At 33.1% G+C, this 53,581-nt stretch overlaps 1 protein-coding gene across 1 annotated transcript; it reads left to right on the forward strand.

Annotated features, from left to right (window-relative positions):
• Positions 1 to 2,087: 2,087 nt before the first annotated feature.
• LOC128552021 (complement C5-like) lies at positions 2,088 to 32,705 on the forward strand. The gene is made up of 11 exons (XM_053533015.1): positions 2,088 to 2,633; positions 3,598 to 3,785; positions 9,565 to 9,729; positions 12,422 to 12,509; positions 15,021 to 15,101; positions 22,861 to 22,969; positions 23,381 to 23,485; positions 26,056 to 26,166; positions 26,675 to 26,764; positions 27,903 to 28,041; positions 28,409 to 32,705. Exons 1-11 carry the CDS (start codon positions 2,538 to 2,540, stop codon positions 28,524 to 28,526), a joined length of 1,290 nt encoding a protein of 429 aa, XP_053388990.1. The 5' UTR covers positions 2,088 to 2,537; the 3' UTR covers positions 28,527 to 32,705.
• Positions 32,706 to 53,581: the final 20,876 nt, after the last annotated feature.

The raw sequence follows: 53,581 nt of genomic DNA on the forward strand, positions 1-53,581 counted from the left end.
ATTCTAAAATAGTTTTCATTGAATGAGCCTTGGGTATTCCTTTGCTACGATGTTTCAATATATTCATATTCGTAAAAGAATAGCTATCAGAGAACGTTATGACTAACCCTAAATGTACAATGTGGGAAATTTTAGAATATTTATGTCCGTAACTATTAGCCCGATTTTATAACAATTACAAACAAATATTAATAACATCTCATCCTATAGGTAAGCTGTTGGTCCAGTTTTGAAATAATTTCACATAGAAAATGAAAAATTCCTTGGGTGACCTTCCTCCTGTGTCATTTAAATCGTTCAAGATTGTGGAAAAATTGCTAAAAGGGCCATGGTATATTTTTCCTATATACATATAATGGCAAATGCAAATATCACGTCATAATCTGCTGACTCAGTTAGAAATAATTTCACTGGAATGTTTTAAGTGACTCTCTTCAAAGATTGTTAGAATGAACTAAATCAATGTCTGTCAGGTTTTCAGTATAAAAATAGACTGAAACATGGACTCATGTCTATATAGATAGATCAGCCACATGCGCTATCAAAGATGGAGGAGCATGAGTATTTATTCTACACCCATCTGGCAAGAGAAGAACACTACATGCAGCCACAGGAAAACCCTGCAGCAATTACAAGGCGGAGACTGAAGCACTCGTGAGGGCCGTCTAAATGATTGATGACTCAGTAGAAGAAAGCTCCTCAATCGTCTTTCTCACAGATGCACTGTCTGTCATTTAAGCTCTGATCGACAATAAAGCTCCAAAGTTAGCCAGGAAAAATGCAGAGCCCGAGTATAACCTACAAAGTAGCAGTCTAATGGATTCCATCCCATTGTTGACTTGCAGGCAACGAAGAGGCAGACCAACTGCCAAAGCTAGGAGCTAAGTCAGAACAACCAACAACGCCTGTGAGTTACAAGGTGAAAGTCACCAACATCAAGGCACTAAAGAAATCATGATTAGAGGAAGATGTTTTTCATCTTCTTGATCAGTCGAAACAGGATTCGCTCAGACCACAACAAGCTCATTGCTCACATGTACAAAAATTACAGACTAAAACTATCACCAACCTGTAGACTACGGAACATGTACTCCAAAAACGTAAAAGTCATGACCAGGAGCGAGCTTCGACTTGCCAATAGGTACCTCGATCCACCAGAAATTGTATGTGATCTGTACAGTTGATCTGCGGCACACAAAACGTCCATCAATGCTACTGATCTGACAGTGTAGGGGGAAATAAGAAGAAGATACAGAGTGGGAGCTTTAACAATATTTTTTATAAATACTACAGATTTTATTGTAAAATAATTTCACAGAAATGTTCCTTTGATGACCCGTTACAGAGATTGTTCAAATTGATCAACTTTGTGAAAAACATGAAGACAGAGTCATTTTCCTGTATATGTATCTAAGTAAAAATTTTAATAATACTCTTGTCAGGAACTGTGGCCGATTTAAGACGTTGAATTCTTCTTGTGAGGAAGCCATCTAGCTGGCTTACGGCAGGCCGGTGGTTCGTACTCAGGTGCCCGCTCGCGATGAAATAATGCACGGAGGTGCACCTGGGGTCTTCCTCCACCATGGAAACTAGAAAGTCCCCAAATGACATATGTGTCGGTGCGACGTTAAACCCAACAAAATAAATAAATGGCCGATTTTAGAATATTTCTATTCAAATATTTCTCTGGTGGTCTATATCAAGGATGTATCAACTGACAAGAGATTTATACCACCGCTTTATTCCAGCGTCCAATTTTCGGAAACGGACAAAACGCTGTTTAATTCTTCCCATTATATCAAATTAAAACATCATTTTTATGAAACGATGTAATTACATTTGCTCTTCATCATATTGATATCAACTTGCCTTTGATTTCCGTATTTTCGTTATTCCATCTATATAATTAACACTTTAATATGCAAGCAATCAACATTAAGGCAATTTCACTTGATTTAGCTTATATAAGGAGCGTTATTATGTCGTCACAATTCGTCAATAATGAATAATTCAGTTAACGATTACGTCACAGACCATGATACTCCGTGAGTTACCAGAACATCACTTGTTAGTTATCGTTTTGATAACAGTTTAGAAGTGAATATCTACTGTCACTAATCAATTCTATAAATGTTTATAGGTCACATTTTATCAAAACGATATGATTTGTGAAGTCATGCGTTACAGAAAATGTACAATCTTTGTTAAATACAGTCTAATTTATTTAGTGATTTAGTTTATTCACTTGCATTTACAGACTACGTTTCAGTTTCTTTTTGTTAAAGCAGCAAATTATGTTGTATTAAGACATTTATGTTAATATACCACATGTTACCTTCTCCTTATATGGTATCTTAATGCAGATCAAATTTATTGTAACCCATTACCATGTGGGACAACTGTATTTTGTCATATATATGGCATACTACCAAATTTCCCATTCATATAATCCTTTTCTGGATAAATTTGTGATTTAGGACACTGTGATCTGCCTTCAAGCTCTATCGCAATATAAAATTGCTACTCATTCCGCTGAAATGGACCTCAGAGTGAATTTACTAAGTACAGAGTGGAGGACACGCCAAATATTGTTGACAGGAGAGAATACAGACGTTCAACAAATTGTAAAAAAGGTATGTATTTGCGCATGTGTTTGCAAGTTTATCGTTTACTAGTAATTACGCCGCAATTATATTATATCAAAACTTATATAAATCTATTGACGTGCTATGTTGCGCCTTAAAAGGAGCAAACATATTTTATTGACGACAATAATCATATATTGTTTCTTAAAGACCTTAAAGGGGGCGTAATAGGTTATTAGCTATGAAGTTCAAATATTTGGTCTTCCTTCTAAACATTTTATGCATTCACATCTTGTTTTTGTTTACATTCACGCACATAACAGCTTACTAACCATTTTCGAACGACTACTTGTACTTGTATATTATATATGTAAACGGATTTTTGAACGTGTAATCTAAGTACGGTTAAAATTGTAATACATGTTTTGAATTTTCTTCTTGCACGCTTTCTGAAATATATTTTGGACATAATTTCTTAAAGAAATGTTTGCAACAAGTTATAATTACAATACATAAACTGAGACATTAACAATTTGCGCCTTTGACTGCTTATATACACTTATGTTACTTGCCATGAAACTACGTGCCAGGTCGTTTAGTCAAACAAATGTAAAATGTGCCAAGGAATCAGTTCATCGTACGTTGGATTATCACAATGAACAAGTTGGTCCAGTCTGGATCAATTTATTCTAGTAATTTTCACTAACGATAACAGAAGATACCAACTTGCATGCAAATACTTATCTAAATATTGGTCAGTCGAAAAAGGGCCATAAACTTCTGATAAAGCAAAATAGAGTTACAAAATATTTCATTGAATGTCAGATCATCACAGTGAATTGACGTGTAAAGTGCTACAGTTTCTCACCATTCATTTTCTCTTTATTTGGATATGCAAATAATACACAAGGAGTTGCTGACTGAGAGGGGCCAATGGCAGTAACTTTAGTAGAAGTAGCTTGCATACGGCAAATATATATATATATATATGTAGTAACAATTTCACTTTCAGTTGCCTGTGGAACGTGGAGATAATAAATTGACAGTCCATGTTAGCGGCAGCGGCACAGCTAGGATGATTATTGATCTTAGATATAACAGACCAGCTACAAAGGAGGAAAAGTGTCCGTTTGAAATCTCTCCCATTGAAGTCGAAGAAACAAACCAAGTTACAATGGATGGACCGATAGCAAAGGAACGGTAATAGTTAAACAATCTTGCATGCAAACCAGGTTGCAATATACATGCAGGTTGCCCTGTAACTTTAAAGCAGCTTTGTTTCTTTATTTTCAGGCACATGCGCATTTTAGGTGAGGCAAAAAGACTGTTGAACAATATGTAAACCTACATTAAAGTTATAATCCTGTTTAAAATCACCGTTAAAATAAAGCAAATAACTTTGTAGATTTGTAGAACACCGTATAATGAACAAATTCGCCCGTTATTTAGACTTGGATGGCCAAATATTGTTGAAATACGAATGGATATAAAACCAAGAAATATTTAATGACCAGCTGGTCACTAATTCACTACTAAGGCTTCGCCGAATTCCGTGAACCAACGAAGACAGTGTCACTTTACAAAAATTTAAATACAAAAATGTACGTCGAAAACAACAATGGCTGATCGGCCGTGATAGGATTTTGTGTAAAGGCGGCGGATAAATGCAAAAACTTACAAATATTTTGCTTTTCGATGCCATTTCTACAAACAATACATTATGTTATAAAATTAAGCCTGTTGTTAAATAAAAGGAAAGGCAGTTTACCAGAAAATGCGATACGAATGTGCTAGTAAGACATGTTGTTGTTTTGTTTCTTAAAATAGATTAGCGTGACTCTTTGTACGGTCCGTACGAACAATCATTTAGCGTGGCTCGTATTACGGTCCTGTACGTTTCACAATGAATTCGTCTACATCTGCACAGTAGTCTCTAGCTAAAAGTTCAGTTCAGAGATGTTTATATAATATACAGTTACGGATCTCTGAGCTAAAATGAATCCCGTACTGACACCTAACCAGGAATCGTTCTAGGAAACTGTCACGCTATAATTTTTCAAATACAATGGACTCACCTTTTACTTTACAATATTTCTAATAAATTTTCCTTTTGATCTGGCATTAATAATCCATGCAACATAATTTGAACACAAGTTTCAAATTGGTACCCCTGTCAACAATATTTTGTCCGTCATTGCAGTTGTCACCCGATCAGGGTACTCTTAAATTCATTTTGAAAAAACCAATAGTCGGTAGAGAATCTTTATTTATTGACATTTTCTCAGAAATTATATGCTGTTTTATAGATTTTATGTGATTAAATTAAATTCATAAATAGGTAATATGTTGATACTGATTTTCAAGAATAACCACGTGCTCTGAGCTGTTGCATAATATCATGAGTTTCTCACGAGAGACTGTGCGAGATGTTGCGGTTTGATACTGGTTAGTTAAACAAATGGGGTTTCGCCATAACTTAATGAATGCGACCATCAGAAAATAAAAACACTGTCAGATAAGTTATGTTAGCCAGAACTAGATAGTCCCCATTGTCAATGACTCACTGTGACAGGGAGGCGACTGTCTGGTCGACACTTTGATGATTAAGCCTTTATTGAAAACACAAATGAGTGTGCATTGTTAAAATCGGCACTATTATATTACAAGTTTCAGGTTAAAAGATGATAAAACATATATTTCAGGTTTGCACATCAGTAATCTAGGCCACTCCTGAACTCATTAAGAGTAGCACTAAATCTAACATGATGTGGTAGGTTGTTTCAGAGTCTAATGGTTTTTTGGGAAAAAATTGAACTCTTGTGATAATGGGTGCGGGAGGAGGGAATATAAAAGTGAAGGTCCTGAGAGTCTAGCCGGTACTGGTGATCTACAAACCCCCCCGCCCCCCCCCCCCCCAAAAAAAAAAAAAATAACAAAAAAACAATGGAATGACGGATTTTAATTAAAAGAATCAGGGATGTAGGGATGTGAAATTTCTAATTGTTCTAACGTTTGCCAGTACAGTTAACATTTCTGTGATGCTTCATCTACAGACATAGTTGATTTGAACATATCTGGCGGCAGCTTTTAGTACTCTTTCAATTCCATATGTTAGGAATTGTTGAATGCCAAACAGTTGAGCAATATTCCAAGTATGGTTGAACATGTTTTATACGGAGTTTCTTAAATTTGTACATTTATCATTTGTTTGATCATTTCTTTTCATGTATTTTGGGGTCTTGTTTGTCTTTTTTGTGATCTAACACTGCTGGTTCGCCTAAATATTAAGCAATTTTATAGTTTTAAATTCATGGGTATGTAGCTTACAGTGAAAAGCAATGTTTTTCTTTTTATATACCCTAATCACTTCGCATTATCCGAATTCAACTCCTTTGACTGGGTCTGTTTCCAAAGCTCTAATTTATAGAGGTGCTGCTAGAGAGTCTCACAATCATGCATGATATTTATAGTGAGATAAACTATTGTATCATCAACAACGAGTCTTACGGTGCTTTTAAGTGAGCCTGGCAGGTGACTGATATGTTAAGAAAAGGCAAGGCCTAAGGACATACCCTTGTGGTACCCCTGATACCTAATGTGGTATATCTGATTGAAGAAATAGTGTTCGTATTTAAAGGAAATATTTAATCCACATCGATGTTTTTCTACATAGCTTGTAGACCAGAGGATTGTGGCCGACTTTGTCAAACGGTTTGATAAAGTCCATTACCATTACTATTAGGTCTGTCTATTTACTAGCTTCAAGGTATCAAAAATTCTACACTAAAATTTAATAATTGAGATTCACAACTGTGCTTTGAGCGGAAGCCATGTTGGAAGGAATTAAGCAAATTTTATTATCTAGATGATTAATAATATTTGATACTAAAACATGCCCCATCAGTTGGGAGCAATTGCAAGTAAGAGGATAGGTTTGTGATCGCTGGCTTTGCTTCGTGGGCCCTTTATGTATACAGGAACAACGATAGCCGTCTTCCAATCTTGTGGAACACTGCCGGTATCAATTAAGTGAAGACATGTAAATTTTAGTCTCATTTTTATAGAGGAGCAGTGTTTAAGCTGTGGGCGGACATTGTGTTGTAAGCTGTTTCTTTTACTTTCCTGTTTTTTTCCCCTTTTGATGAATCTAAGTGAATTGTTTGCTTTTGATGACAACAATATTGCACGCTGATATAAAATTAGCCTTTTTCTATATTCGAAATCATTTCCTGTTTATGTGCGACTGAAAATTTAAGAAAAGTAAAGAAATCGGTTCAAAACATATCAGTTGAATGACTTCAGTACAATGTAATACAAAACTGCCGTACGAATAGCCATCTGCGGTTTATTTCACTATTCATACGGGACCGTACGATTAGCCACTTCCTTTAGCGTAGTCACGGACGTATCCGAATGATGGCGGTTGTATCGCTGAAACCGAAAGTAACATTTTTTATATCCGTCTCCATCGGTGGAATCTATCAATTTACAAGTACATTTATCCAGCCAATGTCTTCGTGAACGGATGTTTTATGCGTTGCTGTAGAAAAGTGACCTTCCTCTACGCTACGTAATCTTATCTGGCCAGTATTATAACTTTAAATTATCATCATAGCACTTATTGTATTATCACTATAGAAATGATTTTGATCACATGATTTATTGGAAGGAATGGCTATATCAAAATACATATATATTTAATTATATCATACCTGATGTTCTGCATTTTTTTCTTAATTTTGACCCGTCTGCGAAATTTCTAAAGTATATAGAATCCATCCACAAAATAAACACCAAACATTTTCCTAACATTTGAAAATGTAAGTTTTATCTGTTAGATAATTGTTTTTCTTCAAAAGAGCTGTAGTATATATTTTTCTTTGACTCGAATGATATCTATTATGATTTTTCGAAACGCTCCCCTTTGTCATCGTAGCAGATGTACCGGAAATTGTTACGTAGTTGTAATCAACCAATTAGACGGAGCCATAAAAGTTACTGAAGCAGAAACAATATGTCTTTGATATGCCTTTCTGACTTTTGCCCTTCAGTCATCAATGTTATTAGAACAAATATATTAGTGGCTGGACTGTTTCTTAATTAAATCCAAACACTGTTGTGACATAATCCTGTGTCCATTTTATAGTTAACACGTGATTATTTTACTATATCTCTCAGTCATAAGCATGTAACTGTCCATTCTTAAAAGAATGAATTCCTTAAGAATGGACAGTTACACGTTAATTTACACATGATTAATTTACTATATCTCCCAATCATAAACATGTTACTGTCCATTCTTAAAATAATGCATATTTAAGAATGGACAGTTACAGGTTTATAATGAACAAGCATAGTAACAACCTTGTGTGCTGAGATTTGTGAGTACATCAACCTATGAAATTCCAAAGTTTCGAAATATAAACCGTAACGCATTACAGAAATTGTAGCTGCAATATAAGTTCCGTAGGAGAACGTATGACTTTGACACAAATCGGCCCCGAGATTATCAGTAATATGAAAATCAAAGAATATGACAAGTAATATAATTACAGAACGGTATACGTAGTTCAAAATTTCCACCGTTAGGAAGAAGTAAAATCCATATATCGTGATAGAAAAATATCAAAAAATACACTTGATAGGGCATTTTCAAAGAAGTCATATTTGTTGTAAAGATTTACTTAACATGGTAAAGTGATTTCGAAATTAAGATGATTTGTATTTTTGGTGTTCGTTTATTTTTTTTTCTTGTCGTCCTTACGGTAATATTCTTTTTTTAACTATATTTGTGTATATATATAACACACACACACACACACACACACACACACACACACACACACACACACACACACATATATATTGAAGATTAGCGTCAGCTAAATGAGTTACCCTCAATAAATAAAGAAATTCAATTTGGAAAATATTGAAAAAGAAACAGCAACATTATTTAGTCGTAAGTTCTGCATCACATCAGAACTTATATTACCATTAGTGTTTATTTACTTAAGGGATATACCTTATAATTATATCACCATCTCATCTCATGTATATATTCTGGACTATTTTTATTCTGTAAATATTACCAAAAATACACATTGCGCCGAAATCAACAACCTTCAATAAATAAATAAAGAATTTACTTACTAACTTACTTACTATGTTTCGGTACTACCGGAAAATTTGGCCCTAATTATCTTATCATGACATACAATTTTCTTGTATAAACGATGTTATTTAACGAAGATGGAAATGGAACATATTATATATTTTGGACAGTCAAACTGTTTTTTATCAGCTGCGTGACTGTGAATTTTTGTAATAGAAGATAACAATGTGTTCTTTTCTAACAAATCCTTATTGGTGAGATAATACAATAATTTGTGCATTTCGATAACCAATACACTCTATGGACATAAAAAACACAGTTATGTTTCAAAGCAATGTTGATATCCTACATGAGAGACCTCGATATAGTGGCCACCTGTCTATACTGGACACTTCCAGTCCTTCCGTCGGCCGCTATAAACACGTTTGACTGTAATATAAAGTTTGATCGTTACAGAAGAATCGATTTCAAATTATTACCCATTAAAGTACCTCTTCCTCATTGTTTATAGATGACGTTTTTAATTTTACTGAAATAATCAATACGACTAATTTTGTATACCCAGATTTATATTACACGATGTAAAAAATGTGACCAATAACACGACCAGTATTCGCTTCTTGTTGGGTTTGCCCAGCATTTTTACAATATTTTTCGTCGTTCTGAACGTCTAGAAAAGTTGTACACAATCATCGAGGCCTCTAACTTTAAAGATGATCATTATGCTTGCTACCTTTCGACAGATAGCTTGATTTTCTAATAGGGACGTAACTAGGCTGGTTAAAAAGATGAAAAAAGGACGTTAACTAAAATAAGAAAATTATTGGTATTTATCTTCAGATATTAAGTAAACTCATTTTATGACAGGGGTTGTGATATTTGTGGACGATGTGAACTGGATCCAGGGGAGCCCGATAATTATGATTTCAACATGTTTGGACCTTCAGCCGAGGAATCTCTTCAAATTCCAATTAGCTTTGGAAGGCGAAAGAGACAAGCATATAATAAAATTTGTATTCGATTTCAAGTCAGGTAATATTAAGGAGAATTATCAAATGAATAATTAAATTTGTGTGTATGCTATAGAAGCCTGATGATAAGCATTCTTAGACGTGCATTTAATTTACTTATTGGTACGCTAAGAATACTTTGTCGCAAAGACGAATAAGCTATCTGCAACATACCGGCTTATACGCCAGATATAGTTAACATATGAACTATCTTGAATAAGATTTTGAGCAATTCTAAGTTGTGTAATCTGGTGCGTAAAACATACTTGTGTTCACGACATAATGCACCTTGTGTTAGGTTACTACGGAAGCTTATTAGGGCCTACAGTTGGTGAGATGTTTTGTGCTAAGTCGACTTGTCTTTACTCGCCTAGATAAGATGTTTTACACATGTCAATAAAATTTATTGACAAAGATTAAAAGTATAGAGGTAATGCAACTTAACCTTTCGCGATATGCTCGGTGTTTTTCCCTTTTCGACTTCACTTTTCTCGATATGCTCGATGTTTTTCACTTTTCGACTTAACTTTTCTCAATATGCTCGATGTTTTTCTATTTTCGACAAATATTTAATTGAAAAAAAATATACATCGTGATTTTCGAGATAAACATTGTGAGACGGATGGACAGACAGACAGATGGAGAGTAAACCTATAGTAATCTCCATATTTCCATGTATTCACATACCAAATTACATTAACCTAGCCACTATAATTTTTTGTCATCAAAGGATCCATATGGGAAAACTATATTTTGACTATTTCTGTTGCCATAGCAACATGAGTTTTAACAAAGTGTTGTTCATAATTTCAATATTGCCCTCTATTCACATACAAAATTACATTGATCTAGCTAGTATCAAAGCTTTGATAGTGTTTGATATATTTAGTCGAGCTGAAAAGGACAATCATATATAACTGAATGGGAAGGAGGAGGGGAGGGGGCGGGGGCGTGTGGAAGTGCTCTTTTGAAATTTCACATGTTCATACTGAAATAGAGCTGGAAAATAAAAAGAATAACTGGGGGAGGGATGTCACCCTGGTGGAGGGGGTGCAGGGTGTCGGGATGCGGGGAACTGTTGTTTTGAAATTTCACATTTTCACATGTTTATATTGAAAATATAGCTGAACAATAGATTTTTTAAGGGGGGGGGGGGGGGGGGGCAGGTCACCTCAGTGTGGGGAGGGGGTTGTGATGTGGGGGTGGGGTGGAAGAGGGTGGAGTGTTGTTGTGTTATTATGAAATTTCACATGTTCATATTGAAATATAGCTGAAAAATAAAATCATAAATGAAACAATAATTCTGTGCAGACAAGACCACAATTTAGACAAGTTTTGCCCTTTTAGGGGATATAACTCTCGAGTCAATCATGGGATATGCCTGGTTCAAGAAAGGAACCAAGGTATTTTGGTGGTAAAAGTTATGTGCAAGTTTAGTTAAAATCAACTCACAAACAAGAAGGGATTTTGTAACAAAAACACATGTCTCCCCCAGCCTCCATGATTTGTTACAGTGACTATTTGTGCCAAGTAATTTGAAAATCCTTTAAGGGGTTTAAACAATACAGCCCGGACACGATTTGTGAAGGACAGACGGACGAACTTACAGGATTTGTGGGGTAATCCCTTATATTACCTATTATCTTCCTTTGATCCTTTTAACCCCACAATACTATTTTTTAACCCCACAATACCAATTTAACCCCAGAATGACCTCAACCTCAGAATGTCAAATTCAACAGAAACGCTAACCCCAAATTTACATGTGGGCACGTCGGGACAGACAGACGGACAGACAGACAACTCGGGGAAAAACAATATGTCTCCCTAGAATATTTCTGGCGTAGACATAATGAAACCATCACTGTGCAGACAAGACCAATATAGGCAATTTTTGAACCTGACGTGTTTAAATATCACGTGACATGCATAATTATATCGCTTAAAGTAAAAGTTCTCGAGAAAAAGATGTAACAAGTCGAGTAAATTATGTTGAAATACCAAATACATTTATCTTCTTGTTATGTTTCTTGACGACTTCGCTGAAAGATCAAGTTAGACGTGTAGAAGTTAATCGCATTGACAAATATTTCACGCAATTCGATAAAAAAGTATGCGTAATGATTAAAAACATTTACGTATAATGTATTAATTATCACGCCTTCATCAGATGTTTTTGTTCAAAACGAAAAGACACAAGTTGACTTGACGCGAAACTTTTAGATAAGTGGAGGCCCTGATAAGCTTCCGTAATGTTACAGTTAAAGGAGATCATAACTGGGAAGACAAAATGAAGACTGTGCTTGCATTCTACTAATTTGTTTCCACGACAGGTTTTGATAATTCTGATATTTCATTTGCTTTAAAGATGTTTCATAGAGCTTATTTACAAATACAAATAAAACTTTCAAAACATGGCATACTACTAGACATATGCAAGTAGGATATAATTGGTTATGTCAAAATTACATGTTTTAAACATGTGTTACAAATACATAACGGAACTGATGAGTAAAAGAGTAATTATCATCTGTAGTACTTTGATTAAACTGTAATCGTCTTAGAATTTATATTTTCAGTGACATTGTGGACAGTTGTGATGATTTTAAATACTTGCTCTTTTTACTTTGTGTATGAATAAAAACTGCCTTTTATACAATGACAGCAAAGTCTGTACATATACGATTAACTATATTACTGCAATTTATTTGCAGCTCTATAAACGAGAAAGTGCACGGCAAGTCTATTGTTAAAGTCGGTTTACAGAGTGGTGTTGAAACTTCCAGTGAAGATTTAGAGAAGGTATTGTATAGCAAATAATATCATTCCCTAAATTGATCACTGACATCATTTGAATACGAACTGCACTGGTCCAATAGTGCTTTAATTTCATATAAGTCACCAAGTTGGGTATAACGTCGCACCGACATAGTTATAGGTCATATTCAGCTTTGATGGTAAAGGAAGATCCCATGTGCCCTTACGTGTATTATTTCATCACGAGCGGGCACCTGGATAGAACCACCAGCCTTTCATTAGCCAGGCGGATGACTTCTTCACATGATGATATCGTATTAGAGAGATTATTGAAGGACACTTCAGTCTATATTTCTTGGCATCCCTTCTACGTGATGATTTGCTCGAAGCAGGAATGTAGAGAAATCTGTTTATAAGCGATTAGGTTCTGCTTGCACTCGGAGTTCACTGTGTTCATGTAATGTAAACATGCAAACATTTCAAAGAAATGCATTGCAACCAGAATTAAGGAAAACGAATTATGTTTATTTGCATCTCCTAAAACAAAACATCCTTTAGTATCAAGATTAATTATATTAATAAGTTTCAGAAACTTATCACTTAACTATAAATTTAGATTTAAACATTAAAGGCATGTTATTAATATTGCATTTGTGAAAAACTTTGAGAATTCAGTAAATTTCAAACGGAAACCGTGACAAATATTTATTTATAAACTTTTGTTCATTTGTTGAATTATAAATGAGCAAAATTTCAAAAAGATATCTACTAGAAGGAGATTGTTAGATGTGCCTTTAAAACATTTTTGCATTTTAAACTTAAGGTATTAGATCACTAATAAAGAACCTCCTTTTTGAAGAGTATTCAATTCCTACCATAAAACCATAAACCTACTTTTACTTCAGTTCTTCGCGGGGCGTAGGTTCAAGCCCTACTGGGACCAATTTTTTTTCCTTTTTTTCTAGTAAGGTTTTACTTCTTTTAAGACTTATTATTGATTTCTTGTACAAAAATGGAAAAAGATTAATCTTACAAGTGATTTTTAGTGTTCAAAGTGAATTTACTACTTAAACAGAAGGGGTAGGGTTACACATCTTTCAAAATATTGAGTTACACGCGGTAAAAGTTCTCTATTTTGCTTTCACTCTTAGATTATATATTGTGGAAGAAATTTAGATAGGTTTTACGTCTGCCCTAAGGTTATTTTTAAATGGAGTAAGGAAAATTCAAAACAGAAACACAGCATTCGACCTTATTTTTGCAATGTTGAAGTATGAATTCTGTCTCATTATATCCGTTTACTTGAGGCACAATAGAAAAAATGATATTTACATTTTTATTTTGTGTTTTATAATTGTTTACCAATAGTATGATGTTTCTTTTATTAAAATCAATGGTAAAATGGGTTCTCTGCAAACATTTTGGATAGTGGCTATCACTTTGAAATTTGTCTCTACTTGAGCTTGAGGAGATAACATAAGTTATACAAAATTGATACGAAACGGCGCGGTACAAATTGTTTAAAAATTGAAAAATAGTGCAAAACACGGTTACCTTTTAGAATATACCAAGCAAAGGCCATTTTGTAAACATTACTATAAGTGATCTAATACCTTAAAAATCGTCATCAAATCACAAAGTTACAAACGTCCATGGAAATAATAAGTAAGAACTCATATAGTTTGATGATTTGTCCAGTTTTTGTCACGGAAGTTGCTCGTAGATTCGGTAAAATCGATATGGTATGAAATGAATTGTTTCGAAGATTGGGGTCAAAATTCTGTGATCACGTCTTCACTAATGATAGCGGTTCGTCTACACATATGATCTGTTTTCACTAATACAAGTGTTGGATTGATAAACCTTGTATAAAACGCAGATGTAGCTGTTAGGATTCCGAAGCACTATAATATCATTCTTTTCAAATTATTAATTTTCAACTGAAAGCATCTACCATAAGCTTTATAAAACGTTTTGTATCTTTTAACGATATGTTGAGCTGTTGTCTAGCTTTTGCCATCTAAAGTTGTCTTGAGTTGCTTTATCTATTATATATTGTTAATACTAATGTATCTTCAATTTGGATTCTGTGTGATTTCGAGAAACGGCGTTAAAATGTTTGACCGTCGTAATCTGCATACGTTCATACTAACGAAATACATGTATAAGTATTTAGTTTCTTTGTTAGATAATTTCCTATATACCGGTAAGCTGATCAAGGTTTTGATTCAATTGATAATTGAGCTGTTTAAGAAAGTTTGATACGTAGACCAAAATCATTGAAAATAAGAATTCGATGAGGTAAGATATTCACTTAGAATTATGAGTATTCAGTTACCTTTTTTCTAATAATCGTGCATGTATAAATGCGCGTTTAACGCACACGTTAATCATAAAGCCCATTCTTAGCTTTATTTAATATGAACGCTATTCTGCGTACTTGAAAACCGGAATAAGTAATTTAATCCTTAAATGAATCATTATGCATAAATATACGTAAACGAGATGCACATATTATTACACTTGCATTATATATTGATTTATATTTCCTTTCAGCTTTTGGAAGATAATAGAAATATTGCAAGATACGAATTGCCATCTAACGGTAAAGGCTTTGTGGTATTTTACTTAAGTGAGGTGAGTTACATGATGTAATTTTTTCTGCTATGTCCTGTATTTAATTACTGAAGCTATGTCAATTGAACTAATACTTGCTTTAAGGCGTCATGCATTCAGTTTTATGTCAACATTTTCAAAAGTTTGAAAATGTTTTCATGAGTTAGTAATTACAACAGAAATATGGTAAAGGTAATGCCGTACCTGTTTTTTTTTTTTAAAGATTTTTAACATACAAAACAGTTCCATAGTCAATTATTTAAAAAAAACTGTTAAAAGCGAGAAAACTGAAACCAGTCAAATGAAACATATCTATCAAATAGATTATCTCGTAGTTACGACATAACTTTGTCGTACTTATGAGAAGAGATCTTGTTATTACGATAAACGTTTCTGATATTACGGAAAAAAGATCTCTCGTTATAAAGCGAAAAGATCTCGTACTTACGAGAAATTAGTTGGTTGTGAATGGTGAATGATTTTTAAATCCTCCTGGATTTTCCGAAAGAGTATCAGACCTGCAATAAATGGCATAATTTAATAGAGTATATATGAAATAGTAGGTACATGTACAATTCGACAGAATGAGAATGTCAGAATATGCATAACATGACTTTTTGATAGGGCCTGTTGGTCATCTAGAGAGTATTCTTCATACGCATGTGGTTTGGTTCAAAATGGTTGAAAAAAGAGAGCCAATCAACCCCATGTTTACTGTGGGTGGAATTTTTTCTCTTGAATAGTTCTGTTGAGTTCAGGTACATGTGTTTTAGGTGGGTTGGAATGCATGCAAAATTGCAATAGTGTCCAGTGCCTATATAGAACATATAGTAAAAATAACTGTGGTCTTAGGCCATAATATCTGAAAAAACCAATACAATTGCTTAACATACCGGATAGCATGTCATTAAACAAGCCAATGGGACATTACAAATGTTTAAATGTACTCAGAACAATTATATTTAATTTATTTTAACTGTTTAATATGTACCCCATCCACTTACTTTACAATGCATTTCTACACGTCGCTTCTACCTCATATGGCCAGTTTTTCAACAAAGGCACTAAGAAAGGCTTAAAGCAGTATTAGTTAAGCCATAGCACAACCTTGTTTTCTAACGAATTTTCACTAATACTCGGCGGGTATATTGGTCACACACTATGAACATGTAGATACAGTCATCAGACCGTTTCGCTGTATTTTTACATATATAAAACGTGTTACTTTGGTGATTTACTACTTTCGAAAAAGAAATTCTCATAGAAATAATAGAAAAATACAAAGACACATTAAAACACAAAAACACTAGCGCCCGTCTATTGAATGAAAAAAAAATTGCTAGGAAAATGTGAATTTAATTTAAGGTAAGACTACAAGCATTCCTATGTTTGCTCATTGTCTTATTGTTTTCATTATTCCTAAATGTTCCACCTTTAATGTACAAAACACGTGCAATATGCACTTGTAATTAGGAATGCATTTGTAAATTTAATTTAATAGTATAGGTACACAAACTGCACTTGCAAATGCATGAATTTTATATATATATATGTTCAACTACATATTTTTGCGTTACATGTAATTATAATTAATTACATGCACTTATATACTTATGCTTGCACGTATATTTTGAAACGTGTACAAACGTAGCGCATTTAGTAATTTAAAAGTTAAAATTGAAGAGTTGAATATGTTACATTTGCGAATTACAACCTTCGTACTTGTTAGAAATGTCAAAGGTTTAAAATCATTACAATTCTGGTTAGGCCACACCAAATTGATTACTTGGTCAAAGGATTTCCCGCTCCATTTTTTCCAGAATAAAAGAAAAATATTTTTTGTAAGTCAGCTTCCTCCCGCTTCAGTTTTTGCAGACGGATTTCAAAATTTCAAAGCGGGCTTTTTTCACTGTTTAAGTGCCATTTTTCCACTGTGAAGCAATATGATTTCATAAAACTTAATGCTTTTAATCATAATTGTCTATTAAAACACCACGAGAACATGTTTCAAGCTCTGTATTGCACCAATTTACAAAATTTACAGCCGATATAACAGTAAGATTGTGTAAATAAAGCTTGAAAAGGTCATGTTTAAAAATGCAGTGTCAAATTCTTATAATCATTGGTGATAAGAACAAAAGGTTTGCTGCAATATGTAAAATTATACACATATATCACCAATAACTGGGTAGCAGTTACATGATGAACAGGTGCTAATTCAATTTGGACTACCTGTCCAGTGTTACATCATTGTCTTTTCTAAAATGCCCATCAAACATATACATGCACAGGTTTCGAGTGAATTCCAATTTCGGCAATTTTAATACTTTGTGTACACGTGTGAAGAATTAAGTTCTCTAACCTATACCCAGTCCATAAATCAATGATGTTCCTGCTTTACTTTGAGACCAAAAAGCTGATGAAATTGAACAAGTCTGTTGGTGCATTCTTAGGCCAAATATAGTAAGGGCAATGAAACTACATACATGTGTTTATGTAATACAATCTGACACAATAAATATGGTTAAATTTCCAACTTTTCTTGTATCCGCCTGTTGTCCTTTCTCTCAATGTTAGTAAATGTTACATTGTACCGGGTCCCGGTAAGCATAAAGATTTATTGGAATCATCTGTTGAGTGGCTGCTATGTATTTTTGGGACAGTTTGTCATTAAATCTCGAATATTTAAGGATCTTTTGTATTTTTATGTATATTCAAGTCTTTTTGGTATGTTTGGCAGTGATTGTTAATTCTTGTGGCAAAGTTGTTTTTTTTTTATTTATTTTTTCTTCAAATCGCTCCTCTCCCGCTCCAAAAATAGGTGAAATCCAAAGAAAAATATTTTTATTTTTGTTTCGCTTGCCCGCTCTTAATTTTTTGTGTGGAAAAAATCCGATGACAAAGAAATTAATTTTGTGTAGCCTTACAATAAGTTATTGTTTGTACATAGTCGATTGTCAGCAAATTTGCAAATGTTTGATAGAATGATTATTATCTAACTTTTCTGATTTCTCAAGGGACAGCTGTTAGTATTAAAAAGCTGTCAATTTTCCGTAATAATGTCCCAGATGCGAAACCAAGGTGAGGGGAAAGGAAATAAAAAACACACAAATTTTGCATTAAAATTGTAAATGACATAGTCCATGTTTTCTTAAAATGATGTTCACAATAAGATTCTGATAAGAAAATACCAGTGTTTCCTGGGTTGAAACAATTTTTACGAACTGCGATTTTTTTGAATAGGTTAGAATGTATTGAATGTCCCCGCTTCTATTTTCAATATAAAATGACAATGCATAACAATTTCTTACCAGCATTTCTAGCCTTTCACTTCTTGCGAGACAGTCCTTGTCTTGAAGCTCTGTCTATAAACAATCAGTAAATAAAAAAATATTGAGTGAAACTATGGTCACGTGACTGAAATACATATGAAAACAATAATATTGCGTTTGAAGACATCAGCACGAACCTTCATTCACTTTCATTCTAACAAGCAGGTTCTACTTGGAACAATATAATGTTACGTAGCTTTAAGTCATCCACAGACATTTTTCTTTACAATAAAGTATCAATTCAGCCTAATTATTTGGCATTTAAATGACCTTAAGTAGGCGGAAAAATACTGATAAGGACAACTTTCGGTGTGACTACAGAGGCATAATTAGCGAATTACTCCCTTCGTTCCTTATTGGAATACTTTATGAATAGTTTCGTTGTAACAAAGTCGTTAAGCTCACTTTGATGATTTGCCTTTTTTCATATGAACGTCTTATTGGCTATTTTCTTCATGTTTTTTTTAAAAAAGTAGTTTTCAATATTTACAAATGAATATGTGCGTATTAACAATGAATACAGTTTGTCACGGTCAAGTGGTTTTTGTCATTAGCGTCAGAATATTGTATGAGAAAATTGCAATGAAGTTTTCAACTAAAGAAAGTTTCAGAAAATTTATGTCTACATTGAAATTCTATCCACTTTGATATCAATTCTAGTTGGCACGGCTTCAACCTTTTTCTTTAGAGGCAGTTTTACAAAATAGGTCAATGTGTACATGTTTTACATGCATAAATGCTTAATTCAGTACAGTTCGACACGTTCCAGTAATTTTACAACAAACACCAAACTAATATATGTATCGTGTCACTTTTTAAATTTATTTTTTTAAATACTTCATGCAGCGATGGGTTCTACATCAGAATTGTAATAATATTATAAAATACGCAATAATAATACAAAACAAAAACTCTTCTACAAAGTGCACAATCCTTCGGCTTATAACCTACACTATAAATAGATAACATATCAAGAGCACAGTGTCTTACCTTTCATTTGGTACCATTTGACAACTTCAATGACCAAAACTTACAAAGAAATATTTTGCGTAACATTCATATATGCCCATTTTTAGCGTATTATTCATACTTTTATATTCTCATTAATATTCATAAATATGCTAATAAGATAATTTATATAAATTTATATAAAATAACTAGAAAGGAAGGGGCAATAGTTTAGGAACATTTTAATACTCTTATATATGTAAAATTGCTCAACATATAACAACACAATGGATTTTCGTGTTCAGGGGTCAATTTCTTACCCCACCCATTTATGATTGAAGTTAAGCCTGGTTTCTGCTAGGTATGACCATAAACAGATATAATATCAAGAGCATACTATCTTACCTTTCATTTGGTACCATTTGACTACTTCAGTGACTAAAACTAGCCACGTAATAATTTGTATAACTTCAATATGTGTCCATTTATTGCGAAATTTGGTAATATTTTTACATACTCATTAATATTCATGAATATGCAAATAGGTTAATTTACATAAAGTAACTGAAAAGGAAAGGGCAATGTTTTTGGAACATTTTGATACTATTTGGGTTCTTATTTACCAAAAATTGAGCAAGATATATTTTTTTATTGTTTATATCACTGATTTCCATGGCCGCCATTTTGAATTCAAGATGGCCGCCAAAATATTGACATGAAAATTTAAGGATGATATAGATATCGAAATTATGAGATGGTTATCTTGTTAAAAATGTCTGTTAAGTACGAGAAAAGATTTATATTGTATTAAGGAGGAAACATCACGTAATTACAAGAGAAAACATCTCACTGTTAGGAGAAAAAATTAATGGATTTATCTATTAAATCTCTTGCACTGTAGTATATTTTTCCATCAACACGATTTGAATTAGTTGCAAAGACAACACTCTTTTTTCATTTCGGTTATTTCCATATCGACAATTACTGAATTAAGATGTGCCACGCCATGAGAAAACCAACATAGTGGGTTTGCGGCCAGCATGGATCAAGACCAGCCTGCGCATCGGCACAGCCTGGTCAGGATCCATGCTGTTCGCTAACAGTTTCTCTAATTGCAATAGACTTCAAAAGCGATCAGCATGGACCCTGATCAGACTGCGCCGATGCGCAGGTTGGTCTGGATCCATGCTGGTCGCAAACCCACTATACTGGTTTTCTCATGGCGCGGCACATTTAATGATTACATGTATTATCTGCAGAGGCTATAATTACGTAATTTATACAATATTTCATATTTCATTTTCTTCAATATACAAACAACAGTGTTTTCTTCTTTTTACATGTATTGACATAAGCAACGTCATAATTTTGTACACCTGACGACGGTGTCATTACTATCATATTAATGGTAAAACCGTTTGAAATTTTTAAGTTGTCTTTTTACACATTTAATTGGTATTATACTAATGGCATTCACTTCGATCTTTTTTTCCCATTAGTTTGCATTCACTTAAATCTTTTTCCCATTAGTTTGTACGTGTTGTTAAACAAGAATAATACATTTACAATTATATATATATATATAATTCAAACCATATTTAAATCAGTCATTTAACTATCAAACCAATGCACAGTCCTATTGTACATATCTTGTGTATATCTGAAAGTAAATATCTTTCAGCATATAATCCACAAAAGTACATATTCTTTCGGTGATACATTACCACTGAATGTGCTTGTTTAAATGCTTGGCTGTCGTCAGACAGGGCGTAGTTTAACATATCTTTCCTTCTAGAATGACCATTTATTAAATGTCTTCAAGCTCTTACCCAAAATTCCGCTCTCCGGGCAACCTAACTCTGCATTTGTTTTGCTTTAAGTTTCTTACATTTATTGATACATACTCTTAATAAGTACCACATCATTCTCCAAGCCCTCACAAGTACCAACTTAACCCCTCAACATAACCCAATACCCTTCCTCACAAAAGATATTATTATCAACTGTAACCTTGCACTCTTGTTTTGGGGCTGCACTAGTATCACAGTTAGAAGTGCCTTAATCTCATCAGTGGTAGGCATTCTATATAAGGGGACGTGGGGTCGATCCCAGAAAAAGTCATAATATTGATGATATTACTATGGCACAAAGGGGTCATACATTATCATGGATTTAAACTGTCAATTTCTATAATCATCCACTAAATAAGTGTAATGATAAAATTGTCTCTTTTAAGAGTAGCAATTAGAAAACAATTGAAAATAATCAAATAAAATTACTGTTGAATATTGCAGATTTGTTTTACCTGTGTAATAAATGCCTTGACTTATTTATCCTTTATTCACGTCTTTAACGTGGGACTTATTTTGAAAAATGAATAGGAAACCATGTCGAAATGTACGAAATGTTAAAAGTTTTCTTTGTGTCTTTGAATTTGTACAACGATTTAAGTCAAGTTGTTCGAAAAATTCGAACCAAAGCGAACATTCCAACGCGGCAAAACCGTAAATTTTTAGGGATTTCGCCGTAATTTTCTATACTTGTGAAAGCATTTATTTTCTCAACAACTGAAAGCCATTTGAAACTTTCGTAGAAAACAGCTCGTTATCATTTGACACAACTGTAGACTAAATAGGCACATAGGTCTTGGTCAAAAGATGTTCACTATTGAACTTGCATTGGGACTGATAAATCAAAGGTCAAGGCAACAGGCCTAAACTTAACAGGACAACAATGAATCTGCTTGCCCAAAATCATAAGAGCCATCAATATGCCTTGAACGTTTGACTGTTATAGCCCAGAAGGTTCAACTTATTGATCGGAAACTATTTTCTAAGTTTAGGCCCCTTTGGTTTTGATATTTAACATATAGCCCTCGATGTTGATAGATATTATCTACTGACAAGTACAAATCTGCTGGTGGAGATGAAGGTTGTAAGTCAATGATTCTCAGAGTATTGACCGAAAACCGTCTTCAATGTCCATTCCCCTCTTCTTTCGTAATTTCGTAATAACGGGATCTTTTTTCGTAAAAACTAGATATTTTCTCGTAAAAACAAGATCTTTTACGCTATTTTGAGATCTTTTCCTATTACGACAAGATGTTTTCTCGTAATTACGGGATCCTTTCAAGTAATTTCAAGATTTTTATCGTAATTACAGGAGCTTGTCTTATAAGTACGAGATGTTTTGTCATTATTACGAGATCATTTCTCACTATTTCGAGATCTTTTCTCATCATTACAAGATATTTCCTCGTTCTTATGAGATGATTATCTCGTAATTACTAGATTTTTTCACGTAAATACTCGATCTTTTCTTGCAAATACTCGGTCTATCTTTTCTCGTAATGAAGAAATAATCTATTCAATAAATATTTTCCGTTTAACTCGATTCAGCTTCCGTAGTCACATGATATCATACATATATAATGCAAGCTTTATCAAAATGTTCTTACCTTCAAATATATATGTCAAATCATAATATTATATTTGTTCCAGATAACTCCAAATGAAACTAAATTCATATTTCGTTTAAATGACAACTTCAAAGGTGCTAAAAGTTCCAGACAGCCAGCAGCAGTCGAAGTCTACGACTACTACAATCCCGGTAGCTATAATTTATCTGTCGATTTGCTCTGCATTAATATATACAATTTAATCAAATGCATCTGATACCTTTTTACTTTTGCTTATATAAAATACTTCATTCAAAAGTAATAAGATTAAAATTGAATGTTAGAAAATTTCGTTTATTACCATGGTATGAATGCGTTCATTTCTCGTCTTTATAACTACCTAACCTGCATTCAATTGTATGGAGATATTTTATACCTCCCGTAGAGCTCAGTAATATGACAGCCTTTTGCGTCAGTTGGACTATGTATGTATCTTTTTATCACTATTTCTGGAACAATCAGGTAAAGCGAACCGACGACCTTTCTAAATACTTGTATATATTAAATGCGTTAAATCAAGGACACTGTAATAAAAAAAAAACAATTTATTTCCATTTCTCTAGATAAGCATTGTACACAGTTTTATCGGACAGACCCAAACACAGGCGCCGACATAGGCGTCGACTACGAATGTGATGGAGATGGAAAACAGTGCAATTGTTTACAAAGTATGCATCTTATTTTAGTGTCTGTATATTAGTGTCATTTTTAACAACGCAGGGTTCGCAGTTTTTTTCGAATATTTTATTGTACCCCCGACAACAAAGTTGTAATGTTGGGTATACTGGTTTCAATTTTTCTGTCTGTCTGTCCGTCCGTCTCTTTTTCTGTCTATATGTCCGTCCGGCTGTCCGTAGACACAATCTTTTGTGCACCATCTCTCCTCATCCCCTTGACATAATTTAATGAAACTTCACACATGTGATCAGTAACAATAGTAGTTGTGCATGGGACATGTTAGGTTCTTTCAAATGACATAAAAGAATTGCAGAGACCACATGTTTTGTTTCTCATTTTAACTTACTGTATATTTTAACCTGTGAATAAAGACCACCTCCCAATAAAGACCACATTTTGGCTCTTTCAAGGGTGGTCTTTATAAACAGGTTTGACTGTAATTGTTAAAATACTGTTTATGGGATAATCAGATACTTAAACAATCTGACCAAAAGCCAAGCTTTAAAACTGCATGTAGCTTCGGAATTCATTTAGATCCAATCTGTTTTGGTTGCGCAAACAAGATAAGTAAAGGAAGTAATTAATTTGCGAACTTGTCTTTCTAATGAACGTTGGCTAAGTATGTAATTGTTAATGCAAATCATAGTTCTTATACTTATATTATTTCCTAAGCTATGTATGTTTATCAAATTTGTAGATAAGAAATACTCCAGTGAAGATCTAGAATGTTTAAGCACTCGGTGAACGTGGATAAATGTAAATGATCCATTGTTAAAGCTTCAAACCTATCCATTAGTTGACAAAGTCTGATTAACCACCTTTAAACATTAGAAACTACATGTATATAGAAAAATCAATGACAGATCATCAATCACACGACTTCAGTACTATGTTATAGCAGTCCTTGAGTTAGTTTAAATTGCCACTTTCCAAATTTTCAGCATTTTGGAGCCGTGACATCTGTGATCACAGTAAAGAATAGCTTAGACATCAAATATATAGTTATCAAGTTGTAACAGTTGACACTGTTGGTCTGTGAATAATGCAATAATAAAAATGTTAATAACTAAACCATCTGAATATCGGTTATCATGTAGCTTTTCTTATTGTTAGAAATTTACATTTTTAAAATACTTTTCAAAAGCGGTGAGTAAGTCAATCATGGTCTGATGTTAGTTATCAGAGTAAAAGACCAGGAGACAAATTTGACACTAAGTAGTTTGATTAAATGCATTGTTGTAGCAGCATAGGAAATTTGTAATGGACTACACGATGGATTCTGTTAGAATTTCATGATGCATATTAGTTAATCCGAAGAAATGATGTACATCAGTTTAAAGTTTTGTAAGAATCCCCAAAGTGATCCAAAGACCGGGCTATATGACTAGCAGTTAACTTTTTATGGAAGGCAATATGCAGTGTTTAACATATTAAGAGAAAGAGAGCAATATGTACTTCATCAACTATTTGCATGTTTACTGTATACATGTATATATTTTTAACAACAGTTCATAATAAAAAAAACTAAAACTGACACGAAATAATTTGATTAAAAGCATATTTTTATACAATGATATATTCAATGGCGTTGTACATAGTAATAATTATTATAACAATATTATCAAATCGCTCTCAAATGGGCATACTAGTATATTGTAAAAATTGTGAAATGTTTCGTGGCAGTACACATATTTTGTAAAGTACACTCCTCAAAGAAGTTTTACACATTTGAGAATTCTGGGGAAGAATTATATATGGTTGAAAAGCTTTGTTGAATACTCCCTAAACGCTTAAGTGGAACCCATTTGTTTTCCGTCTGTACAAACTTGCAATCCATCCGATAATAGTATATTAAGTATGGATGCTTCAGTAGACAGACAGTAGATCCGACATTGTTTCTGACCGCAAATTACCCAACTTGAAGAGAACCAGAAATAAATTTTCATTTTTCAGTTAACTTGGCAAAATTACAACTTCCGCAGACAAAATTCACAAAATATGTCAGGATTACTTTCTGACATTGTATTTGCGAACAATTGATTTGTTCGTGTTGTTTGGTTAGTGACACAATTTCATCATAGGAATGTGTCATGGTAGGTTCTACATAATGACTGTACACATTCCATTGTAGGTTATACAAACTATACATACAGTGTCTAGTTCCATGTTTTTGATTTTTTGTTTTTGTTTTTTTCTAAGAAGGTGCACATTTCGCCCCTTTTTATGCACGGATTTCTTGCATTACTAGTGTAAAACTACCTATAAAATATGCACTGGATCAACTGAAAGAAATCCCAACATGTTTAAATAACTATTGCAGTTTAAGTAATGAAATACACTGAGTTGAATAAAACACATGTCGGACACATTTTAAACACGCTCATATAACTCAAATTGAAACGCTTCGGTAGTGATCCATTTTTACCTAGAATTAACAGGAAGTTGAATATGTTTTCATTTATGATATTCCTGTTGTTGTACTTAAACAATCGGTTTTGTTGGCATCTGAACATACGGAAATCTAACTTTATTCTAAATCAAATGTACCGTCATATTTTAGATACATGTGTCCAGCCAGTAGAAGAAGAAATACTACGATTGGTTAAGAATAGAAGGAAGCCCGCACTAATGCTGTTTAAGTACATGTGTGATTTGAGAAAAGCAAATTACGGTAAAACAATGTTTACTTACTATTTCGCAAAAATAATAAACGATAATTTTTTAATGCTTTTGCTTCTATTTAAGAAGATAAATTTTATTTTAATGAAACCTCCTATCAAATGTACAAAACAAACATGGAAAAATATTGCATTGAAGCTCTTCAAATGTATTTGGCATATTTCTGTAAGTTACCAAACATGTTGGAAAAAGTTGTTACATTTTATAAAAGTTCTATTTATTTGTTTGTTTTTTGTTACTTCAATTAGGTAAGGTTGGTTTACATTCTGTCTAATTACAATGTAACTAAGAAATTTTTCATTTACCTTTCTTATTTATGAACTGGTTCAATAGAGAACTTTCTAGTCCATCCCTGATACCAGTACTGTTATTCAAAAATAGTTGGTATCAGTAAAAGTTATAATAAGCTAAGTAGTTCTGAATTAGAAACAATGTAACAAACTAAGTTCATATTTTTGATCTTGATGTGTACATTGTGTACATACTAATTCTATTTACAGCAGTCCATGTCAAGATTAAATCGTTGACCTATAATCTTGAAAAAAATCAGATAATCGCAGCTGCCAAAGTATTGAAGGCGATACATCAAGGTATGATATATATGTTGGTAGAGTAGGGGTCACTGTAACAGCAATCCTTTACTTTTTACTAGTGGTCGACCATAAATGTCCTTTCTCCTGTACTATAAAAATACCTGGTCTGAGCTATTAACTTTTTGCCAGACAAATGGATTCCTCTCATTGAAGGCTCAAGCCTTTAACCTTTCTACATTTCTAGAACCAGCAAGACACCTGCTTTTTCCAAAATGGCCATTAGGTGTCATCGATTTAAAATACTGGATAGAATGAGATATGAGTGAAAATATGGACCGCTGCTTTAATTTCTCGTTCAACTGTGATGTGTTCTAAAACTTAACGTTTACGTCTTATTTAGAAGAACTAAATTACGATAAACTATTATATAAGATGTGTAATAAGAGCCCATGTAAGTAACACTATTACACTGGCATACTTATAGCACGTTTTTATATTCTTACAAATTTCCGTTTAAACAAACTTCTTTCACACCTGTGCTTATTGCATGGATCTACAAAACAAATATCTGACATGACTTTTGATTATCGGTGTTGGGGCCTATTGTTTCTGTAATAGTTAAAATTGTAAACAGACTCAGAAATGTCAAAACTGAGCAAGATTTACACCAGAAACATTGACTAAGGTTCGGATTAGAAGGGTAGATTTTAATGTAATTAGATATAAAAAATCACAAAGTTTGCTCGATTTTTGAAGAAGAGTGGTTTAGGATTACAAGGGTATTTTAAAATAGAGAATGAATAAGAAAAATGTGATCAAATGATTCGTTCAGTTTAGAGATTCGGATTAGGGAGGTTCCACTATATCATATTTACCCGTTTCTACGATAACTTAAGCTGTGGAATTAACTGGGTAATATGTTTTGCATTTCTTTGAAGTGAAAAAATTAACTTGGTTCTATTGCAAGCTGTTAAGTTATACCAACTTATTATTAGCGCATAAGGTCCGTTGAAGTATTGACTACAATCTCCAGTAACCTTAAGTAATTTTGATTTGAATGTTCACTTTACAGACCCTGCTACTATCTTTTAATTACCTAGGGCATTAAAGTATTTTGTAGCCAATCTTTAAATAAGTTATATCAAAATACTTTTTGCGAGAAACACATCTCTTATCGTTTCGTTTTTGTTAACAGAAATACAGAAACCAAAAGTAGATGATATGATTACATTCTTCTGGAGTATTAACTGCAAATTGCCATCTCTTGAGGAAGGAAAGGAATATATAATTATCGGGAAAGATGGCAATAATTTCTCGACAGATGGCAGAGAACAGTAAGTGAACAATGACATTTATGCTTTTGGCCAGCTTCAGGTGATTCGCAAAGCTGCGACCATTTTAGATCAAATAAGAAATTAAATGACAAATACATTTTAAAAGGAATTACTATCATTTGACAACTACCATTTAATTTACATTTGAGGGATTTTTTGTCATTCTCAAAAAGCACGGATTGGATGATTACGCATGAACAACAACAATGACATTAACAATAATAAAAAATAAGCAGCATGTATTACTGATGGTCAAACATAAAAAGTAGTATAAAGATAACAAACAATCATTATATAAACTCTTAATTGTGATAAAGAGCATATGGTTCTAAATGTACATTTTTTAAAATAATCTATCTGTTTTCAGATACCGGTATGAGTTAAGTGAAACAGCTTTGGTTATCAGCAGAAATCAGAGAAATCGGAAGCTTCAGAGAGTGCTCAACAATTTTATAAAGTTTTCGGAAAAGGGATGTCAAGTTTAGATAGTGCTGAAACATTCGAGGCTTAAAAAGCGATACAAATATTCTGTACTGTATGACTTTTATCTGAAAAAGACTCTTTCAAATTGAAGTTTGGTCATAGTATGAACATCAAATATGAGTTTTTTTGTTCCTATAATATTTTTGAAAATTCCAAATCAAGTAGTGAATTATGACTTCAAAATATAAACAAATTTATAATCGCGACAGTTTACCGGGAGTAAAAGCATTACAAACGCTTTTTAATTTTCTTCGTAAAAGTAATAAAACAGCAAATTCTCATGTGTTTCCGTGACAAATAGTGTGTCAGTAATTAAGTTTTAAATCCTTTTTCTTAAAAAGTATAGCATTTATTTCTAGATACCCAAAGAAAAAATATTTTGTTTCGGAGGCAAGTCCAGTTAAAACACTGTTTTGTTCCAGTAAAACAGCAATATTGATGTACACGATTTCATCTATCAATTTTATACATAAACATCACGTCAGCTGCTTTTATCGATTAGGTAACATAATTATAATTTGAGCTAAAGTTGTTGCATTGTCCTATATGACATATATTGCAACAAATACGGAAATAAACTTGACAGACTCTTAGTACATATTTGAGTCGCCGAAAAATAAATACATGATATCTGAGATATGATACAAGGTCCAAAACCAATATTATAAAAAATAATGTAAGAAGTGCGCAAGTAAAATTCCACTTACTTAGTTACAGCTTTAATTCCAAATATTAACAGATTTGCATTAAAACCTTATTACTTTAACCGAAGTTATATTTCGATTTCAAAGTCGTTAAGGTTGTTCTGCGCTTTAAGATTAAGTCGTTAATGTTGGTCTGCATATTGCGATTATTTTTGTTTCTACTTTTTTAAAACATTGTATTTTTTTTTCAAAACTTTTGAATATACTTAGAAAATTCTACAAATAAATAAGTAATAAAACAGCAAATTTTCATGTGTTTCCGTGACAAATAGTGTGTCAGTAATTAAGTTTTAAATCCTTTTTCTTAAAAAGTATAGCATTTATTTCTAGATACCCAAAGAAAACATATTTTGTTTCGGAGGCCAGTCCAGTTAAAACACGTTTTGTTCCAGTAAAACAGCAATATTGATGTACACGATTTCATCTATCAATTTTATACATAAACATCACGTCAGCTGCTTTTATCGATTAGGTAACATAATTATAATTTGAGCTAAAGTTGTTGCATTGTCCTATATGACATATATTGCAACAAATACGGAAATAAACTTGACAGACTCTTAGTACATATCTGAGTCGCCGAAAAATAAATACATGATATCTGAGATATGATACAAGGTCCAAAACCAATATTATAAAAAATAATGTAAGAAGTGCGCAAATAAAATTCCACTTACTTAGTTACAGCTTTAATTCCAAATATTAACAGATTTGCATTAAAACCTTATTACTTTAACCGAAGTTATATTTCGATTTCAAAGTCGTTAAGGTTGTTCTGCGCTTTAAGATTAAGTCGTTAAGGTTGATCTGCATATTGCGATTATTTTTGTTTCTACTTTTTTAAAACATTGTATTTTTTTTTTCAAAACTTTTGAATATACTTAGAAAATTCTACAAATAAATAAGATGGGGTCGTGTTCTCGATTTTTTGCTCGACTAATTTGAAACCTCACACAAGTTTTCATAATGACAGTCTATGGGAAAATCACAATTTTGATCGTGAATAGATTTTTTTCTACAATGTAGTTTTCAATAAAACTTTTAACAATCGGAAATATACATAATTATGACCATTAATATGGTGAAATAAAATGTAGAGGTCCGTGTTCTTGTTTCTGAGATATTTGCCCAAGCAACACAGAAAATGACGTCACTCAACCTTCAGCTACTTCCTGGACTAAAGAAAATGAAAGAAGACAGGCTAAACTTGAAAACAAAAGTCGCATCTACATTGGTCGATACTCAGGGGTCACGCAAAGTGGTCACTCCGTCTAAATGTATGCATGTGGACTTATTTTCAAAATGAATTACGTGAAATAGATGTTTGCCCTGCAGAAGCGTGAAAGGGTCACCAGACGCTAATACGTTTTATTACGTTACATTTGCGAAAAGATATTACATAATTATACATTTCAAGGCGCATTAGTAAGATTGAAATGTTATAATTATATAACATGTTAATCGTCGCCACAATAGAACATTTTTCTAACTAACTTTTCTACATCTCAGTTCTACAATGTTCGTACTTATCATTGCCTCAATACCAAACTGTCCTTCCTAATTTTTGCCACACTTCTACAATGTTCTAACTAATCTAACTAAAACTTCTAGAAAAATGGATTTGAACCTATCATAGACGATGTTGAAACTTGGTAAATGACAGATTATGTGTTATGGAAATATATGACAATTATCTCTTTTCACCATTTGTTCATTTAAAATCGAAAGCATTTGTCTCGGGATACCGGAAACAAACTACCTTATTTATAATGCTTAATACAAACGATCGTTAATTGCAAATTTCTCCGTGGTATATTGGCCAAGATGGTAGAAAGTTTTTATTGCTGATGCAACCAGGGTTCGATTCACGACCCAGATATGTTTTTCTTCTCAATTTAGTTTTAAAAACATTTTAGAAACAAAATCTCATAGGCTTTTATTCATGATATGACCAAACTTCAATGTTAAAGAAAAATAGTTTTAGCTTCTAAATGTTTAATGTATTAACATTTGGTCTTTGCATATATAAGATGTAGTACTCTGCTTATGTACCACAATTTTTAAAGGTGTATTTAAAAAAATTGTATCCCTATCCTGGTTGCACCAGCGCAGATTGGGTTATTTTTGCACAAGTAATAATTTGATAAACATACGTTGTCTAATGATATACATACAACATCTGATGTTTTATGTTGGTTAATGTTTTTGTATTAATAGTTAAATATTTAGCTGAAATTCATCAAAATTGTAAGTTTAAAAAAATATTATTACTTCTCTTTGCCTCTCTTGCTTGTGTGTTCAAGGTAGACTGGCATTAATGAATAACAAAGCTACACGCAGTTTTGAATCCTGCCTTTGGATTCATAGTGTTGAAGTATCAAGTATTAATCAAATGCAAAAGCGAATGTAAATGGGGTTGATGATAAAATATTACAAAATTCAACATGCATTTCTAATAGGGTTCTAATTTTCTATAATGAATATTTTCGCCCCTTAAATAAACATTTCCAACAGTATATACAAATAGTGAAAATATTTTCTAATGTGCTTGTCTCTGTTAATATATAATTGGGTGAAAATGTGCATTTTTACTATTTCAGGGGTCATAACTTTAAAAATGGTGGGGGGGGGGGATGGGGGTGGAGCCAGTCAGAAAAGAGGTGTGCAAGTTTATATCATGATAAAGACTTATGCAAGTTTTTAACCATTTTTGAGCTAGGTGCGTCACAGGGTGAAAATGTGCATTTTGAATATTTCAGGGGACATAGCTCTGAAGATAGGGGCGAACCCAAATGAAAAATAGGAGTTGCGCATTTCATATCAAGACTCATGCAAGGTTTCATGAATCTATATCAAATACGTTTTGAGCTAGGAGTGTCACAAGGTGAAAATGTACATTTTTGATAATTTCATGGGCCATAACTCTGAAAATAGGGGGCGGAGCCAGACGAAAAAATAGGAGGTGCGCAAGTTCATATCATGATTATGACTAGAACGTCGGACGAACGTATGCACGGACGCACGGACAAGACCAAATCTGTGACCCCACCACTCATGAGGGCACAAAAATTGCATGATATGTATATAGATATAATAAAAACAGTTCAAAATAACGCCTAAGCAGAATTGTACGAACATATCATTTAACTGGTTTCGCATCACATCACTTGCTATCAAAGAGTCACAAAACGTACTCATTGCTCATGGGACCGTGCAAAAAAGGTTACCGTACCTATCTTCATTTTTGGTCAAAATAGAGTTAGGGTATTTGTGGCATTTATAAGAACATTCCGCACCTGATTAACTCCCCCCTGTAGCGTATTCTTCTGTTTAAGAGCGAAAAAATGGTATTTCACATATGCGGTATAGGGTCGAACTCCACAATATCAAGGAGTTCAGCGCTTTGGTAGCTGTTTCGGTTAATAAAAAGAACACAAGCCTAATGTAAATAGACTATATAAATAAATGTTAATTCTGTGCGAGTCAGTATTCTATGGGTGTCAGTGATAGTTTTGGAAGCAACTAGGTCAGTTAAGGAGATGATGTTTGGTGTAATTGTGTTAGGGCATAGGATGCTGGATCGAATAAAAGCAAATGTTACTCTTAAAATGCATTCTAGGTTCGCTTCAATTGTGTCCTACAAAATGTAAAACATTTGCACCAAAGTGGCACTATTCCCATAAAAAGTTCGTCTGTATGTCTTTGTCATGTTTACGTTGAAGACACATATATGAGCTTCGCCATCAGAAAACCCACATAGTGCGTTTGCGACCAGCATGGATCCAGACCAACCTGCGCATCCGCGGAGTCAGGATCCATGCTGTTCGCTTTCAAAGCATATTGAAATTAGAGAAACCGTCAGTGAACAGCATGGATCCTAAGCAGACTGCGTGGATGCGCAGGCTGGTCTGGATCCATGCTGGTCACAAAACCACTATGTTGGTTTTCTCATGGCACGGCTGATATATGTAATATGTCTAAGCCTCTTGCTTGGTTCTTGACTTACGACAGACGCAGTTGTCTCAATCTTGATGACACTCAATCGACAGACTTATCAAGAAATGGTCTTCAACAATAGTAATTATGCAATTTCAGATGTCTATCACTTTTTCCTTAATCGGATAGGCAATCTGAATAGGAAAATGTCCGAGGCACTTTACATTCTCTCTATTGAACATTAGGACGACTCGCAAGAGGAAAGGCGCCAAAAGTAGGATAACGCTTCTATGTGATAACGTGCCGCTGCTTTGACGATGTCCATGTGTAGGATGTTTAGGAGAACGTTCCTTAAATGACATCTGTTCTGTCTAGTAAACAGAATGACAGGGAGGCTGATTATGAAGTTATATACAACAAAATTTGAGCAATGTATAATTAAACCTTGTTGTCAAATGGAAAGGAAATACAACGTAAATATAAGATATGAATGTATTTTGTCAGGTTTCATATGAATTTAACAAGATAACAGGATCAGCTAGCGCTATTCGTAGATTTTCAAATCCTATTCTATCATTCATATCACATGAACTCCGAAAAACATTCACTTTTTTGACTAAACAAGATGGCGTCGCAGAGTTCACATTACATAATCAAATGTGCAATACTACGTAGGAAAATGTATGAATGAGAAGGCATTCTATAATTCATAAGGTAATGATTCAATGATTTTTTTAAAACAAATAATATACTCACCACTTTTAGATAAGTCAATATGTCCTGCATTGATATTCTAATAAAACGCTGAACACCTTATCCACTATCTAATTCTTACCAAAATTATAAAAAAAAAAACTTGGCCTTTGACATACTTGTTTCACAAGATGCTTAAAGTTTTCAGCCAATCAATTAACTGGCCAATTTTCAGATTATACTGAGTGTAGCATGAATTGCTAAATATAAACTAATCAGTAATCAAAGTAACGCCGTTTTTTATTTACGGGAAATTTACGAAAGCATTTTGATATATTACATACATTTCCGCGTTTGCCTCTAACCGGCACGACGTGCCACATTTGGTTTTCAATTTGTAGTTGCCAGGAAAGAAACATACTGTACAATAATGTATTTTCAAAACTTGTACTTTGGCAGGTATTGGCATATTTTCATTATCAAACTCTGGTTTACAAGAATTCTACTTTACAACTTAGCAGTAAGTCAAAGTTGTTTGAACCTCTATTATCGGAATATTTACAATTTTTGCACTTAGCCCCTACCCTGCTAAATTTCTACAATGAACTTGCATATCTTTCAATTTCGACAGTCCCTGTTAAAAGGGGTGTTTCCCAAAACGATATTGACTGAATGGCGAACAGTCTAGATCACGGATGTGCAGGCTGATCACGATCTACACTTATCGCAAAGGCAGAACATGTTTACGTAAATTGCAAGACAGTAATGATATATCATGCAGTAAAGGCATAATCATTTTTTTTCCATTCAGCATGTTATAGTACAAAAACAAAGTAAATAGAATGTTAGACAACTTAGCTGTCTTATTCAATTTAACTTTATTATTCAATTTAGCTGTCTTATTCCTTGCTGATTTTGATAAAAGATACATCAAAAATGAAAACATATAACTATAAAAATCAATACAGTACAGTGACTAAGTCTCAAAAAGAAACCTATTGATTTAATCAATAATTAAAGAATTTCTCGCCTTTTCCACATAGTTACCAATTTCTTTTTTTTTCTCATTTCGAAATATAGTCTTTTTGAAAAAGTAATATCAACAGGTTGAAGGCCTTAATAATTCTTTATTGACATATAAAATATTGGGCAGTTTATTGAACTATTTGTCGCAGTGTGCTTTTTTATTTTGAAGATAGTTCAATACGTCTAAGTTTAACGTTTCAGTGCAGGTTCAATTCTCTTCACAATTTAGATAGAAATGTCCTTATTAGAGTGTTCTTTCTACCTAAAAATATTGATAAAAATGATTTAAAAGTCTATGTTGGAATACTTTTTATTGGAATTTTCAGAATCTTGTCTTTATTTGCGAAACTTTTGTGTAGTAGTAGTAGAAACATTAGTTGCAGCACAGATTGAATAGAAAATGGACGACGCTGAAAGTATGCAAAAGAGCAACGTCAAGTCTTACGCTGTATAAAGTGACGTCATTTCCTATAAAACCAGGATAAATTTCCCCCAAAAAGTAATAAGAGATAGAAACAGTCTATACGAGGGCGGTTCAAAAATAACGTAGACTTTTGGTGTCAGAAGAAGACACATATTGTGTAAAGAGCAATGTACAAGCAATGTATTACACGTATTAAAAGGATATTTAATATCTTCATCATCTCCCTTTGTAAATTGTTGTTTCACTATTATATAAAAAATCAAATATTTTACCTAATGACACATGGATGATTAATATGTTTAGTATCAAAACTACTTTTCCATACCCCTACCTTTTACTACGGTTGCACAGAGGTGACATATATACTTTTAATACTAACATGTGGGAATGTCGTAACTTAAATAGTGCAAAAAAATCAACATGAGTGCACATATTAGTTCGTGCCCACGAACTAGTAAAAAATTCTAAGCACGTATAAGTAATACGTTCGCACGTATTAGTATAACAGCAGGTATTAATATAAAATATATATAATTGTCACCTCTGTGCCACAGTTGTATCCGCATACTAGTAATAGATCATACGTTTACACTTGCTTTGATCTTTGATATACGGTCGATTAGAAGATACGCTCTACGCGCAAGTCACTCATATGGATATAAATACAATCCGATTCAGTGAAGGTTAACAAAGATATATATATATTTTAATATACAGACATATGTAACATCTAACCGTATTACCTGGTCAATTAAAGTAGCATGATAAATAAGTTGGATAGGGCAGACCGAATGTAAAGGAATGTAAAATAGTGTTTATTTGACTTTGGAGCTTATCATGGTACTAATTTAAAGATGCCAACTAGATCTATGAGAAACTTTATTTGTATTAATTCTATATTTATCATTATGACAGTTATTACTTTTACACATGCCGCTAAACCAGAACGTAATGAACATACGGACGGATTTTATTCCTATGCTTTTAAAAAGGGAATACCCATAAAACAGATATCTGAAAATGTATACCGAATATCTCACAAAAGGTGGTATTGTGATATAGACACACTGATTCCAAAAAACTTTAAAAAAATGAACATTTCATGGACGGACATGTTTGAAACCAGAATAAAGGTGTTGAGCAAAAAAACAGTATTCTCACCAAAACAATTACGTAAAAAAATGGGTGTTTTGCCCAAAGATGGATCACCCGTTACCTTAGTCGCTAGACAAGGCAATGTGAGCATACCGGAAGAAAATGTAATTATTCGTTTAAACAGACATGGTCCATTAGATGCAAGAACGACGATGGTTATGACTTGGCCCCATCCTCTTAGGACTGTTACCATGTCTGCACGCAATCAACCGAACCAAGAAATAATTCACTGGATCCATTACGCTCCTTCTAAAGACACAGGACAAGCTAAAGATTATGGATTATGGAACACGTCACATCCGCTAGTAGTACCTGAAGAAGTTTGGGATTTCGAAAATTTAACATATTATAGAGGACCGTTATTTTTCATGAAGGGAAGGTATTTTATCGGAAACTTTGCAAAATGCACCTTTAAAGATTTTATTGGGTTGGGTGCATTAAATCGAATAATTCATTTAAAAGGTACTGTTTCAACATTGGGATTTAGTACAAGTGCAGATGAATACAATACTGGAGCCAGTAGAAGAGTACATTATCTTGCACACAAACTGGCGTGGTCGTATTACGTTGTAAAAGAGTTGACTGATACCAGCGAAATTTCTCAGGAGTTTGGTAACATGACACATACTCGTAGAGATGAGATATTTAGCGATCTTTTCCTGAACAATATTTTCCCTTCAGGAAATTCTTTTATTTATTCAGTTGTGATAGTAGTAATGTGTATATTGACTTTTACAATAAGATATAGGAAACTAACCAGTAAATGATTTAGATGTAGTAATTTCTAATGATCTGAATTCTGGGATCTTGATTTATATCTTTATCAGAAAAGTTAAAATCGCATTTTACTGTTAAGATTATGGCCATTTATCGCCTATAAAATATGTAAAAACAGGATTCTATGTTGATATAACTAGTCATTGTACAACGTTTGAAATAAAAAAATAACTGCTTGCTGACTTTGTGTCATATGTTCGTATTTCAAGTAAGGGTAAATTTTGCATAAATAACTCGTAATTACCCTGTAGAAAACTATTCTGTCGTTTTATCTTGATTTATTAATGTAACAAGATAGTCCGTAAAATTGGACGTTTATAAACAGCGTGATAACCTTTGACTGTCGTCGTCCCGTCCAAACTTATTCTGCATATTTCTGTTAGGAAACCATCAATATAACTCGTTTGTGACGTTTTCTGGTACAGGAAAGATGTACTAGATGCGATTGCAATTCTTATAATGGGTTTATGATTACATTAAAGCATGGAGTTCCTTTGCTGTTCTGTTTTGAATGACACATTTTGTGGTGGTCAACTGTGTATTGATATTTTGTAAAGTGTGTGAAAATTGTGCAAGCTTAAGATAGTCTCATGTCTGCAATATGAACATTAATATCAGTTTGCAAGAAAAAAATGTTAGTTCAGTTAAAAATATAAAAACAAGTGGCATAGGCTAGTTTTATTTCTAGAGCTCAAATGAGGCAGGGTGCTGTTTTAAACGAGACAGGCGTCATAGCAATGATTTCTCTTCTCGGTTTTTAGGTTGAAACCACGAAGTAGTTGAGACCTATAATTACCGTATTTCAGAGAGTGCAAAAATATCAGACTAACCATTTTCACTAACCGACAGATATTCTTATTGATATAAACTGTTTTATGAACATTGTTCTACAGTCGGTTGATATTTTCATACATATGTAAATACAATAAGGTTAAAGAATGCATCATTTCGCATTAAAATTATGTTTTTAAGTCTGTTGATCCATCGAGCATGGCTAAGTTGAAAAGTGAAGGTGTATTCTTTTAAAACTCTTGCGTGACAGAAGAGCATGAAAATATGCCGTGAAAAAATAGTTCGAAAACGTATAATAAAGATTTCTCCAGTTTAGCCTTAATACATAATGCACTCGTCAGTAATTAAACAGCATATGATCTGAATCATTTTTTAGTTGTATAGGATATAGATCTGCATGCGATTCTTTCTACCTATCCTGATCCGAATGAGATCACTGTGTAGGAGTAAGCTAAATGATAAACTGCTTTATTTCAGTAAAAATAGATTTGATTTCTGAATTACTTCCCTTTATTCTTATTTTTTATAATGACCGATTCGTATTATTTATTATTTTACATTTTATTTTATCGTTTTAATATTTTTCACGATATATGTAAAATTGAGTCAAAATATTTGTTTAAGATTTCCTTTTTATAAGTAATTATAACTGTAGTATATAAATTGCTACAATATTCCATTGTAACAGATGTGGTCTATACTCTACGTGCCATTTATATGCTTCATTGTGTCTGAAAGGGCGGATGGACCGTAATTAAACTTAAACTACTACTACTACCATTGTAACACGGAAAGCTACACGTTAAAGGTTAAGCAAATGGTCGTGCTGTATGTGCACGTCTGGTTAAATTACATATTTTCCTCAATATTTAATGTAAAATCCTATTTTAGTACTTACAAGATAAATAATTGACATTCCTTGTAAATCCTGAATATATCTAGATATTAGCGGTACTTGACTAATTATGACTTTTAACAACATCAGTTCCGGATTTGTATTTTAATTGTTGTTGAATTGAAAAATTGACATGAAAGTCGTCATTTTGATAAACATATATAGCAAAATAGAATCAAAGCAGTACATAACGAGAATTTATAGTCGGTTAAAAAGCTCATCAGAGCTTATGTTACTTGTAATTGTCTTTCCGACTCAATAAATCTTATCTTATCTCACAATATCAAATGTGGGTGTTTGCCTGATGTGAAGTTTCTCGATGTTGTCCCCGAGAAATGAAACTGTTTGATTTCATTTAAGCAAACTTGAATCAAAGCATAGCAACGGGGCATTTGCGTCTTCTCCCGAAGATTTTCATGAGTATAGTTCTTTTTCTTATCTCAAAACTGCATGGAAGTCGAAAGTTCGAAACAGCAGGATCTTGGGGTAGATAGATCTAGTTTCTAGCTTGGTGGACCACAACTGACTTCTACTGTTGTTTTAGCAGGGTCGGTCGTTTGTACAAACATTTTTAACAAGGTAGCGGAGTTTAAAGACAACAATCCGTGAATTAAAGAAGATAGGGTTGCAACATTTTTAATGTTTTGGTGTCACGATAACTTAAGTCGTGACATCAATACATTTTTTCTAGGGCCAGCTAAACAAGAAGTTGATTTCGCCGAAAAGTATAGAATTATACAACCCTTGCTCCAAGAATTGTGAAAGTTGGTGTATTATGTGATAACGTGTTAAATTTTGAAAAATAATTAGATTTTTCTATTCTACTCGATACATAGAAATACTTTTAAAAGTATGTCTTCTAGCTTATAGACTAAGTTAAGAATAAGATTCTTATTTGTCAAAACATTATTCTATATATCTGAAAATTGTGTTTTTGATTTGTGGAAGTCGACAAAATGGCTCTTCTTAATAAGTAGCCTTATTTTTAATACATAACGATTTGTCAAGTAAACATTCACTCAAACATTATATGTACAATAGACTGGTGAACATAGAAAGTAGTATTGATTAGGTAAAGAATGTGTATTATTTGTTGTTGCCTGCTGCCAACTTTAGATTTGTTCTTTAGTTTTCGAAACACTATAACATACTGTAATCCAAAGATCGACAAGCAGAGGTACATCCAAGATGGTATACATGTGTTGCTTTTGAATTCTGAACCTTTCCAGAACAGTTATCACTTATATGCCAATCCAAGAACAAATCATAATTCTCGTTTAATTTATCTATTAAGCCTCACAATTTAGCAACTGTACAAAGAAACTTGAAGCCTAGCAAACAGTCATGGGAGGTGAGCAAATTTAAAATCTTGGCGATCTGATTTCTTGAAGAATGATCTTGGAGTTTAAATTTTGAGGTGTTGAATGTTTGGAGTTGAACTTTTCTGGGTGTTGTGCCTACAGTAAGTGCCTTCTGATACTGTACGATGTGCATTGTCTGTAGTCGTCTGATTTTACAATATTATTTTCATATCTTTCTAATTTACGCTTGATAATTCTTTTTATTTACTAATTTATCACCACAATTTAGCAATTCTTGGAAATATGCTTCAACTTTCAATAATAGAAAAAAAACTTGACACATAGCAAACATGAATAATACTGGAGTTGAACTATGGAGATCTGATTACTTAGAGATACCCTGGTGAGCAGTAGGACCAAAATGACACTTTTGTTTGTTTTATCTTTCTTTAATGATAAGCGCAGTTTGGAAACAAGGGGAGCGCATTTATGTACACAATGAGTTTGTAGTTTCTGTTGAATAAACAATGTTTGGAAACACAAATATGGTATAGGTAGACATCAGGATATACAAACTTTACTTTATCTTTACCAAACAGCTTCGACTAACTTTTTGAAACATATAACGTAGCTTAAAACATCAGCAGACATTCTTCCTTAGAAACAAGCATAAATAAAGCTGATATTTGACATGAAAATAGGTTTTACTAGTCGGAAAAAATCGACTAATATGGACTAAATTCGAGTAGAACCATGGTGGCATATCCGGCGAATAACTACCTTCATGCCTTAAATACCAGTTCCTGTGAAAGTGAAGGTTACATACACACTTCTTACTAGTTCGATAAGTAAACGTCGGATTTCAATATTTTACGATTTTGACATTTCATATAGTCCGATGTTTTATCGAAGATTTTATAAATTTGCCGGTAGACCTTTTCGCAAAATATCTTGCGGAAGGTTTTACAAGTTCACGGTGGAAGTGACTAAAATGTGATGGTAAATACCAACAACGGACAAAGAAAACCTATTTTACAAGTTTCAAGTTTATTCATATATATTCCACTGGACTTTAAGTCCGTGGTGGCAACATTTACATAATATATGACGAACAGTGAATACATATAAGTGGAGAAGGTATGACATATTACATTTTGACATAATAATACAATTACAATTCATATTATATATCAATTTTTACAAAAGATGTATATCTAACTTGTTAGATAATATTTCTCACTGCTGAGAATATGGCTAATTATACCGTCACTAACGTACGAGTGAGCAAAATAACTGAAACTTAATATTTATTTGCTAATAAGCTAAGTGTCACATTTAATGAACTTCATTTGTGTCAAAATGTAGATACTATGATTTGTATAGATCCAGGCCTCTAGACTCAAAAACTGCCGCAATAACCTTACCGAAACGAAATGTAAGGTAATAACGGTCTAATAAATTAGACTTTGTAAATATAAAAAAAAGCCGCGTAGGACCAATCTTACAAACTCGAAATAGTGATATAAGATTGGTTTCACGGTCGTGCATGCGTATATAATAATATTCAGCTGTATTTAAGTTTAATTGTTTAGGAAGTTGAATTTACTACATTATCTGTCTGATTTCATAATTGTGACACTTTTCTAATACAATAATACATTTATACTACTTTACGTGCACGTAAAGATACAGTCACGTTAAATGTTGTTTGTACCATACACTGCTTCATTTCGAATCACAAAAGCATGATAAACATACTTACCTAGGGTTTTGATTTGTACTGTATTATTACAGCTTAACAGTTCTATCAATTTAAACATACTTGGATATTTCCAATATTTTTCATGTATATACTGTTTTCTTATGTCATTATATAGTTGGCATTCAAACATGAAATGAAATTCGTCTTCTAAGACGTTGCACATTGAACATTTTCTGTCACTTACTGGTGTACTTGTCGGCCTTGTCCATCAATCAGCTTCTATTTGTAATCTATGTGACGATACTCGTAATCTGGACAATGCTTTATTGTATTTATCTACAGATATGATATTTAGATATTCGTGAAATGTGAAACAAGATACACATCCATTGAACATACTGTCTTACTGAAATTAGCGAAGACCTACCCTCACTTTGAAAGCAAAATTTACATCCATTCGCTTTTGCATCACAACACGAAACTGTCCAGTTTTCTTTATTATAAAAATGATTTAAGACGAAAAGTATTCTCATGGTCGGATTTTATAAAAAAAATGCTGCCCGTTACTAAGGTATTGTCTGTGTAGTGTGCATATGATTATAATTGATGGGTGTAACCAGCTTTTATTGGTTGTGTTAAATTAAAATTTATTTCTTTAAGTTATAAGTTCATATAAAAGCAGTTTAAATGTTTAGTCTACATGCATTCGGCGGTACAAGTGCGTTAAATAATGGCCGCAGATTTTTTTACTAGTGCGTTGTATTGTTCATGATCTTTAATTAAATTACGCTAGAATAGTCTGTGTTATGTGTCGGGGAAGTAACTGCTGGTGTAGTGTAAATTACGGTAAACCAATATATCACGTGTTTGAGAGTTTTCCTACATTACACTTCAATAAAATAAGGTTGAAATTTTGCTATGTAAATGGCTGTCATTGAACTAACTTCTTACCAGAACCACATGTTTTTCTTCAGTTTAAAAATCGAAAGGTTTCAACCTTTCTGTGCTTTCAGCGCTTTTATTATATTTATGTCTTCATTTCATATATGGTTAATGCACACTCTTCACATTACTTTATATTTCATGTTAGTTTTTTCCTTTAAAAATGGCACCAAGAATGTTTAGTTACTAAATAAGAAAAAGTAGCGGGTCCACTTCGTTTAACCTCAAAACCAACATCATGTTACAACATAATAAAAATTTATGTTTCAGCACACGTCGTAAGCCAATATTTATAACGAAAATTATGTTATACTGAAAATGCAGTATCTGGCTACAGAAGTTTGAATTTATAAACAAGTCGATCTAGTCTGTTTTTCATCAGTATTGTATTAAAAGAAAGCTGGTCCAACAGTCTGTATATATCCAAATTGTTATATCCAGATATTTATACACTTTCGGAATTTTTTCTGAAAGTGATGCTTACTCAGTTTACTTGGCAGACTAGGATAAGCAGGAAAACGTCCTAAAATCTTGACATTATTTATCATAAAAAGTACAGTGAACGTCAGATTGTTGAGAATTAAAAAATGCATACGACATCGGCAGTGAATTAAAGTATCAACGGACACTCTAAACGTATTTCATTAAAATGTTTAAGTGGTAATGGCTGCATCGATATATACTAAACAACTGTCTTTTTATTACAATCTAAATTAAAGCTTGCACGAAGCAATTTGACGGCCGGAGTACTTTTCACATATTCGATAATGACCGCTTACATTTTTTATATTACACAGGATCAATACTCTTATCAATCAATTTTAACACTTCACGGATCACCAACCACAAAAGTTTAGAAACTAAAAGAAAATTTGAATTGCACGCATTTCAAACAGGACCAGGGTCAAGTATTCAATATGTCAATGATATGTTGCATGCTTGAAATTTTAGAATTTTCAAAAATGGTATAGATAAATTAGTCTGATATTGAAGGTATGAATCTGGAAGAAATGAAAAATCTTAAAATGGCCGTGTGATCCACCCCTTAAGGTTCACTCTGTCGACAATTGGGTTGCTATATCCTATATGCTACCGCTCTAGATATGCGGGTTTGTAACTGAAAATAAAGTTTAAAAAGTATATACAAATGAATTCGTCTTAGCACAAAGTATACGATCAGATAGTCAAACTACGACTTCGACTCTTTTATATGTCGTACGTTGAGAAATTGGAGAATAAAAATTCGCATTTTTTTTTTCAAAATCAGGAGCTGCTTCAAAATGCACGTTGTTAACCGTAAGTGAATCAATATACTGCAAAGGCATGTACATTGTTCCTGCCACACTTGGTTTTAAAAAGGCGTCTTAGTTACTATGAATATTAATACTGCTTCTATTTCCAGCCAATTATCATAGAGTATAGTTATTTATTCCGTTTACTTTAAGGGAGAGTTTTTTTTTATCCAAATAATCATTCACAATTGTTGTTATAGATCAAGTAGCACTGTACAAACGGTATTCTAAAATTCTAAAACCTTTCAAAAATATTTAACTGCTCTGTTGCAAAATAATCTTAAACTTCTAATGAAATCTAAATCATATCCTTCATAAAAATATTTTGTATATTTTTCTAGGAGTCTAATTAAATTAATATACATATAATCCACCTTTTGAATAATCTTTACTTCCAAACTAGTTACTGTCAATGCAGAACTGCAAACTACTGTATACAGTACACATAGGCAGTTATTTTAACAAATCAAACGTGGCGGATCTCAAACATGACTTTGAAAGACTTTTATGTTAATGAGGGCATTCAGTAAGGGGTTTCACAGCGCCTTTAACTTTTCATTCTTATTTTTCTTTTTTTTGGTGGGGGGAAGTGGGGGGCGGGGGTTAACGTCGCACCGACACATTATTGGTCATATGGCGACTTTCCAGCTTTGATGATGGACGAAGGCCCCAGGTGCTCTTCAGTGTATTATTTCATCACGAGGGGCGAACCCACATCTGTGAGCGGAAATTGATTTGAAGCCAGCGACCTTAACCACTCGGCCATGAAGGCCCCGCTACAATATATACCTGCAACTTTAGCCGTACAACAGCCGAGCAGCAAAAAACACATTTTATGATGTCATCTGAAGTAGTTGACAAACTAAGTACTTGCAAAAACTTTCTTGTTTCTCCATTTAAGACCAACGGTCATAGTTTTATTATGGAGTGCCTCTCTTGACATTTTACGCACAATTTGGTACAGCTAAAGGATTTTCAATGAATCAGGTAGATAGCTTCCTCACATGAAATACAGATCACATCCTAGGTGGAGTTTCAGACCCACAGTTCCGTTGAATCGACACAGAGACCTAACATCGACCTTAAAAGCCCATAGAAAGAAGCTCCATGCGGCTCAGACCTATGCATTACCTTGAACGAGCCTTTAAGGACAGAAAATGGATAAAAAATGTCAGAATAAGTATGCAGAACCGATATTATGTTAAATTATTTCGTTGTTTACTGCATAACTAATGCGTTTGAGAGCTGCTCTATATTTGCCCCCTTTATGAACTGATTATAATATAATGTTATTAATCAAGCAATTTCATATTGGCCTTGTTATTTGTCCAAGGGTTGTCGTATTGGCCCGAGGCCGTAGGCCGAGGGCCAATACGACTGCCCGAGGACAAATAACTAGGCCAATATGAAATCGCTTGATTAATGATAATATTATTATTCAACTTTCAACTGTTGGCGGTAACAGTATAAGAACTCTGTGAGTTACCTTATGACAGCTATGCACGTTCAGGTGAAAAATCTTGACAAGTTGTTTAGACGTATTTTAGAAATCATGATCATTTTCACCAGTAAAACAGAATGAGTTGTATGTAGGTACATGAGAATAATTTTAAGAGATATTTTTAATGCGACAAAATCAAGAGTAATTAGAACTTACCTTATTTTTTGGAATTCCTATTTATTTTCTTTAGGGAGTATCTAATCATTTGAACTGTGATTAAAACTGCTTTAAAAGTCATTTCCTTTTAGGCTGCAAGCAACGAGACACAAAATTATACACATATGTGTTGATCAAGATAAAACAACCAACCAAGCACATATTATATAGTCCCATGCCTCGTTTAATTCTTATTCGAAATTGTTTGCAGTTCACAACTGACACTCTTGGTCGCCAATTTATTCATCCACTTTTCAGCACTTGAATCGCTATTTATCATTGCACAAATAGTCAACACTATCAAAATGTCTGTTAAAGATAAGTCTCATCCTTTTAATTAATCTGAGTTTCCATATTTCTTATTATTTTCCTTGACAACTGTCGAATTTCTGACAGGAAACACTTGCATTTTACACACTACCGAATAAGCGAAAGTACCGTTGTAATCTCTGAAGACGTACATCCCGCTCAGTCATACTCGGTTATTAAATGAACATGTTGGATGATTTTTTTTGTCAAAATGTGAAAAAAAATGTAATCTATAACTCTGATGTAAAACAAAATGGCGTCATTTAAAAATCTAACGGAAGTGGCTTCTCCGTATTGGCCCTCTCTTTTGAACCAATCAAAATGCTTGAATTCCGTATTGGCCCTGTTTTTTCTCGTATTGGCCCTGTTTTTCTCATATTGGCTCAGTTACGTTTTGTATTAGCTCAGTCTGTTTCATATGATGTTTGAAATTGATCTAATACAGTGTGTAATATTGTAAAGTTGAATAATAATTATGTATATTTGTAGAAAACAGTGCTGTAGGTTTTTTTTCGTACATATTGGCTTAAAAATAAATTCTTTACATTCAATTTTAAGGTTAACATATTAATATACAGAAAGTATACGTATACATCATTCAGTACATTTAATCGCACTGTGAATGGTTGTGCCAACCAGGAAAAAGAACGATTAAGCGGCAACAATGTAAAGTAATTTATAATGACTTTTACTCTGCAGTGTAATTCATGCATTTTCAACAACAACAAAAAAATATTTATTACCAATGCACAGTTCTGCATAGAATTTCGTTCTGTAGACGGAGCAATAATGGAGGTGACATTGTTAGCCAGACATTTTCCGAAAGTGCTCAATTCAGGAATGTCATAAAGTCAGAAATAACGACAATTGAACACAAAGAACTCATACCAACGTTATGTGCATGATTTTTAACATGTTTAACATGTTACGTCATACTGACGATGTATACAAAGAGTCTTTTTGATTGGATGGAAATTGTAGAACACAACCTTCTGATGCAGCTGAAATGTTTCAAATTATGGAAAATGGGAAATAACTTCAAAACAAGTACTGAACGGTCGTGTCCACCGCATATTGATGCAATCCAGCAATTTCATTTCAACTGGATGAAAACTAAGAGGAATCAATAACACAATGTAGTTTTAATATTCAAGTCCAAAAAGTTTAATAAAGATAAGCGGTGTATATATCTATTCATTTGTTACATTATACACATTGAAGTTTTTGTGCTTTCGTTATGTAAATATTGCGTCATGATTACAATGTTTGTAAACATTGAGTTATAAATAGGAACACCGAAATATATTACAGGTCTTCATTTACTATCATAAACTGGAAAGCCACCCTATGATTTATTACGTTAAACCTAACCAAAAAGGTAATATGTGTACGCAACCGCTCCATAGACTACTACTGGCCTGGCAAAATTACAGAAATAGGAATAACATGTGCTAGTGACCTTAAAACCCAGAGGAACATGCGTATACGGTATTGTATCACACTACTGAAATATTATATAGTCAATTAATTGTTGAAAGTTTCAGAATAAAGAACATCTTAAGAAATATTATCCTTTCCTATATTTAACGCTATATTATCCCTTAATATACCAATAGCTTATAATGAACAAAGTGACAAGTGACCGAAAACCATCGAAAGGTAAGTAAATACGAAATTCCACGACATGTTTCATAATTTAGTCTATTTTCCTGTATTAGTACCTGCTTTCCTTCATAAAGCCTATATTGTATTTATCTAATAACCAGTAACCAAATGCTGTCAATTTATGTTAAAATATAGTTAATGTTGTTTTTATTGTTTAAACTGGATTTGATATTTTCTTAAATACTCAATTTGAATTGACCGTCTACTTTTAAATTAACATTTTTTTTTTAAGTTTTGAGTCCACGATAATCATGTTTTCATATACTAGGTTATCTAGCTTTGACCAAAGACATGTTGGGTTCCTCAGATAATTAAAGGTCATATGTTCGTCTGTCAGCCTGTAAACCACTAGTTTGTTTTATCAAATGCTGTCCATACGTTGAAATGAAATTAAGGTCCGATATAAAAACAGTAACTTTTTAATATCTTAAAATTTTAATTTGAAAAGAATTTGGTTAGCACAATGCATTAATGGATTACTTTTAAAGACACAAACAAAACAAAACTACATTTGTTACATACATAAACCCTGTAGCATAGACATTTGGCAATAGTTCAATCTTATCAGTGGATAAGTGTATTGGATCCAGTGTTGTTATATTTTCTGGTCCTTTTGGAATATGCAGTCCATTCAACATATTATGTATAATAGACTTCCGCCTAAGCCGTTGCTAGGGGGCGTGAGAGGTGTTGCACATTTTATTTTTCTCTCATGAACAGACTAAATCAAACCGGGTCTGCTATTATTCTTTTTGGTTGCATTCCTTGCTTCCATAGGATCATTTTACAGACTTTATTATCAATATATCGTGCGTTTTGTTTACAAACAATTATAGCAATGAAGTAACACATCATAAAATATTCTGCTTTCGTACAAATCATAGTTTAACATATATATTTCTAATAGAATTCAACGTTTCCTACTACATTCATTTCTCGACCATAATTCAGCTCTTTCCGGTACAGGCTTGAGGACTGTCATTGCCAAGATCTCATTTTGAAACAGGGGCAGATTTATCAGCAGGAAGAAGACCTTCAGTAAAATTATAACTGCACAATGTAGAAATTCACTGTCATCTGTTATCAAGTGTAAGAAATTATCACCATTATCTATTTATGTTTACTTTGAAAATTAAGATAACATTTGTGTAATATGCTCTCGGCAAACGTACTTCAAAGTCTACAAATTACCTGAAGGTGTTTGTCCAGTTTTATGTTTCTTGGTCAAGTGGCAAATGATCGTGAAAATTGTAATCAACACTGCAATCATAGTAGCTGAGCCAGGGATAAGTAGGGCTATCTATGAAGTATCAAAGGTCCAGGAGCTCTGTGGTCTGGAAGGTGTTAGCACTTTCATTTCCGTTTTCTGTTTGCTAACATCTGCAGTGTAGTACAAAATACTTATTCGTAGCTTTGTCACCGATGCATACGTAGATAAATTCAGCGTCTAGTATTCTATAAACGTCTCTTGTAAAACAGACATGTCTAAATGTGAATGTTTTAGTTTGCTTTAAAAATTATCAACTTACCTGTCTTGAAACAAATATCGTTTGGTTCACGACTATCTGCTCTATACCTGCAATAAATAACTTGAATCTGTACAGGATCGTATGAATATATCGTATGGATACATACAATGCAACCAAACAAAATTAAAGATTGACCAATCATCATCCAAAAGGCAAGACAAATACTAGTATGATATATATTCAGTCAGTTTCGTTCATTTCCGAAAAAGATGCTTGTCCTTTAATAGTTAATACTTATAATGTAGTTCATTATATTATCATTATTAATATTTTTATTATACTTTATTTTAAGGTACTGGACCCGTAATAGAGTACCTTCCTTTTTGAAGAGTATTCAATTCCTACCATAAACCTACTTTTGGCTGCAATTTTAAGGGGGCGTAGGTTCAAGCCCCACTGGGACCAAATATTTTTTTTCTCAATATTTTCGTTTTTTCTCTAGTAAGTTTTTACTTCTTTCAAGACTTATTATGGATATATTGTACGTAAATGGAAAAGTTTCATTTTTTAAGCGATTTCTTGCTGTTCAAAGTGAATTTACCTTTGAATCAGGAGGGGTAGAGTTAGACATCTTTAAAAATGCTGAGTTACATGCGGTAAAAGTTCTCTATTTTGCCTTCATTCTTTAGATTACATACTGTGGAAGAAATGCAGGTAGGTTTTATTTCTGCCCAAAGGTTATTTTTGAATGAAGGGAGCAAAATTCAAAACAGACCCACGGGATTCAACCTTAATATTTCAATGTTGGAATGTTGGAGTTAGAATTCTGTCTCATTAAATCTGTTTACTTGAGGCACCCTAGAAAGATGATATTTACAGTTTTAATTTGTGTTTTATAATTGTTTAACGATAGTTTAATGTTTCTTTTATCAAAATTAATGCTGTAATGAATTCTCTGCAAACGTTTTAGATAGTGGCCATTACATTGAAATTTGTCTCTACTTGAGCTTGAGGAAATACCATAAATTATACAAAATTTACAAAAAAAGCACAGTGCGAAACATGGTCAACTTTAAGAATATACCAAGCAAATGCCATTTTTTAAACATTACTATTAGGGGTCCAATACCATAAGTCAACTTCTACAGCTTATATCTATTACACTCGGCATCATCAAACGGATTCAACTTTTTCACCATCAGGGCAACTGAAAATAGTAAAACCATTTTCTATCTACCCCAAAACAAGGTCCCACTTGGTCTCATCAGGACTATAATATATCATGCAGTAAAGACATAATCATTTTTTTTCCATTCAGCATGTTATAGTACAAAAACAAAGTAAATAGAATGTAAGACAACTTAGCTGTCTTATTCAGCTTAGCTTTCTTATTCAATTTAGCTGTCTTATTCCTTGCCGATTTTGATAAAAGATACATCAAAATGAAAACATATAAAACATGTAACTATAAAAATCGATACAGTACTGTGACTAAGTCTCAAAAAGAAACCTATTGATTTAATCAATAATTAAAACTATAACTAAATAATAAAACTTTTGGGTAGTTGTTAGTAGACACATTAGTTGCAGCACCGATTGAATAGAAAATGGCCGACGCTGAAAGTGTGCAAAAGATCAACGTCAAGTCATACGCTGTATAAAGTGACGTCATTTCCTATAAAACCAGGATAAACTTCCTCCATTAACTAATAAGAGATAGAAACAGTCTATACGAGGGCGGTTCAAAATTAGCGTAGACTTTTGGTGTCAGAAGAAGACACATATTGTGAAAAGAGCAATATACTGCACGTATTAAAAGGATATTTAATATCTTCATCATCTCCCTTTGTAAGTTGTTGTTTCTCACTACATGTATTATATAAAAAATCAAATATTGTACCTAATGAGACACATGAAGGATTAATATGTTTAGTATCAAAACTACTTTTCCATACCCCTACCTTTTACTACCGTTACACAGAGGTGACATAGATACTTTTAATACTAACATGTGGGAATGTCGTAACTTAAATACGAGCGAACGTAACAGTATAAAAAAACAACACGAGTGCACATATTAGTTCGTGCACACGAACTAGTAAAAATTTTTAAGCACGTACAATTAATACGTTCGCACGTTTTAGTATAAAAGCAGGTATTAATATATAAAAAAATATATTTGTAACCTCTGTGACACTGTTGTATCCGCATTCTAGTAATAGATCATCCGTTTACACTTGCTTTGATATACCGTCGATTAGAAGATACGCTTTACGCGCAAGTCACTCATATGGACATAAATACAATCCGCTCCAGTGAAGGTTAACAAAGATATATATTTTTTAATACACTGACATATGTAGCGTATGACCTGATCAATTAAAGTTGCATGATAAGTAAGTTTGATAGGGCAGACCGAATGTAAAGGAATCTAAAATAGTGTTTATTTGACTTTAGAGTTTATCATGGTACTAATTTAGAAGATGCCAACTAGATCTATGAGAAACTTTATTTGTATTTATTCTATATTTATCATAATGACGGTTATTACTTTTACACATGTCGCTAAACCAGAACGTAATGATCATACGGACGGATTTTATTCCTATGTTTTTAAAAAGGGAATACCCATAAAAAAGATGTTTGAAAATGTATACCGTATATCTCACAAAAGGTGGTATTGTGATATAGACACACTGATTCAAAAAAACTTAAAAAAATGAACATTTCACGGACGGACATGTTTGAAACCAGAATAAAGGTGTTGAGCAAAAAAAAAAAAAAAAAAAACAGTATTCTCACCAAAACAATTATGTAAAAAATGGGTGTTTTGCCTAAAGATGGATCACCCGTTACCTTGGTCGCTAGACAAGGCAATGTGAGCATACCGGAAGAAAATGTAATTATTCGTTTAAACAGACATGGTCCATTAGATGCAAGAACGACGATGGTTATGACTTGGGCCCATCCTGTTAGGACTTTTACCATGTCTGCACGCAATCAACCAAACCAAGACATAATTCACTGGATCCATTACATTCCTTCTAAAGACATAGGACAAGCTAAAGATTATGGATTATGGAACACGTCACATCCGCTAGTAGTACCTGAAGAAGTTTGGGATCTTGAAAATTTAACATATTATAGAGGACCGTTATTTTTCATGAAGGGAATGCACCTTTAAAGATTTTATTGGGTTGGATGCATTGAATCGAATAATTCATTTAAAATGTACTGTTACAACTTTGGGATTCAGTACAAGTGCAGATGAATACAATACTAGATCCGAGAAGAGAGTCCATTATCTTGCACACAAACTGGCTTGGTCGTATTACGTTGTAAAAGAGTTGACTGATACCAGTGAAATTTCTCAGGAGTTTGGTAACATGACCCATACCCGTAGAAATGAGGTATTTAGCGATCTTTTCCTCAAAAATATGTTCCTTTCGGGAAGTATCTTTATTTATTCAACTGTGATAGGAGTAATAGTGTTTATATTAAATTTCATAATAAGATATAGGAAACTAACCAGTAAATGGTTTCTAAGGATCTGGATTTATATCTTTATCAGAAAAGTTAAAAGTACATTTTACTGTTAAGAATAGAACCATTTATCGCCTATGGATTCAGTGTAGATATAACTAGTAATTGAACAACTTTTTAAATAAAAACTGCTTGCGTCTTTGTGTCATTTGTTCGTATTTTGAGTCCTTAAAAAAGGTAGATAGATAGATAGATACTTTTATTTCCTCCATAATATGAAGAGCAGAACATACATTACATATTATACACAAACAAACAAATGCATTAAACAATGAATTCACAATACATGTATACAAACATACTGTCTACAAAGTATTACCCGCCGACAGTGAAACTGTTTAATACAGTTATATGAAATTGTTTCAACCATTCCTACATCTGTAATGATACTAACAGATATGTAAGAATGTATCTATAATCTGGTTGCTGATGAAACATTTCAAGAGGTATAAGGTTTAGTAAAACGTAGTTGAATTGCCTATCGATACTCGAACTTTCGAAAGTGATCGGCGATAATTCTTAAACAAGTGAAACTGATCGATTTGTGTCCCTTAGAATTATTAAAAAAACAACAACATAAAACCCAAAGTAGCATAAGGTGTGTACAGCAACCTTAACCCGAAACGAAATTGTAAGGCTCCTACAAGCTTGCGACGAATATGACTTATGAAAACCTCGTCTTGAAATGGCAAAAACAAACATAATATCATTACTATCGATATTTTCAGCATAACTAGGAAAACATTTTACAAAACAGTTTTAGCAATGATATGTC

Source organism: Mercenaria mercenaria, unplaced genomic scaffold (genome assembly GCF_021730395.1).
Source record: "Mercenaria mercenaria strain notata unplaced genomic scaffold, MADL_Memer_1 contig_1952, whole genome shotgun sequence".
NCBI lineage: Eukaryota > Metazoa > Mollusca > Bivalvia > Venerida > Veneridae > Mercenaria > Mercenaria mercenaria.

Excerpts from the sequence above, each read along its gene's own strand:
- LOC128552021 (XM_053533015.1), top strand. The coding sequence starts at position 2,538 with ATGGACCTCAGAGTGAATTTACTAAGTACAGAGTGGAGGACACGCCAA. Across the intron at positions 9,730-12,421 it reads TGTATTCGATTTCAAGTCAG|CTCTATAAACGAGAAAGTGC; the intron begins GTAATATTAAGG and ends ATTTATTTGCAG. Across the intron at positions 28,042-28,408 it reads TCGACAGATGGCAGAGAACA|ATACCGGTATGAGTTAAGTG; the intron begins GTAAGTGAACAA and ends ATCTGTTTTCAG.